This window comes from Panulirus ornatus, chromosome 56 (genome assembly GCF_036320965.1).
Source record: "Panulirus ornatus isolate Po-2019 chromosome 56, ASM3632096v1, whole genome shotgun sequence".
NCBI classification, from domain to species: domain Eukaryota; kingdom Metazoa; phylum Arthropoda; class Malacostraca; order Decapoda; family Palinuridae; genus Panulirus; species Panulirus ornatus.
In genome coordinates, this window is record NC_092279.1 from 8,548,962 (window position 1) to 8,621,050 (window position 72,089).

Here is a 72,089-nt window from a genome sequence, read left to right on the forward strand (position 1 = left end):
ACGTAAACAACAGCACTGGGACTTTTCTTTAATAAATCCGTCGTGTGCATGGTTTCTACTGTAGCTGGCTACGTGCAGAACACCTGAGGGAAAAATTTCAGGTCTAACAGCTTTTGAAATATTCATATCACATGATCTCTGACAGATACAAGAAAGAAAACGGTAGACTGGACCTTGCGAGCTTTCAAAACGAGGCAAAATAAATTATGATGCGCTTTAATGCACTCAAACATCACACCAACGTACTGTTGTGAGCTAACAATATCGACCATGGCTGGTGGAACTAATGAGGCGAAAACCCTGCGCCACTCACGACCTCTGGTGGTTATCAGAAATCTGAAAAGTGTTGGGAAGGATGGAGTCCCCCAGACTTTATCCCCACGAGGTTATATGGGACAGACATTATCCCAATTTCCATATGGTAAAATCCCGGACGACTTACTTCTAATATACATTCAAAACATCACTCACAATTACTATGAAAGATATGGCAAACTTTACAAAACAACAACGAAACATAAAGATAACATAAATACAAGAGAAAGCATTGCCACAATCCAGAGACCAAAATTCATTAACTGACATCTGGAAATCATTAAAGCACTATGGACCAAACGGTTGGAATAATTCATGTATTTATAAGATGAATATTTCAAACGTGTACTGTACCTGCTCAACCAGGCTTCAGTGGGTATACCTGGTGCATTCCTTCAGGGGTAATCTACCCCCACATTGCCACTTCCCTCAGACTGAGTCAACCACATCTCTGAGAACCCCAGCGTTACACACACACACAACAGTGGTGGCATGTGAGAAAACAGTGATGCTTCAACCACCACCCAGTCGAGGAAAACGTTTGGGTCAACACATAACTCATCAGCCAACAACATAACCATCAATTTGTTTTTTGTAATAAGAGGAATTCCGTAGTGAAAGTCAGACGCGGTTCATCCAATCAGCTGTCTTGATCTGTCGCTGAAAGGCAAATGGCCCCGAGCTGCATCCTGGGTATATAAGTACATATAGTTGTCCGGCTGTACACCGCTGGTCAACAACCTTGGAGATGACAGCTGAAGGAACCTCTGCCAAGTACCTGTTACACAATATTGGCCAAAAACGTTTTTTTCACTTCGTTTGGAAATCGTGAGAAGGACTGACCACCACGGCTCATCATCATGCTACGGGTAGAGAAAGTCTGATCAAACAGGGACAAGAAGTAGTGAGGCGGTGGGTGGCTGAAGCAAGTGTGGGTGACGTGATTGTGAGAGGAACTTTCATCCGAGGCTGACGGACACTTTGCCTCGGCTCTGGTAATCTCAACGCCCAAAAGGTGACCGGTCTAAAAAAAATAGTCTTCACAGTCGCCGCTGACGTACCTGGAGACGCCGTTTTAAAGTTTTTACCGCGACAGACACGCAACGTCCGCAGGGGTACTTGTTCCCTTAAGCCATTGGTATGCGCAGCTTGCACAACCAGGGTGCGTCACTGTAAGCGAGAGAGAGAGAGAGAGAGAGAGAGAGAGAGAGAGAGAGAGAGAGAGAGAGAGAGAGAGAGAGAGAGAGAGAGAGAGAGAGAGAGGATCGAGACGTCGGTCACCTTCAGCTTACAAGGTTTAATGAAGCTTATCTTCAGAGATCTCGGCTGATACCGCCACCCTGCACTACTGGCGGTGTCTTGATAAACGTGTCCACAACACCCTCAGACTCGCCGCCCGCACCGCCAGTTGGAGGGGTCGCTTACAGCATCACCGGTCAGCTGCGGGGCCGCGTCCTCACTCACGGAAGGAGCACGACCAGGAGGTACTTGGTGCTATTGAAATTACATAAATCTCTAAACCTCTGCAACATAGACTGATCGACTGGCTAGGAACTACAACACTGCAGATACAAAATATTCGACATGTTTTGGACTGGGAAGAAGGTAAAACAAATATGCTGTTGTAAGTTGGTCCGATATGTACCCAGGAGAAACGTCCTGAATTCAACACCAACTATTTGTTGCCCCCTTGTAACACCTGCTGTTACTTCTATCCACAAGCTACACTAACAAGAGGGAGCGAGACGATTGGGTTAGCCCTCCATGTTGTGTCTCAAAAGACGGCAAGAGAAAACCACAACTAGCAAGTCCACAGAGGCGACGAACGGTGTCAGCCTTATCTATCTCTTTGTGTAGCTCACACCAGTGGCCCTTGAGAGTCAGGGATCAAACGTGACACTGAAATGTCTCTCCTGCAGCGACATCTGGGTCGTGTTCCGCTGACGCGTGATCACTGATGGGAAACGCTGTCGTCTCTACACTGGTTTTAGTGACAAATCTCCGGCGAGATGTGTGGACTTTCTAGTATTCAGCGTGAAGAGTCGGGTCCATCTATCTGACAGGTACGATAAGCCGCGTCACCATAGGGTGAGGATGGCGGTGGTGGAAACGAGCACACAGTGGTCAAGGTGGCGGTGGTGGTGGGAGGCAAGCACCTCACCAGCAACTTCCACCACAAAAGGTAACATGACGCAAAACAATCTGACCGCTGCAACACTGGCCTTCCTCCTGCCTGACCCAGCTATCATGATATATATACTGACCCGCTGCCCCACCATGCTCTCCTGCCCCGCCCGCTGCTCCATCATGCTCTCCTGCCCCGCCCCGCTGCCCCAACATGCTCTCCTGCCCCGCCCGCTGCTCCATCATGCTCTCCTGCCCCGCCCGCTGCTCCATCATGCTCTCCTGCCCCGCCCGCTGCTCCATCATGCTCTCCTGCCCCGCCCGCTGCTCCATCATGCTCTCCTGCCCCGCCCGCTGCTCCATCATGCTCTCCTGCCCCGCCCGCTGCTCCATCATGCTCTCCTGCCCCGCCCGCTGCTCCATCATGCTCTCCTGCCCCGCCCGCTGCTCCATCATGCTCTCCTGCCCCGCCCGCTGCTCCATCATGCTCTCCTGCCCCGCCCGCTGCTCCATCATGCTCTCCTGCCCCGCCCGCTGCTCCATCATGCTCTCCTGCCCCGCCCGCTGCTCCATCATGCTCTCCTGCCCCGCCCGCTGCTCCATCATGCTCTCCTGCCCCGCCCGCTGCTCCATCATGCTCTCCTGCCCCGCCCGCTGCTCCATCATGCTCTCCTGCCCCGCCCGCTGCTCCATCATGCTCTCCTGCCCCGCCCGCTGCTCCATCATGCTCTCCTGCCCCGCCCGCTGCTCCATCATGCTCTCCTGCCCCGCCCGCTGCTCCATCATGCTCTCCTGCCCCGCCCGCTGCTCCATCATGCTCTCCTGCCCCGCCCGCTGCTCCATCATGCTCTCCTGCCCCGCCCGCTGCTCCATCATGCTCTCCTGCCCCGCCCGCTGCTCCATCATGCTCTCCTGCCCCGCCCGCTGCTCCATCATGCTCTCCTGCCCCGCCCGCTGCTCCATCATGCTCTCCTGCCCCGCCCGCTGCTCCATCATGCTCTCCTGCCCCGCCCGCTGCTCCATCATGCTCTCCTGCCCCGCCCGCTGCTCCATCATGCTCTCCTGCCCCGCCCGCTGCTCCATCATGCTCTCCTGCCCCGCCCGCTGCTCCATCATGCTCTCCTGCCCCGCCCGCTGCTCCATCATGCTCTCCTGCCCCGCCCGCTGCTCCATCATGCTCTCCTGCCCCGCCCGCTGCTCCATCATGCTCTCCTGCCCCGCCCGCTGCTCCATCATGCTCTCCTGCCCCGCCCGCTGCTCCATCATGCTCTCCTGCCCCGCCCGCTGCTCCATCATGCTCTCCTGCCCCGCCCGCTGCTCCATCATGCTCTCCTGCCCCGCCCGCTGCTCCATCATGCTCTCCTGCCCCGCCCGCTGCTCCATCATGCTCTCCTGCCCCGCCCGCTGCTCCATCATGCTCTCCTGCCCCGCCCGCTGCTCCATCATGCTCTCCTGCCCCGCCCGCTGCTCCATCATGCTCTCCTGCCCCGCCCGCTGCTCCATCATGCTCTCCTGCCCCGCCCGCTGCTCCATCATGCTCTCCTGCCCCGCCCGCTGCTCCATCATGCTCTCCTGCCCCGCCCGCTGCTCCATCATGCTCTCCTGCCCCGCCCGCTGCTCCATCATGCTCTCCTGCCCCGCCCGCTGCTCCATCATGCTCTCCTGCCCCGCCCGCTGCTCCATCATGCTCTCCTGCCCCGCCCGCTGCTCCATCATGCTCTCCTGCCCCGCCCGCTGCTCCATCATGCTCTCCTGCCCCGCCCGCTGCTCCATCATGCTCTCCTGCCCCGCCCGCTGCTCCATCATGCTCTCCTGCCCCGCCCGCTGCTCCATCATGCTCTCCTGCCCCGCCCGCTGCTCCATCATGCTCTCCTGCCCCGCCCGCTGCTCCATCATGCTCTCCTGCCCCGCCCGCTGCTCCATCATGCTCTCCTGCCCCGCCCGCTGCTCCATCATGCTCTCCTGCCCCGCCCGCTGCTCCATCATGCTCTCCTGCCCCGCCCGCTGCTCCATCATGCTCTCCTGCCCCGCCCGCTGCTCCATCATGCTCTCCTGCCCCGCCCGCTGCTCCATCATGCTCTCCTGCCCCGCCCGCTGCTCCATCATGCTCTCCTGCCCCGCCCGCTGCTCCATCATGCTCTCCTGCCCCGCCCGCTGCTCCATCATGCTCTCCTGCCCCGCCCGCTGCTCCATCATGCTCTCCTGCCCCGCCCGCTGCTCCATCATGCTCTCCTGCCCCGCCCGCTGCTCCATCATGCTCTCCTGCCCCGCCCGCTGCTCCATCATGCTCTCCTGCCCCGCCCGCTGCTCCATCATGCTCTCCTGCCCCGCCCGCTGCTCCATCATGCTCTCCTGCCCCGCCCGCTGCTCCATCATGCTCTCCTGCCCCGCCCGCTGCTCCATCATGCTCTCCTGCCCCGCCCGCTGCTCCATCATGCTCTCCTGCCCCGCCCGCTGCTCCATCATGCTCTCCTGCCCCGCCCGCAGAAAATACTCAAAACACCTGGGGCCGGCCCAAGACTGCTCAACACGTTGCCTGAGGCCATCAAGAACACTGTGGGATGTACACTAGAGAATCTCACGATGATCCTGGACATGAATGTGTAAGGTGCACTACATGACCAGGCGGGCGGGCTGTGTGCGTTAGGTCAGCCTGCGGTCCGAGGCCTCCAACAGCTTGATCGACCAATGACCCACCTCAGTCGAAAACTTCCGAGAGCAACATACTGTATTCGTAAGGTAAGACTACACACACACACACACACACACACACACACACACATACACACACACACACACACACACACACACACACACAATAAACAAGGAACGAAAACCATTAATTCATAATTCCATTTTCAGGGTAAACAACAACAGGCTGTGTACAAACAACATGGCCGTCGACCCCCCCCCCCCTTCCCTCCAGCCACAGCTGCCGACCTACGCCCCAAAGGTGCCGACCTCCCAGCAAGGGTGCCAACCAACCCCCCTCCTGCTCCCTCAAGGATGCCCCCCCCCCCCACCCTCCTTCCTCCAACCGACCAGACATCCTCCATCCCCCCCTCCCCTCACCACCCAGGCTTCGTAAGTAATACTTCAAAAAAACAATGACAAACATGTTTACAAACAGAGCGGGTCTGATACATCACTCGTCTAGTCCTCAGCTGGCGTGTGTGTGTGTGTGTGTGTGTGTGTGTGTGTGTAATCCCAGGGAGAGGATACCGGTGTTTGGTGTAAGTGAAGGCATTTGGCGAGAGCGTGTCTGTGTTGTGTAACTTGACTGTGAGAGAGAGGCTTGCATTCTGCTGTGTGACGTCTGTGAGGCAGTTACACAGCAAGACACGCCACGTGCACATACACAGAGAGCAACATACACCCCACATGACGTACGTATACATGGAGTACTGAAGGACACTGTAATCATTACCTTACAGCCACCCAGATCCGTGAAAAGGCGAAGGTCCACTAACTTCCTACAGACCACAACTCATGAATGATCATAAGAGGTTTCTTGTCTCAAATTATCTCACAATAATCTACGTAATGTTTCATGTTCATTCAGGTGACAAAAGGAAGCACTGTAATGAGTAACATTAGACACAAGAGAAGCAATGACACTTCCTCCAAAATTCGTAATTACTTACCTCGTCCTTTCTTTTTCCGTTTCGAAGTCTTCTCTATATTTCAATCAAGGCCCGGCCTTAATGTGGACTTTCGTCCGTGACGGGAGCCTTCAACGTGAAAAAAATCTAAGGTTGAAACACCTCTGGCAACAGGACTGTCCTACACTTTTTCTCCTTTCTATCAACAATTTCTTCTCTTCCACAAATAACCAAATGCACTCATACGCTGACGACTCAACAATGAATTCCTCCATATCCTTCAATACAGCTCTTTCTTCTCTAACTCGATCTGCATCTCGTTTGACACAACTTCCTCAATAAACTCACACTTGGACAGGATGTCTCAGTGGGGAAGACGAAATCTGGTAAGTCTAATACCTCCAAGACCCAGTTTCTACCCATCTTTCCATCGAAAATTCCTAACAAATTTCCTATCCTTTGACGAGTTTGTAATTCCACTTCTAGACTCAATGAACATAGATGGTATTACTGTAATATCCACTCTTTCTTGGCAACCTCACATCACGGGAATAGCTAAGTCTCCCTCTATGATCCATCCCCGTATGGAATCCTGCTCTTATATCTGGGATGGTTCTAGCTCTACATCCTTACTTAACAGAGTCGAGTTTAAAGTGGTCCGACTTATAAACTCTCCCAGGCTAACTTCAGTACTTTACCCGCTTATCCTGCCCCATTGTTGGTTCACTTTCCCTCTTCTATAGGTATTACTTCGGTTTTTGTTCCTGAGAGCTGGGTGCTTGTGTGCCCACACCACTAGCTGGGCCACCCAATACTCGGCAAGCTGCTGCGTCAAATGATTACTGTGTGGTCGTTGACAACTCAAGGGTGGGCCGTTATGATAACTATTTCTTTCCCTACACCTCGAAGCTCTGGAACTTTCTAGCTCTACATCTTTCCCAATAATTATGACCTGACGCACATTTATAAATACAAGTTTTACGCTTCCTCCAAAATTCGTACATCCTTTCCCTTGTCTCTTCCTTTTTCCCCGTTTCATTAGCCTCTCAATATTTCAATCAAGGCCCTTCCTTGATGTGGACTTTTATCCGTGACTGGAGCCTCCAACGTAGATAAACAAAAACCTTGGGTGTTGGGTGGCACGCAGCTGGCCTAGGAGGCTGGAAGGTGATGGGAGGGAGAGGTTGATAACATATCTCTCGCCTCAGGACGACCCACCTACGTCCACTTACTTTTTAATCTCATTCATTGTGGCTGCTGGACTCCACTGATAAACCACCTGATTCCACATGGACCACAGTCTCACACTGCCTGACCCGTGCGTATGACCCACACGGACCAGGTTGAGGGAGAGGGATGTGTACCAACCATTCCCAACCCTCTCAGCTCATGAAGGCCAAGATGTGAGTTTTGCCGCCTCAAGTAACTCATCTAGCCTAGCATCTTCGACCCTGGGTGGGTGTGTCCCTAACATCAGGTACTGATGAAGAAACGTTCAAATATCTCTATCATATATATCTATGTATGTATGTATGTATGTATGTATGTATCTATCTATCTATATATATATATATATATATATATATATATATATATATATATATATATATATATATATATATACCTTCGTAACTAGCCTATGCCATCTCTCTGAAAACACCCTGTATTACCCACGACCTTTTCTAAGGAGTTCCTGCAGCTCTAGGCTTGAGCCACACTCAGTAGCAGGGACATTAGGACTCCTTTGTAGCGGTGATGTCTTTGAAGAGACTGTAGACTCTTCCGTTATACGAGAATGGACTAGGTTCGCCAAAGCGAGTTTTAACAGGCGGTGTAACCTGGGGCAGGCGGAGTCCTGTAACACACACACACACACACACACACACACACACACACACACACACACACACACACGTTTCATCCTCAGCCAATTTTTTTTCTATATTGTTATTCAAAATATTAGCCGAGCTGTCAAGACTGACTGACTGATGATCTACAAAGAGACTTTTTCTGCTGAAGCTGACGACAGTTTTACATAAAGAAAAAAAAAATACGAAATACGTTGTTCTGTGGCCCAGCTGCTGCCGCCGTCCTATACCTCACACAACTTCCCTGCTCATAGTACTACGTTATGTTGACCAGACTCTCAGGCTTATCCTGGACACTTCCCTCCTCTCCCAGCCAGACCCGGGACCAGGCAGTCCTCACCAACACGTGATGGACGAGGCAGTTTGTTGGCCGTGTGAATGTGATGTATGAGTCACGATAGGGATGGGGCGAGGGGGCGGAGGGAAGCAAGTGATTAAAAAAAGACCTGGGGTCATCGACCACACTCTGGTGTTTACCGAGTCGTTAAAGTTACTTTCTTTTTGTTCTTGGTATTTCTGACATCACTGTAATCTGTGTCTGTGTCTCGTACACACTGAAAACACCGATCCTGTTTATAGAGCACGGTATTTCTTTTCTTTTTTAAGTTCTTAAGTCATCTGCAGACTCCTCCAGCGACAACCGTCTGTGGCATGAGTCTCAGGCTAATCTGTCCACTGGTAAGTTGTGAATTTTGTTGTAATGTCTCCTGTGGCCAGGGGTTACTCGCTCATGTTGGCCTCTGCTTCCTACCCAGCTGTGAGGGAGGACGGTGCAGGTGGCGACTAATGGTGAGGGACGAAGGTGGCGGTGGCTCATCTTTACCCTCTCCGCTCCGTAAGGCACCAGGTGGGAGCGTTGCAGCGTCGTCTGATCAGTCTGCTGATGTCTGCAGCCTGCAAGGCCGCGTACCCCATCACAGGCTAGCCAGGGGGAAACCATGAGATACACAGTTCTACATTCCAACACATCAGGTACAGTTCAGAGTCAACCTTACAAAAAAGTGGTGTTCTTAATTTTGGTCTCTCGGTATCTACAGGATTATGACAGATTAATACTATCCATCTATTTCTTCCATCGGTGACAGACAGGACCTTCAACCAAGGACGTATGAAGACACAGAAGACAAGAGCTCACGACACCTGAGTATCATACACACAACACTTCATAACAAGACGTGGCGGTACGAACACTCGTGAGGCACCCGAGAGACGAGCCTCGGGAAGAAAACGGGATTAAAGACACAAGAGCAACAATGTATGATGCACGACGGTACCGACCCTTTGGCGTGATGGCGTGACGGACCTGATTTTTATGGGTTGTGTTAAAAGGCCAGTCAGGCCTTCACTGCCCTGGGTCATAACGCCGTCCTCAACTGGTGAAGTACAGAATAAGGAAAAGGTTTCCGTAGTTTTGTTTCTTATGAACAGACTAACGCGGTCTCTCTCTCTCTCTCTCTCTCTCTCTCTCTCTCTCTCTCTCTCTCTCTCTCTCTCTCTCTCTCCTCTAAGGAAAAATAATGCCATGAGAGAAGACCGGACTTCCATGAATAAACGTAAAATAAGTTGCCATGCAGACAATGTTGAAGGGGAAAAAAAGCAGATCTTTCATCTCTTCCCTCGCCAGGACAGGAATCGCGTTTGTATATTTCAAGAGGCGTCTTGGTACACCTGACGATACAGCTTGTAGCGGAGACGTACAGATCGACAACCTAAGAAACGATATGAACGGTCTAGTGGACCAGAGGTCCCCGAGCTGGAAGCTCCTGGTCATGGTGACACCTGACGCTGCAGTATATCGACCCCAGACACACACGCTCCTCACCCACACCACACATCACTCTGGTCTTCCGCTAGTGATGTGGGACGCAATACAACATACCAAATTTTACCTCACCTCACCTCACCTTACCTCACCTTGCGATGGTTTCAGAAGTCTAGGCCTAGATCAAAATTTTAACTTTTGTATAAATTACTATGGTTTCGTAGGTCACTACAACAGCCAGGGCTAGGCCGAAGCTGCAGAGATGGGTGGGTCGTTGGTCGACCAAACTGTTGGCAGCCACAGCCCGCATGCCCACACAGCCTGGCTGGTAGGTACTTCTCCAGGCTACTCTTAAACTTCTCTATGTATCTTTTCTCCTACGTTACCACGCATTCTGGCTGGTCTGGTACAATTTGTAACATATCTTACTCATATTTCTCAACAAAATAGCCGGTGTTTCTAACAGCTGCAAGACGACTACATTCTACAAACAAAATCCGGCAATAATACGTCGCTGACACAATCCTGGCAGCATGCATCTAGGGATAGAAAAACCCTGAGTTATAATTAGATGCAGTTAGCGGTACCCGCTGGTGACTGACACACAACTGACAGCTTGCAATCAACCTTTCCCCGAACATTGGCTAAATTTCCTGCGCTTTTCTCTAACCCCGCAGCCTAGTATGCCATCAAAGCTTCCCACGTAAGCTGTTGGCTTGCCACACTGTAGGAAGCTACACACTTCGCTCTACAATGGGTGGGATGGTCTGGTGCCGGAATCCGACGTATTACCATATCAACAACCCTTAAATCTTCCAGTTCATTCATCCTAACCCTTTGAGGATGGCGATTCAATTCCTTGAGTGTGACGACTTCGCCCCTTAAGTACGATACAAACCACTTGAGTGCGATAAAACCCCACCTGAGTACGATGACTTACCCAAATGGATACGATGAAAGTCATCGTACCCATGTGTTAAACTGTCGCACTCATAAAGTTGAGGCAACAAGTGCCTGGATTATATCCCTGTAATTCCAAACTATGATAATGCTATCAAGAAATAATTCCATAAACTGTAACATAATCTTCAACATGAATCTTAATTAAGGAAAATAATATTATAACCCGAGGGAAACAGAATTACTACCTTGCAATACTGATGGACATGACAGTAACACCTTCTTAAAACTGGTTTAGTAAAACAATTGCCTGGGTTAGCCGTGCACCTGCACCACGTGGCTCAGTAATTATCTCTAAGTTATTTTTGAATTATTTGGTTAATGATCAAAGGAGTCTTTGCACAGGCAATTAATTTGCTTGTTAAACTGCGTTTTGTCAACCATTTGTTAGTGTTGATAGCGTCTCTTTCATCAGGACTTTAGCTAAATCATATGTTTAGACGAAGGTACAGTAAGGCCATCAAGCCTTATATACGATATATCCTGTACAAGACTTCGATTAATTATCCCCACGGAAATTATCCTCCGTCCCTTGCGTATGATGACCTGGCATTTGACATGACCCACTTGGGTTAGGTCAATGGCCAGGACATCAACTGCAAAGTTGTACAATTGCAATGAATGATCGTACCGTTGTGCTTAGAGATCGTGCTGTCATGATCAATGATCGTGCTGTCGTGCTCAATGATCGTGCTGTCGTGCTCAATGATCGTGCTGCCGTGCTCAATGATCGTGCTGTCGTGCTCAATGATCGTGCTGCCGTGCTCAATGATCGTGCTGTCGTGCTCAATGATCGTGCTGCCGTGCTCAATGATCGTGCTGTCGTGCTCAATGATCGTGCTGTCGTGCTCAATGATCGTGCTGTCGTGCTCAATGATCGTGCTGCCGTGCTCAATGATCGTGCTGTCGTGCTCAATGATCGTGCTGTCGTGCTCAATGATCGTGCTGTCGTGCTCAATGATCGTGCTGCCGTGCTCAATGATCGTGCTGCCGTGCTCAATGATCGTGCTGTCGTGCTCAATGATCGTGCTGTCGTGCTCAATGATCGTGCTGTCGTGCTCAATGATCGTGCTGCCGTGCTCAATGATCGTGCTGCCGTGCTCAATGATCGTGCTGTCGTGCTCAATGATCGTGCTGTCGTGCTCAATGATCGTGCTGTCGTGCTCAATGATCGTGCTGTCGTGCTCAATGATCGTGCTGCCGTGCTCAATGATCGTGCTGCCGTGCTCAATGATCGTGCTGCCGTGCTCAATGATCGTGCTGTCGTGCTCAATGATCGTGCTGTCGTGCTCAATGATCGTGCTGCCGTGCTCAATGATCGTGCTGTCGTGCTCAATGATCGTGCTGTCGTGCTCAATGATCGTGCTGTCGTGCTCAATGATCGTGCTGTCGTGCTCAATGATCGTGCTGTCGTGCTCAATGATCGTGCTGCCGTGTTCAATGATCGTACTGCCGTGCTCAATGATCGTGCTGCCGTGCTCAATGATCGTGCTGTCGTGCTCAATGATCGTACTGCCGTGCTCAATGATCGTGCTGTCGTGCTCAATGATCGTGCTGTCGTGCTCAATGATCGTGCTGCCGTGCTCATTGATCGTGCTGTCGTGCTCAATATCGTACCGTTATATTCATCACGGGGTTAAGAGGAAAAACAATCATGTCTTGCAACACCATACCTCCACCGAATCGATCCATACCACACAGTTACAATACAATTACTTCATCATAAACACCACATTACCATCGTCACATCTCTATCACCATCAGCAAGACAGTCTCCACACAAATATATAAAAAAAATATATATTACTACTTCACGAGACACCACACCAGTACCACTCCACACTTCTCCTACCATCACAAATTGTCACCACCACCACACCAGTACCATATCACTGTTACATCCTCACGACCATATCATCGCCACACAACCAGGTGGCAAGCAGGCGGGCGCGCGAGCTCGCTTGGTGGCGGCGGCGGTCGAGCGAGGGGCTGACCTCTGACCTTAGCCCCGCCCACGTCACGCGCGCACACCGACCATGTAAAGGAAATTCCGGCGAGAGTCAGGATCATTGATCGAGTCAGTGACGCCACACACTTTACCAAGGGTCACCAGGAGCCACTACGGTGACCAGTGACGCCACACACTTTACCATGGGTCACCAGGAGCCACTACGGTGACCAGTGACGTCAACAACAGCGAACATTGAACGTAACAGGAATGATCCGAAAATGTGATGCAAGTGGTCCCTTACCTGCTGTGTGAAAACGGATTATGTTGCACGCAAATATATGCGCGCGTGTGTGCGTGTGCGGGAAGGGAGATTTGGTATGAGGCCCTGTGGGAGAGTGCGTGTGGGATGGCAGAGTCGGGGTGAGATAGTGCGTGTGGGCTGAGAGGGATTTGCTACGCTAGCATGAAAGCTGAGAGTGTCTACAGAAAGGAGGCATATGTGATATGGCTATGGAAAGTGTGTGTGTGTGTGTGTGTGTGTGTGTGTGTGTGTGTGTGTGTGTGTGCAGAAGTTATCAGAGGTTCATCAGTTAAGGCAAGACATGCCAGCTGCTGCTGCTAAGCGAGGGTCCCTTAACACCATGGAGTTCTCATCGGACACCTACCTCGCAACCCAAGATATTGAGTGGGGTCGTTACTCGTTGTGACTTCTAAACTCCTTTTGTGCTACCACCCACAGGATGGTCATGGGAAGCCCAAGAAATTTGCCGGGATTACCAGCACAAATTAAAGTTCGTAAGTAATTTCCCTTGTCTCTTCTATTTCACCTACTTCATTGATCTCCCCATATTGTACATTAAGGCCCGGCCTTGATGTGGACAGTTGTCCGTGACTGGAGACTCCAAGGTACATAAAAAAAAAAAATCACACCCTCCCAGCCGTTCACAGGTCCGCGGAAGTCAGTGAATGAACGCACTAGGTTCCCTCCTGCCCGAGCGACCTCACCCTGGAGATACCAAGCCACCAGCTACATCCTTCCCTGCTCGAGTACCTGACCGGGTCCCTGAGAACGATGGCCTATTCCCTCATGTGATATCTTGGGCTATGTACATCTATATATAGACTATCTTCATCAACATCTCTATTATGAAATTTAACATATATGATCTACAATAAGGATATATAATTATACACTCACGAAGGTCCTTGTGGCCTTCTGTGATACAGAGGGTCGTCACTGTCATGTGAGAATTTTCATTTCACAGTTTATGATGTAAATATTCCAGTATTGCCAAAGGTCAGCCAAGGAACTTTACGTCGCAGAGATTATCTGCCGTTTCTCCACTACAATGGCGTTCCCTTGGTAATGCTGACAAGACCGGAAGCCATGGTTTAAAGGTGATCTGTGTTTTAACATTGCAAAATCCCTTTTAGTGTTATTAAACTGTATACGTATGCCTACGGTGTGGAAGCATTACACTCCTAGGCCAACGCCTCTTGTCTGTTATTCTGTTGGATTGTTTTGTTAATTCTCCAATAGTCGCATTTACCTTCACTACTTGATTTGTATCACGTGCTCATGGCTCTGAACCATATATATATATATATATATATGTGTGTGTGGTTTCAGTGAGAGGATCACTGACACCATGATATGTCGCCTGACTCACGTTGGCCTATAGATATTCATGGGAGTTTGCCCCTACTGTTGATAATGAACACACCAGATGTTCACTATGCCAACAAAGCTACTCTCAAAACCTGCAATATCAGTTACATGACAGTTGTAAAATTATCGAGTTCAGAGTCAATTCTCACTGAAAATTTCATTCAAAACAATGTTCCACCTCGGATATTTGAAAAGTATCCTGACTTTCGTTCTACTGTAAACAGTCCACTTATATCTGATACCTAATCCAATCATTTGTATTCTAACTTACCATGTAAACTGCTGAATAATTCACTCAATGCTGCCTAATCCTCATATTTCAAACACTGAGGCTCAGTCCCTGAACCTTTTGAGCACTCTATATCCTCTTTTTCGCCACTGTCTACAGAACGGGTAAAATTGCCTATCAGCCACTCTTGCGGTAAAATCAGTCAAATCAAATATGATTCTAATGGAAACGCTCCCTCATATCCCGATGTACACTTCTCTTACTAGACTTCTATATCTATACCCTACTGAACTCACTTAAAGCATCAAAAAAGTATAATCGAATGTCGATATTGTCTCATATATTCATATGTAGAGTTCAAATCTCTTAACTCTTTTTCTTCCAATGGGGGCAAGAATAAGGGTTTCCTACCACTGTTCGTGGTCTATTCCACTCAGGTTCCCTGACACAATTGCTGCGTTCCTTTGTACACTTTTCCATTAGTTCATTATAGTTCTTCCAGTGAGTACAACAGGCTGGAGCACCGTATTCCAGCATACATCGAATAAGTGTTGTATATATCTTTCTTGATATCTCAGAATCCATGTAAAAGGTAATTTCAAGTGCATTTAAGTTCAAGTGAAACTGTAGGAGTTCATCCTAGAGTGTGGCATACATCAGTGGAGGAGCGAACTATGCAAATGCAAGATGCTGGTGCCTGGGTCATCACCCCGACCTTATTCTAAGAATGCATTGATTGTCCAAACATACATAGACAAAGCGTTTCTGTGATAGTGTGGGTGAAGGGCACATAGTGAACACAGAGCGTCAGTGTCTACAATACATCGACTGAGAGGTTGACAGGTTTACAACATTACCCACCACAGACACCTCACCGTGTAGATAACGAGCAAAATATTATGAAGCCCGTTACCGTTGCTTCCATTATACTTTGGGCTTTACTCCATCTCCGGTGGTCGCTTGGCAAGACCTAACAAATGGCTCTCAACTCACCATCTGACGTCCTGAGGACAGAGGTATTCAGGTTCTACTTGGAAGCAGGTATCCAGATCTATCATTCTGTACAGAGCAGTGAGGGTAACATCTTCCTCTAGCTGTCCTTCCACGTCTTCATATTCTCGCACATTTCCGCTGAAAAACTTTTATTGACATTTGTCTGACCTTGTTTATGGCACTCACACTGGCGTGATTCTCAGTCCCCTGGATCCATTAGTGAGGTTTCGGGTATTTAAGCAGAATTACCAGCTTGTGAGGGACCAGTAACAGGTCCAGAGTGTGTCGAGGCTCTGATGAAATGTGATCCTTCCATCATCACACAGTCAGTAACACAAGCATATAACATTCGCGTAATAGTATTACTTTCCGTATTAACATTTCAGTATCTATATAACCGCCAACAGTTTAAAACAGGAACAAGAGAAAATCATTCCTGTTTTCTAAGGATTATCTTCAGAAGAAGACGAGGGTTACAAGGTAAGACTAGGATAGTGGGGGAAGTCACACTAAGCTTGTGGTGGAGTCATATAACTAACTCTTGCTTACATGGAGCATGTTTACGTTCCGCTTCGATGTGTACCAACCAAATAATGTTCTCATATGTTCCTCGAAACATGACTTAAGCCAACAAGCACAACCCTGGAGCACGACGGCACGACCCTTGAGCTCGGCGGTACGACCTTTGGGTACAATTGCCTAACCTTACAACTAAACCTTCACCGTTAGGTTATAAGTCATTCTACCGCACCTATAAGCTGTAGTGGCATCGTGTTCAAATGGTTAAGGTTGACATGTCTGTGCATAAACCTAAACAAGTTGTAAGTATTGACTCCGGCCTCCCAATTTATTTCCGTCATCACTTTTCTTGACGTTACAGACACAGCCTCCCGGTGCCACTTTATCCAAGGTGTTGTAGCTTTGCCAATCTGGTCAGATGACCAAAGAATAACCTAAGATGCGGAAGATGACATTCAAGATTTATGAATATTCTATTCGACTCTGGTAATGACCTCAGCACTGGCCAATAGTTTACTGGTCGATGGATGACGCCAGTGACCATGAGCCGTCATTTAACATGGTCAGTGATTACATGGTCTCTGTACCATGCAATGGTACTCTTAGCGGGTCATGCAGGTAGTCCAGAGTGAGCTAACTGGTACAGGCTACCACTGTATATGTGACATTAAATAAAGTAGAGAAGGGAATACTATAACATTCTAATACATACCACACAATTGTTCAGGATATGAATCCAGTCATGAAGTGTACAGGTATAAAAGATTAGCAAACAAAATATATATGAAATATAATCCAGTAATATTATGAGTTGACCGTACGTTCGTGTCAGGAGCCACTCTGGCCTTCGACACTGATCACTAAGACTGTTTGTGGTAGCAGACCGCGGGAATAGACACAACGCAGCCAGCTTAGTCCGGTTCGTAGAGAAACTTCGAGTTCATTCTTGAAAACATCAATGGACTGCTTCATGACATTTCTTCTTTTTTTTTCTATCTAAAGGTTAATCGATACGAGCAGTGAATGATCTCTGGGGCGTTCTTACAAGGTTAACTTGGCTCTGGGCTGCACAAGTACACTACCTGTACAATCAACATTTGTGCTATTTTCATATAACGGCTCGACCCCTGGGTATGATGACCTGAGCTTTATATAAGTCAAGCCATCATACCCATAACTAGCACTGTCGTGCTCCCGCAAGGGGTTATACATCCTCCCACCCACCCACATCCACACACACACACTGCTATCACGTGTTCATCAGTGACGTCAACCTACATAAACACTTGTTATGGTAAGATATGACGTTTATTAGGGCCAGCTTTCCGACGTAATTCATATACCTTACGTCAGGTACGGTGCGTCACATGTGCCCGCGGCCCTCATAACCACCGTCGTAAGCAAACCGTTGAGGATCGCAGCCCGACCGACCTAAAGCAACCAAGTTTTTCTTTTCTTCGTTAAACATTGAATTTTTATTCTTGCACCATGAACAGGGTGTGTTGTCCTTGAACTGTGGCCTTTCTCCGTGTTTCGGGGAAGGAGACTTTCGTACTGATCATGGTGTCAGAAGCGGTATGTCCAGAACAGCTTTACATATGATAACAAATAACAGAAATGGGACAAGTCTTCCTCCTTCAGTCATGATGATGTAAATGCGGAGAAACGAAAACAAAAGCAACAGTGATTCTGAATAAAACATATCCATATCTATCGTATCTTTCAAATAATAATCAACCGATGCAGTACGTTGTAATCTCGTCGGCAGTGGCTATACAAACACGTGCCAACAGATGTGGCTATACAAAGACGTGCCAACAGATGTGGCTATACAAACAAGTGCCAACAGATGTGGCTATACAAACACGTGCCAACAGATGTGGCTATACAAACACGTGCCAACAGATGTGGCTATACAAACACGTGCCAACAGATGTGGCTCTACAAACACGTGCCAAGAGATGTGGCTCTACAAACACGTGCCAACAGATGTGGCTATACAAACACGTGCCAACAGATGTGGCTCTACAAACACGTGCCAACAGATGTGGCTCTACAAACACGTGCCAACAGATGTGGCTCTACAAACACGTGCCAACAGATGTGGCTATACAAACACGTGCCAACAGATGTGGCTCTACAAACACGTGCCAACAGATGTGGCTCTACAAACACGTGCCAACAGATGTGGCTCTACAAACACGTGCCAACAGATATAAGCCAAGGCAGTAAGGTACGATGAGACACGAGCAGCTGATCAGAATATACTTCTCAACGTTTCGACACGTTTTCTTCCCCAGGATTAGTCGCACACATTCAGTTCTCGAAACCTTGTCATATCTACAGGTACATCATCACAGGAAGACCTTCTGTTCTTCATCACAATACGATTATGAATTCCCTTTAAGTGTACTAGTCCAACCCAGGTGCACAACATATACCAGGCCCACCTTACCAGAGCAGCCTGGTCAAAGGCTGAGCTACCAGAGTAGTAAGGCGGCCCAAGAAACTACGTGTGTTACCTAAGGTAAGAGGTCACACCAGCAAGTTTATCCTGATGACGCGGGGGCTGGCCCTATATGGCAGGGTCGAGGCATTCTGAATAACTTTCGCATATAGTGGGAAGAACGATGAGGGCGTGGGAGGGACTGTGTGAGCGTGGGAGGGACTGTGTGAGCGTGGGAGGGACTATAAGGGCGTGGGAAGAACCACCAACAGGCGGAGGAAGGAAACGATTGCGTGTCGGCGTGGGAGGAAGCACGCGTGGGCGTGGAGCCACCATGGGCGTGAGAGGACGCACATCTGCGCATCATAATGGGCGTGAAAGGTAATACTGTGGGGGTGTGAGGGTGCACCAGAGTGAGGAGATCTATCTGTAGGGCTTGGTGGGGAGTGCGTGAGGACGTGGGAACACGCAACAGTAAGTGTGGAAGGTATCATGTGGGACCGAGAGGAGCATTACATCTCTATGTCGGATGGACGTGTGTGAGAGTGGGTTTACCAGTGGACGTGTTGAGCAGAGTGGCCGGGAGGAGCTATCAGGTCTTTGTAAGGGCGTCTGTCACTTACATAGACTCCTGAAGTGCACACAACCTGGTGAGGGGCAGGGAACCTCCAGTGAACAGTGTGGTGAACACCCTGCGTAGGGAGGTCAGCCTTGGCCGTAGTTAAGTGGTGCGGTGCAGAGGGGGACTGCAGAGAGAATAAAGGACTAAATGTCAGGGGTCCACACCTGTAACTTTCTATCATGAAACATTTCAGGAAACCAAGGAAAGATCCGGGATCTCTTCTACAAAGGACATGTATTCCCACGGTGTACCAGACATCCAGTAGGCACGAGACCACCAAAAAATTAACACTCAGGCAGCACACACCAGGCACATCCAAGTCCTCACCAGGGATACTTGGTGACAGACTGAGAGGGTTGATGACAGGCCTACTGAGAGCGGTTGATATAGAATAGAACTTAAAGGTAACAGAAAGGTGAAGGATGCTGGAATGGACAGGGAGAAGCTAGGAAGAGGCGTGGTGAAGGGTGTGGTGAGGCGACACAATATCTGGTGAGGGCGCAGACCATGGTTGGTGAGGGGTGTGGTGAGAGCGTAGGTGCGCCTGTCCCAAGGTCCAGAGCGCAACAACCCTAGCCGCCAGTGGCCGCGTCGCAGTACTCTTCCCCTCCATCGCCCGCATGCTGCTGGACTCAGCACTTCCCTCCGTACTAGATCCGCTCCCCTAGTCATTATAACGGCCCTTATTCCATTTCTCATCACCCCTTTATTTGGTAACATCAATATCAGTAACTTGCAGATGCCCCCTTTCACCTAAGACGGCTAGTCCCGCAAGTACGTCATAAATTTCAAAACTTCGTTTCCCATAAAAATTACAGCGTCACCTCGACATGTAGAGCGTACAGTCGTAATGTTATTAAGGAATGCGTTCCGTCAGTATTCAAAATGTTACTGGAAGTAACACGGGATGTATCATCTGACATACAACATATATGGGACGAAACTTAATCTAGATACGTAATATTCAGCTGATCCCAGGCTCAGTATATCTGTCTGCCCTGATCTGTGGGAGACCTGCATGTGCTCTCGAAACCACTTTAACTACACAAGCACCCTTGAATACCATGGTACGATCCTTGAGCACGTCCCTGGAACATGGCGGTACGATCCCTGGGGACGACAGTACGACCCTTGAAGATGACACTTCGATCCTTGAGGACGACGGTACGACCCCTAAACACTACGGTACAACCCTTGAACACGGCACTATGAATCTTGAGTTCGACGAAACGATCCCCAGTATGACAGCGTAAACTTCCACCTCACCTCCTAAGGTCAGGCCAAAGGCTAAAGTGATCAGATTCAAAGGTTGTTCCGCCGGTCGCAAAGATCGCGCCGACGTGCTTAAGGGCAGTAACACTGTGCTAAAATGTTAACTCTACCTTATCAAGATCCTAAGTAAACAAATATGCTCAGAAGCTTTAATCATACAGTTATTCCTATCATCATAACTGCAACCTGCATAATTACCCCGAACCCATCCAAACTACCTACATTCCTAAAAGTCCCTGACATTACATATTCTTTGGCATACACTCGGACATTTTTTCCTCGTCTCAACTGACCTCAAGCCATAATCCCGAGAACCATATCAACAGCTGATGTAACTCACCTTTACTGCTACAGAAGAGAAAGCGTGGGCGTGAAGTGGGCTGGGATGTAGACCGGCGCCCACGCCCTTCGTCAGGAAAGACCCGTGGTGATGGTGGTGGTCGAAGTAGGTGGGCCGTGGTGACACCGTCTTCGTGGGTCTCCGGCTGCCCGTTCCTACCTTCAGGGTCAGTGTGGCGATTGTGACACTTGCCAGGGGCTACAACATGCCCACACTCACTCCCCAATATCACCACTACAGACAAGGTCCGTCTGTAGAGATCCGAAGTGTGCTTCTTATCACCAATTCAGATTTGTGAAATACCACTTAGCACTATAAAGTGGTAATAAAGAAACAGTTAAAATAAATATTTACGACGGGCTAATGATTCTTTCCAAGCGCTAGGTGGGCCTGCCCGCACCTTCCAAAACAAATGACGCAATATCGCTCACCTGGGTGATGCAAGGCTGTGTAAACGTCCACAATACTTGTGATGCTCCAATCATATGTCACTTTAAATGACGAAATACTGATTTCAATAAATGAATGCTTTTTATGCAGGTAAATAATGCCAGATATGGCGTATACAACAAAATCACAAAAGAATGTCCGAGTTACTTGAATACGTATTACGCTAAAATATTTCCTCTTCCTTCTAAACCGCTGTACATAGCATGATTACTCTCATTTTAACTGTTGATGCACTTAAAGATACACTGCCTCTTTCCCTCTCTCTCTAAGTGGGCACGCTAAAAATACTACGCTAGTCCCTTCAACAAACGAGCGAGTGTGCGCGAACCTAATTCACAATCTCTGAGGTGTTCCAACAGCACTTCTCTCTCTATTTCGCTTCTTCCCTTCTTCACAGAGGAGCATAAACACTCACAGTCCGAGGTAACTTCTTCAAACACACCGGATATCAAACCGATTCAAGTTATATCACATCCGTTGGAGCCCAGATTGACAGCAAGTTTACCCCACCGTGGCTAGACGTGTACTGAATGTTGTGTTTACAGTCTGGTGGAGGGAGGGGGATGAGAGCGGGAGCAGAATGGGGGAAGTGCTGGGGGAAGAAGGAGGGGGAAAATGGCGCCGAGTCACATGGCGGGGAGAATATAGAGCCGGTGTTTTGGATACTTATTCTGTTGTTACAGCGCCAGGTAACTGATGATTTGATATGCTACTTGAGTTTCAGGTACTTAGAAGCCCAAGGTGTCTTTCAAGGCGTCAAGGGTCTCGTGAAATGAGGAAGCTGGCGGTGTTTACAAATGTTAACCCCCCAACACCGGCCCCTTCGTGGGTTCGACTGAGAGTAGTTACACGCTAACGACAATTATTCAATACGCGAGTCGTGAGATAACTATGGTTCTCCTATAATAACAACTCACATTTTTTGATATTCTTTTAGTCAATGTGAAGTATAGTAATACTAGGATAAGCAGAAAAAGAAAATAAACTCAATAGTGTTGAAGCATATGGCGGTTGATGGAACTCTCCCTGGTGTAATACATGCGGCGTCTGGCCCAGTAGTTCTCACGTACACACACACACACACACGGAATTTCATACACGCGTGCGTGCATGCTCACAGTACTGAAGAGGTATATTCTTAATCACATTTTGCAAGGTAAATTTTCACACTTAAAATTCATACACGTAACCATATACAGTAGACACATATATTAACTTTTGCATGTTTAAGGTAGCGCGCGCGTGTACACACACACACACACACACACACACACAGTGCCGTTTACAAACAAACAACATGGTCAAGAGCAGAGCATAAAATGTCTCGGATATTGCCGAGTCGGAGCCAAACTTGGCTGGTGGGTGGTCGAGGCTCGAGCGGCCAGCCATGGTGGTGGGGTCCTGTCTGGCCCAGCGCCTGCCTGCTCTTCTGGCCCGCCTACCGGCAGAGCCATGGCCCGGCCTGACACTGTGCCAGGCCAACCCCCTGCACCAACATGAGGTGTAGTCGTCACGAACAATAATTAGAATGAATCGTGTCTAATCATCAAATACATCTATTCCTTTTTTTTTTTTCCTTAACACACCTTTGGCTATTTCCCAGATGTGGTGTACCCACGTCCTTGACTCAATCGTATTTTTCCTAGCCAGACGTTGAGAACTAGAACCATTATATGGCACATGGTCACTCAAGCACCGCTCAGACATCTTCCCCAAAACAATGCCAAACGTTCTTAGCTTGCATCAGTCACATTTATCACATAGCCTTTCTATCGTATAATCTTAGTGTCCCGGGTCACTCTTCTAACTGATGATGTCTCATACCGGTTTTGCTTGCGTCATATCATCATCGATCAAATCTTTAAGCCATTTCCATCTTACTATAACATCTTCATAGTTTACTGAACAATCCCAGGAGTCAGAGGTTCAGATCCACCTCGACCTAGAGAATAACAAGTGACTCTGTGTCTCCTACTGCCTCTCACAACTGATCTTCAAAAGAAAATTGTTTTCATAAAATAATTTTTCATGTTAATGTCGGCATGATACACGTACTCTTATGTACATGTCAACAATGATATTTACTGTCGAATGATTTTTTGTGAGGAAAAGGCACCAGGGTTATGGAAATGAAAATTGTTAACTTATATATATATATATATATATATATATATATATATATATATATATATATATATATATATATATATGAGTCAACCGACTGGGGAGGCTAACTTTAAAGTGATCAACTTTCCCTCATTTCCTCTCATTCCATTGGACTGGGGGCCACTTCATCTAGCATAATTACCATCACAATTACTCTAGATGTAGCAACGGTCATTCACAAAATCTGATCAGTCTGTCAGTATATACACACAAACTGATCATAATAAAACTTATCAACACTTTACCTTGGACGATGGTGATGCTGACACGCTGGTTTCCGAGAACACACCAAAGATATCATACGGACCTGCAGGAAGCCAGGTCAAGTTCACTGGCTGTTGTGGAAGCTGTTTGATGAATCATGGAATGACTTAATAGCAGAATTTTTCCCCCTTCTTATTTCTAGCAGAATGAACTTCATGAAGGTCATGTCATCCACACGAGCTTTTATATATGACTGAGGGACAACTCTGGTAAATTGTGGGTAATCGTCCGTTCTCCAGATGGATTCTGTTTCATTACCTACTTATAATTTCACTTTCTCGAGGCTAATAGCTTTATCTGCTGGGAAATGTGGCATCAAATGGCCCTCACGTATCTGTCAGCAGAGCACCATCTTCTCACAATGACGTTCGCCAAGGCAGGAACTGTGACAACATGCCTGACCAGCTTTGCTGTGGAAGGCGGAAGCCTTGGCCACAGCGTTCAATGGTCATGTGAATGGCTTCTCAGCTATTTGAAATTTCTTCACGTTACAAGTCTTTTGAAAACGTGAACATTCTTTTGGCCTCTCTCCTGTCCAAATAATGAAACACTTCATCTCATACCCCAGCAGCCAGAGGTCGTTAGGCACTGGGAACTTTCATATGGCCTCTCTCCAGTGTGAACAGTCATGTGCAGCACAAGAGTATTCCTGTAGGAGGACTTGGAAATGTGACCATCAGAATAGCTTTTCTCCTATGTGGACGATCGTGTGCCGCGTAAAATAACTCTTGAGGGATAATGCCTTTTGGCAATGTGAACTTTCATGAGGTTCCTCTCTTGTATGAGGATTGAGGTGACTCAGTTCATCCTCTGGAAGAAGGTCTTTGGACATTGTCGGTATCCACACGGTTTTCCTCCAGTGCGAATAACAATCTGCTTCACTGGAGTATTCATGTGCATCCAAGGGTGGTCTCAAACTAACATGATGATGGTACTATATCTTATATATATATATATATATATATATATATATATATATATATATATATATATATATATGCAAATAATACTTAAGTAGCGAGTTTACACAATACGCAGGTAAAATTACAAGGAGACGAAAAACACGTTGTTTACGAAAGAGCTTGACACTTCATATTTCCCGATACTTTGTGGCGATGCTATTTCCTGTGGGGAGGGGTGGCGCCGAGAATGGATGAAGGCAAGCGAGTATGAATATGTACATGTGCATATATGTAGGAACATGCAGGAGGGTGAAAGGAGGGCAAGGAATAGAGTGAATTGGAGCGATGTGGTATACAGGGGTTGACGTGCTGTCAGTGGATTGAATCAAGGCATGTGAAGCGTCTGGGGTAAACCATGGAAAGCTGTGTAGGTATGTATATTTGCGTGTGTGGACGTGTGTATGTGCATGTGTATGGGGGGGGGTTGGGCCATTTCTTTCGTCTGTTTCCTTGCGCTACCTCGCAAACGCGGGAGACAGCGACAAAGTATAAAAAAAAAAAAAAAAAAAAAAAAGCATATATGTATATGGCTGTGTGTGAATGTATATGTGTATATGTGTACAACTTGGCGGAAAACGGTTTGGGGACGCATATATATATATATATATATATATATATATATATATATATATATATATATATATATATATGCGTCCCCAAACCGTTTTCCGCCAAGTTACAGTCGACCGAGCATGGCGGCCGCAGCGTACGAACTCCACTCCAACGTCGTAATATTTCATTAGCGCCACAGCTGGGTGGGACGTTTATCTCAGGACATTTTCATATCTTAAGCGTATACTTCATCCAGCGCAGGAAAAGAATGAAGAGGATTTCTCCCCACAAAATGTACATGTCGGTGTTTATTCATTAATAGTTTTTAAGGGCGCGCGAACTATAATCTTCGCTGACTAATTACATGCTAATCACAAGTGAGGTTCATTAACATGTATGTGACGTGATTAAGATATCTATGATGATGCAATTAAGCGTGGCGGATATCTGCTTATTCTGAATTAAAGCTTAAGATTAACTGAGGAAATCCACCTCACGCAAAGGCTGCTAAGATTATAATCATCACAGAAGCACCAGTGAAGTGAGATTTAATCACACAAATTCCACAGGGTAATCAACATAATTCTTGACCAGTGGATAAACCAACATGTTTGTAACTCCCTGTGCACTGAGGTCTAACCATGGTTATGACTGCCTGGCCCTTGGCCTAACCCTTAGAGATCAGATCAAAGGCCAGGGATTTATACACACAGGTGCCACCGTCGTTTTCACGGGATTAACAAAACTGAAATAAATGAAGTGAATGGTGAAAAATTAAGTATTTTCTCATCCTCTTGTCCGGCTAACGGCAATGTTATGATTAATCAATACATCTAAAGTAAACAGCTCGAAGGCATTTTAGTATAAGGAAAAATACGATTGATATTTTGATAAGGTATTGAAAAAAAATTCAGCGTATGGGGAAATATGTATAGGCTTGGTATAAGATTTACATATGTATAACAGTAGGTCACAAGAAGATATATTTTCTGCAAAATGTCAAGACACGAGAACAACATATGAAATACTTTCACTTGTCTTATGTTAGCCTGTTAAGAACGACGTTATGACTCCTGAGAAAGACAACACAACCTGACCAAGAGAGGTCAGGTGAAAGGCCAAGATCATACCCATTGGATCATACCGTCGTGCTCAAGACGTTACACTTTCTAGCTGTTATTTGGATCCATCCCGATTCACTTATGCCATGACATAGATGATTCAACAGTTCTTTAGAAACATCCATCATCTGAATCAAAACGCAAAAGTTTCGGTCTTATCATAAAACTGATTTCAACTATTGTATCCTTAAATGCTACTTTTTCATATATTTCATATTTTATAATCTGTTCACCAGGAAATGTTCCTACCACAAAAACCATGATCAGCATAGTTTGGCGGCTTACGTTAGGCTTAGGTATATAGTGCGTGACGGTGACGGGTGGTGTGTGCCTGGAGGACGGCTCTGGCACTCGCCGCGGGACGAGGCGGCAGCTGCTGATTGAGAGGAGCAGCAGGATTAACACCAAACTTGGCCAAGCCTCACCTCGCTACTGGCTACTCCTCCGTGCCAATACATTTTGTTTCCAGCACACCATCTCAGATTAAAAGTACGTGAATAAGTTTAATCTCAGGTGAAGACGACAGTGTGTGTCAAGCCTTACGTTGCTCTTATTGCATGCTTAGATACTCCCTCATGGAGACACAGTCTTCCTCCGCGTTAACACGAGAGGAGTCATCATGACTGGTGTTCGCCTAGAAGAAACCACAAGTATATAAATTTACCAGGAACAAAACTAGGCTTGCTCAGACATCGAGCCCACTGGTTTTTCCAATTCTCTATTGTTTCCCGTAGGACATATGTTGAGTGTGTCGTGACCTCTAGGACTACTGGCAAACCAGTTCTGACGAAATGTTTACGTAGATAAAGGAAGTGAAATACAGATAACGTCTCGAGTTGATTTCGTGTGATGTGGTCAGCACTCGAGCTTATCTTGTTGTGGCTTGACTCGTGACACTACAGGCAGGTTGTGTTGTTGCCTCAGTCATGGACTCGCACTACAGCTCTGGAATCCTTTATCCTTATGCACTAATCCTCGCACTCATTCCTTGATATCAACGCCACACACCTACCCTCGCATGTACACCACACACACTGACGACGGTAGTGACATCGGTTAGCAGTTCTTCGAAAGAGGCAAAAGTAAAGCACGTAGAAACCAAAACAAAACCAGCAACAACATATAAGTGTGGTGGATGTATGGAATAAACAAAATATTGAGATTATGTATGTGGACAGCAGAAGTTTAAAACTTTGCATTTATAGTGACGTTTCGAGAGGTGAGGCCTCACGAGCGTGGAACTATCTTCCCGCATAGCATAATGGGTAACTGTACAACAAACTCAATTCATTCCACAAATACATTTTGCACCACAACCAACAGAACTGGTTCACTGGACCATCAGGCTCCTCGTCAGTCCGACAGATTCGTTTCCAAGACAAGTCACATTTGACTAAATTACTGAATATCAAAATATCAACAGAAGGCAACTTCCCACGTCGCTCCGAATGCTGTTCGTGATACCACCAGTTTCTCCCAAGACTATTCCGAATTCTCTGAAATCTCAATAGGAAAAAAAAAAATACTCCTCACTTTGCATTAGATTTACATCCATCACAACCAAAATGTCCCTGAGTCTATTCCATCACTGACTTCGCACCTGCGCCAATTCTTTTATCTCAACACTACCCAGTTCATTCCCAACACCATTCACTTCATCGCATCATAATATTCACCTCATCATTACTAAATTCACCCCAGCAATTTTAAACTTCACCCGAGCACTATCACGTTCATGGGCACCACATTAACAGTAGACTTTACCAGTCAGTAAATTTCACATTAATTCCACTAAATTCATCCAGCATCTCTGTAAACACTTGCGATATCGCTAAATTCACCTCAACCCTTCAGCACGAGTGTGTGATCCTCAATTAAGGTAGCCTGACCTTTAACCTGACACTCCTGTTTTGCATCATATGTTAAGGATAATCAAGTGCTGAAATTTAAGGCGAAAAAAAGGCTCTTCCATCCCATAGTGGAATCGATTTTTTCCTTTCTATAAGTTCCCTAAACTGCGGTATCGTAAAATATAAAACAGTCACCAACTGATAAACTTCAGTCTAACCTTGATTTAGAAAAAAGAAGTATTCTAAAAACTGATACGGCCGCGGCCTCCAGCAATTTGACAGAGGACAGGAACAACACAACAGCGTGGTTCCTGACCGTGTAAAGTTGGATACAATATGTCCGACACCATCGTAAGGTTTACAGGCTGCGGCCTCCAACAGGCTGACTAAGCAGATGAGCAACACGACAACTTGGTCCTCATAACTAATTCCAGGCAACTAAACCAAATAATTGGTGAAGATGACATTCTATTTATCTATTTGTATTATCTATCAAATGAAATTTACCCGTGTTACACATTGCCCTGAAACGATGTTCCCTTCGTATGACACCCATATGTATGTAAACATTTTGAAATTCATGATTTATGTTTTGTTTTAGCGTTACAGTCGACGTATGTCGGCACCTTTATCAAAATATTGCACCCCCGAGACAATGTTGGTCCCATGCAGTTCAAGAGTTCCTGTCTATTAACAACTCATGTGTAACGAAGAGCTATTTCCCCTAGCAGTGAGTCCCTCGCGGTCGGGCGGCGGGTCGAGCCCGGCCAGCAGCCACCTGGCCCACCCGGTCGATGATCACCCTCACCGGAAATGCCAGCTACTTCCAGCACAAGTCTACGGCCACACGCCACCACCACCACCATCATCACCACCGCCGCCGCGCCAGCAGTCCGTCACCATTACCACCACCGATTCACGTCACAGTCTCGGACCAATAGGATTACCACATATGTCCAGGACTACTAGTTATTGTAGCATATCGGAGAAAACAGTAGCGAAACTGCCTTATAGGAAAACATTGTAAGCTCTACACTAGTCTAGGTCATACGTCTTGCGTTGGCTCTCGCCTGTCCGCCTTTGCCTACATAACACCTCTGGCTGCTGATATGGTGCCAAATAGCCATATAAAACCAGCCAAGTGTCTCCTGTCTATATTCATACGTCCTCTAGCACCAGAGGTGAAGACGGTGAGATAACAGTAACGTGCATGTCTCCGTGCACTTCAAGGTCCGGCCAGGTCTCCGGTGCGTCGTCCCGAGAAACACCATTAAAAAAATAAATAAATAAATTAAGTACGTAGTAGCGACAGTATGTCCTTACATGTTCATAACTTGTCTTACTTTTTTTTTACAGGTTAGAACTATGCAAGATGAATTCCCGTCATTATCCACTCAAACCCTCTATATTACAAATCAAATCGAAGCAACGTAAATCACACCCATCAAAGATTTTGATTAAATGGTTTTGATTATATAACCACAAAACCCTGACGAGGATCCGTCAGCTTCAGTGATACGCTACACTGTAGTCAGGGGCATATACTTTGGTGTAAAAAGCTCTTCGACTAGAAAGTAGTACCTTCTTGTATGAGAATCCAAGATTATCATTACATGTCTAGGACATGCTTAAGGTTCAACCCGAACCATGGCTGAGGACATTATACTTGCCAGAACATGCAATCACCTGGAAAATTACTATGATATAAAAAGCGAGAAAAGGAGATGGAATACGTATTCTGTAGGTCTGTTGTGGATGATAGGGTGGTGTGTTTGAGACAAGGTGGCATGTGGAACAGAGTCCTGGTGAATGGTCGGGTGAAAAGCGTGGATCGTGAAAACCTTGTGTAAGATGAAGCGAGGCAAAGCGGCAGTGTTGTTAAGTAGTTAGTCAGGCTATTTGACATTTTTCTGTGTGGCCCAAGGTGAGAAGCAAGCCTGAGGTCTGGCAGAATCCATGTACAGAACCCTCATATAAAAAGGGGGACAAATGCGAATGCCTGAATAACAGAATTATGAATCTGTTGAGTATACCTGAGAATATAGATGGAGGAGAGGCGAATGAAAGGGAGGCAGCATGCATAGTGTGGCTACTGGAGATGTAGAGGGTGTCGTAATTAAGGTGTTTGTATTGAAGAATTTGTGCAAGATATACTTGGAAAAGAGAGGGAGATGTATGTGGCATTTAGAACCTGCAAAATATGTATATGAAGTTATACAATAAGGCCTTATGTAAGGTATCATAAATGCATAAGGTAAAAGAAAAAACACTTTACCAAGAAATAAGAGTGTGTGAGCAGGAAGGGAGGAGGGTGAGCTGTTCTCAGTGAAGGCGAGTTTGCATTAAGTATGTGTGATATCACTGTGGTTGTTTAATCTGTTTATGAACAGGGTAATTGGGAAAATGAATGATAGGGTTTTAGAGCAATGGTTAATCAAAGACATACTGGAGGTGGAAGGGGGATGGGAGGTAAATCTATTACGTCCATGGATGAAGTCTGGTGAAAGACTCCAAGGAGAGACGTCAGATGCTGGAGTCAAAGTTTGCCGGAGCATGTGAAAGGAGAAAAGGTGATAGCAACAACAAAAAAAAAAAAACCATAAGATGCAGTAAGCATGAATGAGGAGGACCTGGAAGAATTGGAGTGTCTTTCATATGTGGAGGTGGACCTAGCAGTGGATGAAGTGAGTCATTGGGTGGGGAAATAAAGTCTTGGGTGCATAGAAGTGTGTTTGGAAGAACACTGAAGGGGTAAAGATGTTTGAAATTAATGCAACAGTAATGTATGGATGAGAGTCTTGGGTCATGAATGCAATATCACTGGAAATGGAGGAATTGTTAGAAATATAGTGCCTGAGGACAATACATGATGAGTGAAGTTGATTGTGAAAGGAATGACAGAGTAAGAGAATTGGTAATAAGTGTAAATTGATTCAGAAAGCTCATCAGGTTCCAGCAAATGGAAAGGATGACCAGAAATACTATGAGATTTTATAATCAAACTGATTGAAATATAGTGGGCCAAAGAAACATTTACAGAAAGTTGTCTATCCTTGGCTTTAGGTCCTGAATCACTATGTTGCAAGTCCCAAAGGCAATATGGACACAAAGCTCTTACACACCTTATATAAGTCAAAATATTCAATAGTTAGATTGGTTTCAACCTCTCTAAAATGATCAAACATGAAAAAAATTAGCACTGAACCACTGCTGGTCGACTTGTAACTTTCCTGTGGCTGAAGTTGGATAGAAATTTTGTCACGTGTCAAACTCGATGAAAAATAGTGTTCTAAGTGCAATGACCTTTGACACTTTAAAAACATATGGGAAAATATAATTTGGGGATGAAAAAATGAAAGGTAATTAAACAAATCTTTTTTATTTAATTTTCAAACTCTATATCTTTTGCAATAATATCCATAATACAGGTAAACCTAGATTTATGAAAGGGTTCATTCCTAAAGAACCTTTCATAAATAAATTTTTTGTACTGAAGCACTTCGAGAAACCATGCACCCCATTACACAAAGGAGTGCAAGTTATTTGGAGATGTACAAGAGAAAGTGGCAGGAAATCAAGATGAAGGTGTAGGGGCTGAAAATGAAGGCAAATGAGAGCTGGGATGAGTGATTATCAGCAACCTTCTGGGAGAAAAAGTGAATTCAAAGGAGGTGAACTGTCTGAAAAAAACAAGAGAACACAAAGGGACATCCATGATGGTGATAAATGGTGAACTGGTAACGAGCATTGATAAAGTGAAGAGATGGAGTGAGTACTTTGATGGATCACTGAATGTGTTTGATTATACGATGACAAAAGTATGGTATTTTGGTTGGGGAGGTAGGTGTAATGAGAGAGTCATGGCAAGTGGGTTTTGTGGGGAAAGAAGAGGAAGTGAAAGCCTTGTATAAAATGAAACTTGGTATGGCAGATGGAGTGAATGGTACTGCATTTGACTTTCTTAAGAAACAGGGTGACTGTTGTGTTGATTAGTTAGGATTTTCAGTGTATGTATGGATCACTGTAAGGTGCCTGAGGATCAGTGGGATGAATGTATACTGCCACTGTATAAAGGCAAGGGGTACAAAGGTGAGTGTTCAAATTACAGAGGTATAAGTTTGTTGAATATACCTGGAAAATTGTGACTGAGAAGGTGGTGGTATGCGAATAGCATGACTTGGGAGGAATAATGTGGTTTCAGAAGTGGTAAAGGATGTGTGAATTGGATGTTTACTTTGAAAAATGTGTGAAAAATACTTAAGACAAACAAAAAAATCTATATATGGCATATTTGGATCTCAAGGAAGTATATGATAGGGCTGATAGAGATGCTTTGAGGAAGGTGGTGTGAGCATTTGGTGTCAGAGGAAAGCTGTTAGAAGCAGTGAGGAGTTTTTACTATAGGAGTAAGGTGAGTGTGTGAGCACGCAGAGAGGAGGGTGAATGGTTCTATGTGAAAGTAGGTCTGCACCAGGGAGGTGTGACACCACCAAGGCTGTTTAATTTGTTTATGGATGGGGTGGTAAAGGAGTCTGAGTTTGGGAAAGTGTATGAAATGAGAAAGTTGAGAGTAAATGTGAATAAAGGCAGGACTATTATGTTTAGCTTTGTAAGGAGACAGGTCAGTTGGGGTGTGCCTGGAAGAAGGAGAATTGTAGGAAGAAGAGATTTAGATACCTCAGAGTGGACATGGCAACAAACAGAACCATGGAAATGGAGATGAATCATAGGATAGGTGAGAGGAGGGTTTTGGGAGCACTAAGGAATGTGTGGAATGAGAAATCACTATTTGGTATGATGAGGCATGGGCTATAGATGAGAATGCACAGAAGAGGGTGGATGTATTGGATATCCAATGTAATGTTCAACTGCGTCCTAATTGAAGCAAGTAAAGTGTTTTAGATACTTAAGAGTGGATATCCTATGGGTGAGGGGGTGAAGGTTTTTATTGGAGCACTGAGGAATTCAATATTTGGGAAGGAGAAAAGGGGTAAATCTGAAGGTATAATAGTCCCAAGGATGTTGTATAGATGTGAGGCATGGGCAATAAATAAGGAGGTATGGAAGAGGGTGAAGGTAATGGATATCAAAAGTATGATAACATCCAAACTTTTTCACATTACTGTGTACAAGAACTCCTCTCAGATAACATTTCAGCAAAAAAAAATTCCACATTCATCACATCCAGACATTTTCACACTAATGTGCACAGAAAAATTACCTTTTTTTTAAAGTTAATTTTTCCACAAAAGTTCCCCTTGTTCATCACATCTAAATTTTTCACATCAAAGTTCACAAACAAATGTTTCTGAAGTTCATCTTTCTGCAAAAGCAGTTTCCCACATTCATGGCATCCAAACTTTTTCACACAACTGTGCACAGACAAACATTTCTGAACATCACCTTTTAGCATAAACAGTTTCACCATTCATCACATTCAAACTTTTTCAAACAACTGTGCACAAGCAAATGTCTATCGAGTGCTTTTCCATGAAAACGGTTTACCACATTCACCACATGTAAAGTTTTCAGTTTTTGTAAATCTTCCAAAGTACACGGTATGTTTCTGAAGAGTACTTGTATGTGAAAATAGTTTCTTATTTTCAGTACAGCCAATTTCTTTTAGGCCATTGTGCAAAAGCATATGCTTCTGGAAATGATTCTCCTATGAAATTATTTTCATTTTTCATATGGAAACTTTTCCTTTCTGCCAGAACTGTCAGTTTCTGCTGTTCTTAGTCTTGAGATGCAACTGAATTCATATCTGAAATAGAGTTGGCTTTAGAAAGGTGTTCTCTCACAGTGGGTAACATTTCAAACTCAGAACTATCTAAGAATCCATTAGTTGTATCAAACCGAGTGATGCATAATCAACTCTGAAATACTGTGGGATACACTAATTTCAGCAGGTGAAAATGTTCACAACATAATTCCTTATAGTTATCTTCAAGTTAACTATGCTAACAGTAATTTTTCACAACAAAGTTCTAACACATTTACACACATCCGAAATATATTTTGGTTGGCAGTGAGTCTTTTAGGCTATGTGCAGAACAACAATGCTAGAAGTTGGGTCCAGTTAGATGCCTTTAAGAATTCTGTACATTTATATATCCTGGAGCGTTTTTTTAAATTCTACTTTCAGGGCAAATTTTGATAAACATTTTCAAACTGAGATAATCTGAGGAAACTGGTTTAGACATAGTACTCATTGTGAAAGCCCAGCACAGGCATCATGGGCCTCAGCGCAACTTTTGATACATGGAACCTTAGTCATTCCTGTCTTTTAACCGCCCTCCTCTGAGTAATTAAGATTTCCCTGCTATCAAGATATTCCAGTTGTCTTTTTTTTTAACCGTGAATTTCATTTAATTTTTGATATAGACCAATGGTACTGCTACTGCTTACAAGTCAAAACACTAGAGTTCCAGATGGCTCTTCCTTGAATTATGTTGTCATAACTAAGGAAAAGGAAGCAATATGGCAAAGCCATATTCAAGCAAGAAATGTTTTTAACATTTCTCATGAATAAGTGATGCAAATGTGATATGGACCTTTTGGATAATTTGATACTTTTATTTTTGAAATAAAATTCTTATCATTCCTGCAGATCTCACCAAAATTAATTTGAGTTGATAAAATTCATACATGCTTAATCACGAATTATAAATATACAGTGCACATAAGCAAAAAGAGTGAACTTTGAAGAATGAAAAATTGTTTTCTCACCAAGGCAGTGTCCACAAGATGTGAGTGGATCTAAATGATCTCCATGGCCTAGTATTAGAAGCCTCTAACTCTCCATCTTCTGGTGGGGTTAATATCCTCACCCTTCAGTCATGACCCATTTAGTGATAATGGTTCTGTTTCACTCAGAGTTAAGTCCCCCTTTAATCAACAGCCATCACCCCAGCAATGACATCATTGTTCCATGGCTGTCAGGCTGCAGACTAACCACCACATCATATTCCAAAACAAGGATGTCATCCTAATGGTGACTACCATTAATCAAGAGAAACTTTTTATGAAAGGGGAATGTAGGGCAGGACACCATAACCAAAAAATTGCTTGCGAGGTACTGCCCTAGAGAAAAAAGTTTTACATTCTTCAAAACTCACTTTTCTTTCCAAGGTCAGTTTGTTCCATGAAGAAAAAACATGGAGGCAAGGGGTAAGAGGAAAACTCAAGAGAAAAGATGATCATATACATACCTCAGGGTTTTGCTGCAGCATATTAACTATCCTTTGTCTGGCAGGAAGTAAAGCCCAATGCATGTAAGATTGCTCCTTGTTATTTAGACCAAAGAAACCTGTGACAAAAGTGCCTAGGCAAACCAGAAAAGGGGTTCCTCTTGTTAATCTCCAAGTACCTCAAAGCATTCTTTCAGATACTAAACTGAATAAGGTACAACGTTCTTCAAAAGCAATCCAGAGAAGTAACAGAGGGATACTGGTATCTACATTTACTCTTATCTAAACCCCAGGCTGGAAAGATCCTAACCCAAAGATATATCAATAATAAGATTCTTATGGCTAAGCAGCCAGAAAAATCATGACTATAGCAACACCAAGGTCTTTGCCACCCCAGCTAGGAATGACTGGTACAGTTGTGAACTTTGTTCTCTAGCAATATACTTTTTCAGGCAGAGGCTGTTATATCTATAGAATGTTAACTGCATGGTCATCACCCTGCTCATGACCCACAGGGTTATGGTGAACTGTACAGCTGGATGTCTCTCTCTGGATGACAATTTTCCAGAGGACCCAGATGTGTAGTTTCATGACCCATCAGTTCTATTGGGTCACCATAGAATACACTGATCTGGCTGCTCGTGAGCCAGATGGCCCATATCTAACTAGTAGGTTGTTTGGAGAGGTCTTCATTTTCTCAACTATGGTAGCATATTGAATTTTTTATTATTATAATAATTGTAGTTGCTTGTGATGTATGGCATCTCTGCAAACAAAAGATCACTTTCAAATTCAACTGAAGGTGAGGACTGGAAGACCAACCCATCCACATACAGTTGCAACTACCATGCTGAGCATATCCCAGTATGGTTGCAGATTGTACGAGGTTTGGCAAGTTACATCAAGTATCATAATAAAGTGAATGATGCCATTTATGAGCGGTATGTATGGGTCCTGTCTTGGTATCTGCCACAGTGCTTGTGTATAATGTGCCAAAGGCCCATGGGAGAAAGTCTCATTAGATGCACTCTGAGGATCTGCAGAGATGGAAAGGAATAAGCATTTATCAGTTATGGTACATAATTTCTCTAGGTGCTGTGAGCTGGTGCCTATACCTGATAAACTTCCAAACACAATCACTAAAGCTTTTAAGAATGCCAGTATCTGCAGGGATCAAACTCCTATGATGCTCCGCACTAAAAATGTGTGGGGATTTAAATATGCTGTATTAGGTGAGATGTGTAAACTTCTTAACACAAAAGAGTATAACATAGATGCTTACCACCTAGCTACTGATGTGCTGATAGAGAGGTCAAACAGAAGGGAAGTAGTCACATTCACTAGTTACATTTGGGATGAGTCCATCCCTGGTGTCCAATGTGACATTAATTCAGCCTTGAATATCACTGTAACTAATTCCTCTTATTCTATTCTGTATAGGGTGACGGGATTATCATATGAACTGAAATGTTAATGTAGAAAATCATATGCAAAGGGCAAACAGGATATGATGTGCTCACAAAATAGAGCCACAAAGGAAAATAATGGATGAGAAAATCAGTTAATTACGGTTCAACTTCAGGGTAGTGATCCTATGCCCAGCCTTACAGGAAGATTTGTGGGGCCACACAGAATAAGAATAAAACTCCAAGGGAACAAATTTCACATGGTGTAGAACTTTAGGGGAAACTCTTATCACCAGTGTAAACCATTCAAATAAAACTAAACTTTGTGGACTCAGTATATCCATAACCTAAAGAATCACTGGTTGACCCACCAGGGAAGGAATCCCTGGTGCAGATGAAAAGTGCCCCACAGATACCAAACCTAACCTAACCTGAACAGCAGCTACATCCTATGTTCTAGGTATGTGAACACAGGCTGTTGATCCAACCAGCAATACCCAAGGACTAAGCAGAGATTGTAGTCTAATGAAGGTTTAGGTTCCTCATTTGGAGGTACAAAAAGTCAACCACATGTCAATAAATTTTGGTGATGAAAAGGAAGGCTCATATAGCCAATAACTTTTTTTAGAAATCTGTAGGCATGGCTTGGCAAAAGTGGGTATGTTGTTGTGCGTTGCCAAGAAAAGGCTGCAAAAAACCTTAGGATATACAAGCAATGCAGTATGATGCATTAGTTAACGGTTTACTCTTGATCATCCAAGAGGAATTAGTGGTAACAATAAACTGTACTTGTGAAAGGGTTAAGGGAATATAATAATGTTCCTATCAAAGTTAGAAAATGTAAAAAAGATGAAGGGTATCTCACCAAAATCTGCCTGCAAAAGTGGTCATCACACCCCTAAGACCAGTTTGTGGGGTAAATTGAACAATGAGTCAGGTTATGCACCCCTAGGACTAGTTGGCAGTGTGAGTTGGATGTTAGGTCAGTTTAGAGTTTAGTCAGATTCACAGGTAGACCACCAGCCTAGTTGTTACAAACACAAGATGAAACAAGGATTGTTCAACTTCAGCTTGCTGAACATTTCCTTGTCCATGAAATTGAATGTGATTCTAATATTTGCCAACAGAGTTTATCTCCTCAACTACTCTCCTAAGTTGTGACTATGGAAAACTATTTTCCTAAGTTGTGATCATGGAAACATGTTGGGAATGATGTTGACTTTCAAGTCTCTCTCACACAGATTCCTGCATCTTATTTCCTGCTGAAAGATAACAATACTGAGGCCTTCTTTCACTACAACCATCCTTTTACATTTACTCCACTTGTAAGTTGATGCAATCCTTGACGCTTTTCACTTCCCTCCTGACCTTTGTATCATTTGCAAACATATTCAGGTAAGATTCCACATTGTCTAGCAAGTCATTCACATAAATCAAGAATAGAAATGGTCCAAAGCAGAACACTGTAGCATTTTGATGATGACTTAAACCCATTTTGAAAAGGCTCCTCTAACATGTGCCCTTTGTTCTCTTCCATTATGATAATCTTTTTCCTTTGTTCTCTTCCATTATGATAATCTTTTATCCATTGTAGGACTCTCTTAGCCCTGTCTGGTGATTTGGCTTCTAAATCAGCCACCCATGTTGTACAGTCAAATGCTTTCTGGCAACTGAAATACAAACAGTCCACCTAGCCTACCCTTTTTTTTGAAGATAAAGCTCACTCTCTTACAGAAATCTAAGGGGTTTGTTACATGTGCCCTCCTTTCCCAAAAGCTTAGGTAATTCATCTATTGCAAGTCATCCCTCTCCAATTTAGTCTACCTGTTCTTCTTGTTCCCTTCACTACTGACACATATATCCTCCCTGTCAAGCTTTCCTCACTCGTTCTCTCCATATGTCCAAACCATTTCAGCACACTCTCTCAACAATAATCCTTTTATTGCCACACCAGTCACCCTTTCCTTACTTACTCGGTCAAACAACTTCACACCACATATTGTCCTCAAATATTTCATTCCCAACACACCTTCCCTCGTCAGCCATGTCCACTCCCAGGCATCTAAAACACTTCACTTACTCCAATTTCATTCACATGCCCAACTACCCTGTCCCTCAACTCTCCTACCCTTATACCCTTGCTTTTATTAAATTTATATATATATATATATATATATATATATATATATATATATATATATATATATATATATATATATATATATATATTTTTTTCATACTTTTCGCCATTTCCCGCGATAGCGAGGTAGCGTTAAGAACAGAGGACTGGGCCTCTGAGGAAATAACCTCACCTGGCCCCCTTCTCCGTTCCCTCTTTTGGAAAAAAAAAAAAAAAAAAAAAAAAAAAAAAACGAGAGGGGAGGATTTCCAGCCCCCCCCGCCCTCCCCGTTTAGTCGCCGTCGACGACACGCAGGGAATACGTGGGAAGTATTCTTTCTCCCCTATCCCCAGGGATAATATATATATATATATATATATATATATATATATATATATATATATATATATTTTTTTTTTTTTTTTTTTTTTATACTTTGTCGCTGTCTCCCGCGTTTGCGAGGTAGCGCAAGGAAACAGACGAAAGAAATGGCCCAACCCCCCCCCCCCATACACATGTACATACACACGTCCACACACGCAAATATACATACCTACACAGCTTTCCATGGTTTACCCCAGACGCTTCACATGCCTTGATTCAATCCACTGACAGCACGTCAACCCCTGTATACCACATCGCTCCAATTCACTCTATTCCTTGCCCTCCTTTCACCCTCCTGCATGTTCAGGCCCCGATCACACAAAATCTTTTTCACTCCATCTTTCCACCTCCAATTTGGTCTCCCTCTTCTCCTCGTTCCCTCCACCTCCGACACATATATCCTCTTGGTCAATCTTTCCTCACTCATTCTCTCCATGTGCCCAAACCATTTCAAAACACCCTCTTCTGCTCTCTCAACCACGCTCTTTTTATTTCCACACATCTCTCTTACCCTTACGTTACTTACTCGATCAAACCACCTCACACCACACATTGTCCTCAAACATCTCATTTCCAGCACATCCATCCTCCTGCGCACAACTCTATCCATAGCCCACGCCTCGCAACCATACAACATTGTTGGAACCACTATTCCTTCAAACATACCCATTTTTGCTTTCCGAGATAATGTTCTCGACTTCCACACATTTTTCAAGGCTCCCAAAATTTTTGCCCCCTCCCCCACCCTATGATCCACTTCCACTTCCATGGTTCCATCCGCTGCCAGATCCACTCCCAGATATCTAAAACACTTCACTTCCTCCAGTTTTTCTCCATTCAAACTCACCTCCCAATTGACTTGACCCTCAACCCTACCGTACCTAATAACCTTGCTCTTATTCACATTTACTCTTAACTTTCTTCTTCCACACACTTTACCAAACTCAGTCATGACTCATGGTGAGGTGCCTGAGGATTGGCGGAATGCGTGCATAGTGCCATTGTACAAAGGCAAAGGGGATAAGAGTGAGTGCTCAAATTACAGAGGTATAAGTTTGTTGAGTATTCCTGGTAAATTATATGGGAGGGTATTGATTGAGAGGGTGAAGGCATGTACAGAGCATCAGATTGGGGAAGAGCAGTGTGGTTTCAGAAGTGGTAGAGGATGTGTGGATCAGGTGTTTGCTTTGAAGAATGTATGTGAGAAATACTTAGAAAAGCAAATGGATTTGTATGTAGCATTTATGGATCTGGACAAGGCATATGATAGAGTTGATAGAGATGCTCTGTGGAAGGTATTAAGAATATATGGTGTGGGAGGAAAGTTGTTAGAAGCAGTGAAAAGTTTTTATCGAGGATGTAAGGCATGTGTACGTGTAGGAAGAGAGGAAAGTGATTGGTTCTCAGTGAATGTAGGTTTGCGGCAGGGGTGTGTGATGTCTCCATGGTTGTTTAATTTGTTTATGGATGGGGTTGTTAGGGAGGTAAATGCAAGAGTCTTGGAAAGAGGGGCAAGTATGAAGTCTGTTGGGGATGAGAGAGCTTGGGAAGTGAGTCAGTTGTTGTTCGCTGATGATACAGCGCTGGTGGCGGATTCATGTGAGAAACTGCAGAAGCTGGTGACGGAGTTTGGTAAAGTGTGTGGAAGAAGAAAGTTAAGAGTAAATGTGAATAAGAGCAAGGTTATTAGGTACAGTAGGGTTGAGGGTCAAGTCAATTGGGAGGTGAGTTTGAATGGAGAAAAACTGGAGGAAGTGAAGTGTTTTAGATATCTGGGAGTGGATCTGTCAGCGGATGGAACCATGGAAGCGGAAGTGGATCATAGGGTGGGGGAGGGGGCAAAAATTTTGGGAGCCTTGAAAAATGTGTGGAAGTCGAGAACATTATCCCGGAAAGCAAAAATGGGTATGTTTGAAGGAATAGTGGTTCCAACAATGTTGTATGGTTGCGAGGCGTGGGCTATGGATAGAGTTGTGCGCAGGAGGATGGATGTGCTGGAAATGAGATGTTTGAGGACAATGTGTGGTGTGAGGTGGTTTGATCGAGTAAGTAACGTAAGGGTAAGAGAGATGTGTGGAAATAAAAAGAGCGTGGTTGAGAGAGCAGAAGAGGGTGTTTTGAAGTGGTTTGGGCACATGGAGAGAATGAGTGAGGAAAGATTGACCAAGAGGATATATGTGTCGGAGGTGGAGGGAACGAGGAGAAGAGGGAGACCAAATTGGAGGTGGAAAGATGGAGTGAAAAGGATTTTGTGTGATCGGGGCCTGAACATGCAGGAGGGTGAAAGGAGGGCAAGGAATAGAGTGAATTGGAGCAATGTGGTATACAGGGGTTGACGTGCTGTCAGTGGATTGAATCAAGGCATGTGAAGCGTCCGGGGTAAACCATGGAAAGCTGTGTAGGTATGTATATTTGCGTGTGTGGACGTATGTATGTACATGTGTATGGGGGGGGGTTGGGCCATTTCTTTCGTCTGTTTCCTTGCGCTACCTCGCAAACGCGGGAGACAGCGACGAGGTATAAAAAAAAAAAAAAAAAAAAAAAAATATATATATATATATATATATATATATATATATATATATATATATATATATATATATTTATTTATTTTGCTTTGTCGCTGTCTTCCACGTTTGTGAGGCAGCGCAAGGAAACAGACGAAAGAAATGGCCCAACCCACCCCCATACACATGTATATACATACACATCCACACACGCAAATATACATACCCATACATCTCAATGTACACATATATATATACACACACAGACACATACATATACACATGCACACAATTCACGCTGCCTTTATTCATTCCCATCGCCACCTTGCCACACATGGAATAACATCCCCCTCCCCCCTCATGTGAGCGAGGTAGCACTAGGAAAAGACAACAAAGGCCCCATTCGTTCACACTCAGTCTCAGCTGTCTTGCTATAATGCCCGAAACCACAGCTCCCTTTCCACATCCAGGCCCCACAAAACTTTCCAAGGTTTACCCCAGACGCTTCACATGCCCTGATTCAATCCATTGACAGCATGTCTACCCCGGTATACCACATCGATCCAATTCACTCTATTCCTTGCCCGCCTTTCACCCTCCTGCATGTTCAGGCCCTGATCACTCAAAATCTTTTTCACTCCATCTTTCCACCTCCAATTTGGTCTCCCACTTCTCCTCGTTCCCTCCACCTCCGATAGATATATCCTCTTGGTCAATCTATATATATATTCATTTACTTTATTTATTTATTTTGCTTTGTCGCTGTCTCCCGCGTTAGCGAGGTAGCGCAAGGAAACAGACGAAAGAATGGCCCAACCCACCCACATACACATGTATATACATACACGTCCACACACACAAATATACATACCTATACATCTCAATGTACACATATATATATACACACAGACATATACATATATACACATATACATAATTCATACTTTCTGCCTTTATTTATTCCCATCGCCACCTCGCCACACATGGAATAACAACCCCCTCCTCCTCATGTGTGCGAGGTAGCACTAGGAAAAGACAACAAAGGCCCCATTCGTTCACACTCAGTCTCTAGCTGTCATGTAATAATGCACCGAAACCACAGCTCCCTTTCCACATCCAGTCCCCACAGAACTTTCCAGGGTTTACCACAGATGCTTCACATGCCCTGGTTCAATCCATTGACAGCACGTCGACCCCGGTATACCACACTGTTCCAATTCACTCTATTCCTTGCATGCCTTTCACCCTCCTGCATGTTCAGGCCCTGATCACTCAAAATCTTTTTCACTCCATCTTTCCACCTCCAATTTGGTCTCCCACTTCTCCACGTTCCCTCCACCTCTGACACATAACCTCTTGGTCAATCTTTCCTCACTCATTCTCTCCATGTGACCAAACCATTTCAAAACACCCTCTTCTGCTCTCTCAACCACACTCCTTTTATTTCCACACATCTCTCTTACCCTTACATTACTTACTCGATCAAACCACCTCACACCACATATTGTCCTCAAACATCTCATTTCCAGCACATCCACCCTACTGCGCACAACTCTATCCATAACCCACGTCTCGCAACCATCCAACATTGTTGGAACCACTATTCCTTCAAACATACCCCTTTTTGCTTTCCGAGATAATATTCTCGACTTCCAAATATTCTTCAAGGCTCCCAGAATTTTTGCCCCCTCCCCCACCCTATGATTCACTTCCGCTTCCATGGTTCCATCCGCTGCCAGATCCACTCCCAGATATCTAAAACACTTTACTTCCTCGTTTTTCTTTATTCAAACTTACCTCCCAATTGACTTGACCCTCAACCCTACTGTACCTAATAACCTTGCTCTTATTCACATTTACTCTTAACTTTCCTCTTTCACACACTTTACCAAACTCAGTCACCAGCTTCTGCAGTTTCTCACATGAATCAGCCACCAGCGCTGTATCATCAGAGAACAACAACTGACTCACTTCCCAAGCTCTCTCATCCACAACAGACTACATACTTGCCCCTCTTTCCAAAACTCTTGCATTCACCTCCCTAACAACCCCATCCATAAACAAATTAAACAACCATGGAGACATCACACACCCCTGCCGCAAACCTACATTCACTGAGAACCAATCACTTTCCTCTCTTCCTACACGTACACATGCCTTACATCCTTGATAAAAACTTTTCACTGATTCTAACAACTTTCCTCCCACACCATATATTCTTAATACCTTCCACAGAGCATCTCTATCAACTCTATCATATGCCTTCTCCAGATCCATAAATGCTACATACAAATCCATTTGCTTTTCTAAGTATTTCTCACATACATTCTTCAAAGCAAACACCTGATCCAGATGAGTTGTGCGGAGGAGGGTGGACGTGCTGGAAATGAGGTGTTTGAGGATAATATGTGGTGTGAGGTGGTTTGATCGAGTAAGTAATAACAGGGTGAGAGATGTGTGGTAATAAAAAGAGTGTGGTTGAGAGAGCAGAAGAGGGTGTTTTGAAATGGTTTGGTCACATGGAGAGAATGAGTGAGGAAAGATTGACCAAGAGGATATATGTGTCAGAGGTGGAGGGAACGAGGAGAAGTGGGAGACCAAATTGGAGGTGGAAAGATGGAGTGAAAAAGATTTTGAGTGATCGGGGCCTGAACATGCAGGAGGGTGAAAGGCGTGCAAGGAATAGAGTGAATTGGAACAATGTGGTATACCGGGGTTGACGTGCACGTCCATACACATACATATACATACATATAAATATCAGCATATACATACAAAGCCATGTACAGGGACGTAATATTAGAAAGAAGGGAGCTGCATGTGATATCTAAATATAAATATCTATATACTTTCAATATGCTGCACATAATATTCCAACATTTCCAAACTAATGTGAACAAGAAAACACTTTCTAATGTTCATTGCTGTGCACAAGCAAGTGTGGTTGAAGAGTAGCTTTCTGCAAAAATAATATCCCACATTCATCATATCCAAACTTTTACACACTGATGTTCCTGAAGAGTGCCTTTCTGCAAAACATTTTCCCACATTCATCACATCCAAACACTTTCACCCCTTTGTGCACAGACAAATGTTGTTTGAGAGTATTTTTCTGTAAAAATAGTTTCCCACATTCATCACATCTCAAAATTTCACACCACTGTGCACAAGCATTTCTGAAGATTACTTTTGTACAAAAACAGTTGTCCACATTCATCACATCCAAACTTTTTCACCAGTGTCCACAGACAAGTGTTGTCGAAGAGTACCTTTCTTTAAAAACAGTTTCCCACAGTCATCACATGCAAACTTTTCACATATGTGTACACGAGAAAGTGTTGCTGAAGGTCACCTTTTCGGAAAATACAGATTCCCACACTCACCGCACCAAGACTCTTTCACACCACTGTGCACAAGCATATATTGCTGAAGATCACTTTTCCACAAAAATGGTCTCACATTCAATACATCCAAACATTTTTGCACCAATGAGCACAGATAAATGATCTTTAAGATAACTTTTCTAAATAAACAGTTTCCTGCATTCATCATGTCTAAATTTTTTCATATCATTATCTACAAGTAAATATTCCTGAAGCTCCCCTATTTGCAAAGACAGTTCCCTAAGTTCATCACACACAAATGATTTCACACCACCATGCATAGACATATGATCTTTAAGATGATATGGCTGAGAAAACAGTTTCCCACATTCATCATATCCAAGATTTTTTTAAACCACTCTGTACAAGGAAATATGTCTGAAGATCACTGTTCCGCACAAAATGTTTCCCCGCATTCATCATATATAAATTTCTTCACCAGTGTGCACAAGAAAAATGTTCGTGAAGAACATCCTTCTGCAAAAAGTTTCCTATATTCATCACACCCAGACTTTTTAACACTACCATGCACAAGCAAATGTCTTTTAAGAATACCCTTACATGAAAACATTTCCCCACATTCATCACAGGCAAAGTTTTTTATATGTCTTAAATCTTCTACAGGACTGCATATGGAGGAGTTTCTGAAAATTTCTCCAATGTAAAAAGACTTTCCTACTTTCAGTACAGCCAGTTTCTTTCTGACCATTTTGCAAAAGCAGGTGCCTCTGAAGATGATCCTCCGGTGAATATATCTTTCCACATTTCTCATACAGAAATTCTTTCTCCTCATTAGACACTGTCAGTTTCTGCTGTTCTTAATCTTGTGATGCAGTGTCGCTCGCCATCTAAAATAAGTGAAATAAGAGTTATCTCAAGAAAGTGTTCTCATAATGTCACATTTCAAACTCTGAACTACTGAGGAATAAATTTTCTAATAAAACTGAATGATGACACTGGAATAATGAATGATTAACTCTGAAATATACTAATTTCTGCAGGAGTAGAAATGATCACACCTTAATTGCAACACAGTTACCATCAAATTAATAATATATATAGCAATTCATCATTTTTTCATACTTGAATCACTGTTCCCTACTTTAGCAAGGTAACACCAGAAACAGATAAAGAAAAACTGCATCCACTCATCTATCCTCTAATGCATTGAAACCACACTTTCCTATCCACAGACCCTTCCATGGTTTACTCCAACACTTCCCATGTCCTTCTTTAGTCCACTGACAAGGTTGTTGACCCCCATGAACTACAGTGTTCCAATTCACTTTATCTTGTGCACACCTTTACCCTCCAACATGTTCAGGCCCTGATTATTCAAAAAAATCCTTTTCACTCCATCCTTCCATCTCTAGTTTGACCGCCCTTATCTCCGTGTTCCTCCACTTCTGACACATACATACTCTTTGTCAAGCTTTCCTCACTCATTCTCTCCATATGTCCAAACAATTCCCGCCACACTTATAATTCATTGTATAAGAGAAAATCATGTAGCTAAAGGAAATTGGGTGTAGCAAAACCTCAGAATATGCCAGAATTAGCAGAAATACATAACAATAACACAGTATACCCCACCCAATTTTGTTCAAATAAGCTGAAAAAATAAATACCTTTGTCCTGAAATAGTCAAGTAAGAAACTATTCTTCTATTTAGAAATGAAAGCACATATCATAATAATTAAAAAGAAAAAGTGATGTTGTCCTCACTTTACCAAGGAAGAACTGAAAATTTTGTTGTGGGAGTGCATTTAGGAAGGTATCTTATCAATGCCCTTGTGGGGAAATGTGCTATATCACTTGCTTCTTGGTTGTTTTATTATTCTTATATGAAGTTTTTCCATTCTATATGAGAAAATTAGTTTTCCCGATGTATTTACACTATTTTGTTGTTTGTCTTAGAGTGATGTAGAGAGCACCAGAGCTAAATAACTACATTTTATATGATTTTCTATGATTGGGGTTGAATCTTGTGTTATTTCTTAACAAACACTGATCTTGCTCATACAAACAACAATAAAGCAATTTGGAAGGCATTCACGGCTATTCTGGTAAATTCCTGCTATTTTTTGGGTTTCAGCATACTAAGAAAATGGAAATGGAATGCTGCCTACCTTCGTTCAAACATATAACCAATAAAATGATACATTAAATCAAATTTTTCATTTGTCTTCCCTACATCATTATCTTTGCTATGTTCAGACCAAATGCATGAATTACTAATTATCTTCATATCTGGGAAATAATTGGAAGTCTTACCAGCCATTTACAATCATATTCAACTGAAAACATTTAAGTAATTGATAAGATGATACAGTACTTTGGTACTTTGTACATTATATTTTTTTCCCACAGAGTTCTTTTCAGTAGATTCCTCCCTATTGCATGAATTATAAATCATCTAAATATTCAGAAAATGAAAGAAAAACTAGGCAAAATAAATGGAAGTTTTACCAAACATTTGCAATAATCATTTGTTCAAAAAATTCAAACATGTAATAAATAATTTTGGTAAATTGTATTTCTTATATTTTTTCAACACAATTCCCTTCTGTAAGTTCTTATGTAATACAAGAAGTAATAATCATCAACACATTCTGAAAAATATAGGTGGGAGAAATAAATGAGTCTTGCCTAGCGTTAATGATCATATAGTGAACCCACCTGGCTGGCCATGTGAATCTGATAGTTTTGCAGGAATTCTTAAAAAATTGGGCATAATTTTGGTAAAATAAAAAAATACAGTTAAAAGTGCATGAAATAACACAACACCAGTGCACTTGTTCAGGTCATTTTTAATCTTTAAGCAGTGATCAACAACAATTGATGTTCTCAGAAGCCAACATCAATGGATGTTATGACTTTTCCTGCCTCTATTGAATTATCCAGCAGACTTATAGTATCATCAGTAACTGACAGAGGTCTCTTCCATTACTAAGACGTGGGCAAATTTTTTCCCCAGAACCCTTAAAACCACCATTATTAGTGCATTACTGTCAATCTGAGGGTTGTTTACATACCATACCATACACAAATATCATGGTGACGTACACAATAACAACCCTACCTCTCCAAAGGGTGGGGTGGTAAACCATAACAACCTCTCCAAAGGATGGTACAGGTGTTTCCTAGGTTGTGAAAGCAGTGAACTACCACCCAAGATGTTATACTGCACAATATCTGGAAAAATTTATATAGGTATTACAATCAGATTCTACCAAAAAAGATGAAAGCATTAATGTTTATAGTGCCTGTGAGGAAAAAAACAGGTTTTGTACGTTAAAACTTCTCTCACTGAGGTAGAGTCCTATGAGCATCATGGAAAATTTCCTAGGAATACTAGGGTCTGGATTCTAACCAAACACGTAACCAGTGAGCAAGCAGTAAATAAGAAAAAAGATATACACGGATAATGCTCATCTATAGGTCCATCATCAGCCAATTAGCAACCGTTATAAATACTACTGTTGTGTTATTTACCACTGTTCAGTAAAATATAATGCCCTGACTCATGATCTGCAGGTATATCTATAATCAAATTGAATTACTGGGAGATCTACTGCCCTAGAATGAGAGTAAATGAGGCCATACCTATGTGGAATGATGTTACATTTAGAATCCCACAGGGTTCAGTTCTTGGACTCCTAGTCTTTGTCACACTGATTAAAAAACTACCCAGAGGAAGTTGATATTAATTCATACCTTTTTGATGATGACTCAAAATCTACAGTTTGATATCTAAGAAGATTGCCCCAAGTTTCAAAAGAATCTTAAAAGATGGAGAAATGTAGTAAAATGTGGCTCTTAAAGTTCCATTTATAACAATGTAAACTCCTGCACATTAGAAGAGGGAAAAATGGTAAATGGAAGTATGAAATGTATTGGAATGATGTGTAGTGTTGTCAGAAAAAGATCGAAGGGCATTGTCGCCAACAAGTTGAAATCTGAAGAACTACAAAGGTTTACATGACATATTCCAATTATGGACAGATTTGTTAGACTATAACTGTACGAGCAGGAAAACAATGCCCTAAGCTTTCTTCAAAGGTAACATACAACAAGAAAGAATTCCTTTGCACTAAGAGCAATGAAAATAAGGCATAGTCTTACAGAGGAAATAGTTACTGCCAAAATATTGAATCTCAATGAAAAAAAAAAAGTGGGTTTATATCTGCTGTTCAATGACTTCTAGGCAAGATATCCTGCACACCAGCAGGACTGGGCCTTTGAGGGAATATCCTCACCTGGTCCCCTTCTCTGTTACCTCTTTTGGAAAAATTAAAAAAACGAGAGGGGAGGATTTCCAGCCCCCCACTCCTTCCCCTTTTAGTCGCCTTCTACGACACGCAGGGAATACGTGGGAAGTATTCTTTCTCTCCTATCCCCAGGGATATACATTTATATTCTGCTTTGTCGCTGTCTCCCGCGTTAGCGAGGTAGCACAAGGAAACAGACGAAAGAATGGCCCAACCCACCCACATACACATGCATATACATACATGTCCACACATGCCAATATACATACCTATACATCTCAATGTATACATATATATACACACACAGACATATACATATATACACATGTACATAATTCATACTGTCTGCCTTTATTCATTCCCATCACCACCCCACCACACATGAAATAAAAACCCCCTCCTCCCTCATGTGTGCGAGGTAGCACTAGGAAAAGACAACAAAGACCACATTCGTTCACACTCAGTCTCTAGCTGTCATGTAATAATGCACCAAAACCACAGCTCCCTTTCCACATCCAGGCCCCACACAACTTTCCATGGTTTACCCCAGACGCTTCACATGCCCTGGTTCAATCTATTGACAGCACGTCGTCGACCCCAGTATACCACATTGTTCCAATTCACTCTATTCCTTGCACGCCTTTCACCCTCCTGCATGTTCAGGCCCCGATCACTCAAAATCTTTTTCACTCCATCTTTCCACCTCCAATTTGGCCTCCTACTTCTCCTCGTTCCCTCCACCTCTGACACATATATCCTCTTGGTCAATCTTTCCTCACTCATTCTCTCCATGTGATCAAACCATTTCAAAACACCCTCTTCTGCTCTCTCAACCACACTCTTTTTATTACCACACATATCTCTTACCCTGTTATTACTTACTCGATCAAACCACCTCACACCACATATTATCCTCAAACATCTCATTTCCAGCACATCGACCCTCCTTCTCACAACTCTATCTATAGCCCACGCCTCGCAACCATATAACATTGTTGGAACCACTATTCCTTCAAACATACCCATTTTTGCTTTCCGAGATAATGTTCTCGACTTCCACACATTCTTCAAGGCTCCCAGAACTTTCGCCCCCCCCCCATGATTCACTTCCGCTTACATGGTTCCATCCGCTGCCAAATCCACTCCCAGATATCTGAAGCACTTCACTTCCTCCAGTTTTTCTCCATTCAAACTTACCTCCCAATTGACTTGTCCCTCAACCCTACTGTACCTAATAACCTTGCTCTTATTCACATTTACTCTCAGCTTTCTTCTTTCACACACTTTACCAAATTCAGTCACCAGCTTCTACAGTTTCTCACACGAATCAGCCACCAGCGCTGTATCATCAGCGAACAACAACTGACTCACTTGCCAAGCTCTCTCATCCACAACAGACTGCATACTTGCCCCTCTTTCCAAAACTTGCATTTACCTCCCTAACAACCCATTCCATAAACAAATTAAACAACCATGGAGACATCATACACCCCTGCCGCAAACCTACATTCACTGAGAACCAATCAATTTCCTCTCTTCCTACACGTACACATGCCTTATATCTTCTCACTTTGCACACCACTTCAACCAAAACACCTTATATCTGTCACTCTATCATCACATTCAACAAACCTTCAAAATACTCACTCCATCTCCTTCTCACATCACCACTACTTGTTATCACCTCCCCATTTGCCCCCTTCACTGAAGTTCCCATTGATTCCCTTGTCTTACGCACTTTATTTACCTCCTTCCAAACATCTTTTTATTCTCCCTAAAATTTAATGATCTCTCACCCCAACTCTTATTTGTCCTCTTTTTCACCTCTTGTACCTTTCTCTTGACCTCCTGCCTCTTTCTTTTATATATCTCCCATTCATTTGCATTATTTCCCTGCAAAAATCGTCCAGATGCCTCTCTCTTCTCTTTCACTAACAATCTTACTTCTTCATCCTACCAGTCACTACCCTTCCTTATCTGCCCATGTCCCACGCTTCTCATGCCACAAGCATCTTTTGCGCAAGCCATCACTGCTTCCCTAAATATATCCCATTCCTCCCCCACTCCCCTTACCTCCTTCATTCTCACCTTTTTCCATTCTGTACTCATTCTCTCCGGGTACTTCCTCACACAAGTCTCCTGAAGCCCCAAGCTCACTTACTCTCACCACTCTCTTCACCCCAACATTCTCTCTTCTTTTCTGAAAACCTCTACAAATCTTCACTTTTGCCTCCACAAGATAATGATCAGACATCCCCCGAGTAGCACCTCTCAGTAGATTTACATCCAAAAGTCTCTCTTTCACACACCTATCAATCAACAAATAATCCAATAACGCTCTCTGGCCATCTCTCCTACTTACATATGTATACTTATGTATATCTCTCTTTTTAAACCAGGTATTCCCAATACTTCCCACGCATTCCCTGTGTCGTAGAAGGCGACTAAAAGGGGAGGGAGCGGGGGACTAGAAATCCTCTCCTCCCTTTTTTTTTTTCCCTAAAGAAGGAACAGAGAAGGGGGCCAGGTGAGGATATTCCCTCAAAGGCCCAGTCCTCTGTTCTTAACACTACCTCGCTAATGCAAGAAATGGCGAATAGTAAGAAAGAAATATATATATATATATTTTCTTTTCTTTCATACTATTTGCCATTTCCCGCATTAGCAAGGTAGCGTTAAGAACAGAGGACTGGGCCTCTGAGGGAATATCCTCACCTGGCCTCGTTCTCTGTTCCTTCTTTTGGAAAATCAAAAAAAAACGAGAGGGGAGGATTTCCAGCCCCCCGCTCCCTCCCCTTTTAGTCGCCTTCTACGACACGCAGGGAATACGTGGGAAGTATTCTTTCTCCCCTATCCCCAGGGATATATATATATATATATATATATATATATATATATATATATATATATATATATATATATATATTTTTTTTTTTTTTTTATACTTTGTCGCTGTCTCCCGCGTTTGCGAGGTAGCGCAAGGAAACAGACGAAAGAAATGGCCCAACCCCCCCATACACATGTACATACACACGTCCACACACGCAAATATACATACCTACCCAGCTTTCCATGGTTTACCCCGGACGCTTCACATGCCTTGATTCAATCCACTGACAGCACGTCAACCCCTGTATACCACATCGCTCCAATTCACTCTATTCCTTGCCCTCCTTTCACCCTCCTGCATGTTCAGGCCCCGATCACACAAAATCCTTTTCACTCCATCTTTCCACCTCCAATTTGGTCTCCCTCTTCTCCTCGTTCCCTCCACCTCCGACACATATATCCTCTTGGTCAATCTTTCCTCACTCATTCTCTCCATGTGCCCAAACCATTTCAAAACACCCTCTTCTGCTCTCTCAACCACGCTCTTTTTATTTCCACACATCTCTCTTACCCTTACGTTACTTACTCGATCAAACCACCTCACACCACACATTGTCCTCAAACATCTCATTTCCAGCACATCCATCCTCCTGCACACAACTCTATCCATAGCCCACGCCTCGCAGCCATACAACATTGTTGGAACCACTATTCCTTCAAACATACCCATTTTTGCTTTCCGGGATAATGTTCTCGACTTCCACACATTTTTCAAGGCTCCCAAAATTTTCGCCCCCTCCCCCACCCTATGATCCACTTCCGCTTCCATGGTTCCATCCGCTGACAGGTCCACTCCCAGATATCTAAAACACTTCACTTCCTCCAGTTTTTCTCCGTTCAAACTCACCTCCCAATTGACTTGACCCTCAACCCTACTGTACCTAATAACCTTGCTCTTATTCACATTTACTCTTAACTTTCTTCTTCCACACACTTTACCAAACTCTGTCACCAGCTTCTGCAGTTTCTCCCATGAATCCGCCACCAGCGCTGTATCATCAGCGAACAACAACTGACTCACTTCCCAAGCTCTCTCATCCCAACAGACTTCATACTTGCCCCTCTTTCCAAAACTCTTGCATTTATTTTTTTTTTTTTTTTTTTTATACTTTGTCGCTGTCTCCCGCGTTTGCGAGGTAGCGCAAGGAAACAGACGAAAGAAATGGCCCAACCCCCCCCCCATACACATGTACATACACACGTCCACACACGCAAATATACATACCTACCCAGCTTTCCATGGTTTACCCCAGACGCTTCACATGCCTTGATTCAATCCACTGACAGCACGTCAACCCCTGTATACCACATCGCTCCAGTTCACTCTATTCCTTGCCCTCCTTTCACCCTCCTGCATGTTCAGGCCCCAATCGCTCAAAATCTTTTTCACTCCATCCTTCCACCTCCAATTTGGTCTCCCTCTTCTCCTCGTTCCCTCCACCTCCGACACATATATCCTCTTTGTCAATATTTCCTCACTTATTCTCTCCATGTGACCAAACCATTTCAAAACACCCTCTTCTGCTCTCTCAACCACACTCTTTTTATTACTACACATCTCTCTTATCCTTTCATTACTTACTCGATCAAACCACCTCACACCACTTATTGTCCTCAAACATTTCATTCCCACCACATCCACCCTCTGCACAAACCTATCAATAGCCCAAGCCTTGCAACCATATAACATCATTAGAACCACTATTCCTTCAAACATACCCACTTTTGCTATCTGAGAGAGAGAGAAAGCATTAATGGTATGGCCTTGATTCGGGCCTCATCTGCCTAAGCTGTCTCAGGTAACATAAAAAACTGGAGGTGGAAGGATGGAGTGAAAAAGACTGAGTGATCAGGCCTGCCTGAACATACAGGAGGGTGAAAGGCGTGCACGGAATAGAGTGAATTGGAACAATGTGGTATACCGGGGTCGACGTGCAGTCAATGAATTGACCCAGGGCATGTGAAGTGTCTGGGGTAAACCATGAAAAGTTTTGTGGGGCCTGGATGAGGAAAAGGAGCTGTGGTTTTAGTGTATGACACATGACGGCTAGAGATTGAGTGTGAACGAATGAGGCCTTTTTGTCTTTTCCTGACACTACCTGGGGGTGGGTGGGGGAGGGGGGATGCTATTTCATGTGTGGCGCGGTGGCGACAGGAATAGATGAAGGCAGCAAGTATGAATATGTACATGTGCATATATGTCTGTGTATATATAGGTATGTATAAGTTGAAATGTATAGGTATGTATATGTGCATGTGTGGGCATTTATGTATATACATGTGTATGTGGGTGGGATGGGCTATTCTTTCGTCTGTTTCCTTGCACTACCTCACTAATGCAGGAGATGGCGATTAAGTATGATAAATCATATTTATTCTATTATACTTTGTCGCTGTCTCCCACATTAGCGAGGTAGCGCAAGAAAACAAACGAAAGAATGGCCCAACCCACCTGCATACACATGTATATGCATACACGTTCAAGTATAATCAATAAATGAAAAAATAATATATATATATATATATATATATATATATATATATATATATATATATATATATATATATTTTTTTTTTCTTTTTTATACTTTGTCGCTGTCTCTCGCGTTTGCGAGGTAGCGCAAGGAAACAGACGAAAGAAATGACCCAACCCCCCCATACACATGTATATACATACGTCCACCCACGCAAATATACATACCTACACAGCTTTCCATGGTTTACCCCAGATGCTTCACATGCCTTGATTCAATCCACTGACAGCACGTCAACCCCGGTATACCACATCGCTCCAATTCACTCTATTCCTTGCCCTCCTTTCATCCTCCTGCATGTTCAGGCCCCTATCACACAAAATCTTTTTCACTCCATCTTTCCACCTCCAATTTGGTCTCCCTCTTCTCCTTGCTCCCTCCACCTCCGACACATATATCCTCTTGGTCAATCTTTCCTCACTCATCCTCTCCATGTGCCCAAACCACTTCAAAACACCCTCTTCTGCTCTCTCAACCACGCTCTTTTTATTTCCACACATCTCTCTTACCCTTACGTTACTCACTCGATCAAACCACCTCACACCACACATTGTCCTCAAACATCTCATTTCCAGCACATCCATCCTCCTGCGCACAACTCTATCCATAGCCCACGCCTCACAACCATACAACATTGTTGGAACCACTATTCCTTCAAACATACCCATTTTTGCTTTCCGAGATAATGTTCTCGACTTCCACACATTCTTCAAGGCCCCCAGAATTTTCGCCCCCTCCCCCACCCTATGATCCACTTCCGCTTCCATGGTTCCATCCGCTGCCAGATCCACTCCCAGATATCTAAAACACTTCACTTCCTCCAGTTTTTCTCCATTCAAACTCACCTCCCAATTGACTTGACCCTCAACCCTACTGTACCTAATAACCTTGCTCTTATTCACATTTACTCTTAACTTTCTTCTTCCACACACTTTACCAAACTCAGTCACCAGCTTCTGCAGTTTCTCACATGAATCATCCACCAGCGCTGTATCATCAGCGAACAACAACTGACTCACTTCCCAAGCTCTCTCATCCCCAACAGACTTCATACTTGCCCCTCTTTCCAAAACTCTTGCATTTACCTCCCTAACAACCCCATCCATAAACAAAAATATATATATATATATATATATATATATATATATATTTTTATACTATTCACCATTTCCCACCTCAGCGAGGTAGCATTAAGAACAGGGGACTGGGGCTCTGAGGAAACATCCTCACCCGGCCCCCTTCTCTGTTCCTTCCTTTGGAGAATTAAAAAAAAAATGAGAGGGGAAAATTTCCAGCCCCCCCGCTCCCTTCCCTTTTAGTCGCCTTCTACGACATGCAGGGAATACGTGGGAAGTATTCTTTCTCCCCTATCCCAGGGATATATATATATACATATATATATATATATATATATATATATATATATATATATATATATATATATATATATATTTTTTTTTTTTCATACTATTCACCATTTCCCGCATTAGCAAGGTAGCGTTAAGAACAGAGGACTGGGCCTTAGAGGGAATATCCTCACCTGGCCCCCTTCTCTGTTCCTTCTTTTGGAAAATTGAAAAAAAAAAAAAAAAATGAGAGGGGAGGATTTCCAGCCCCCAGCTCCCTTCCCTTTTAGTCGCCTTCTACGACACGCAGGGAATACGTGGGAAGTATTCTTTCTCCCCTATCCCCAGGGATATATATATATATATATATATATATATATATATATATATATATATATATATATATATATATATATATATTCATGTGAGAAACTGCAGAAGCTGGTGACTGAGTTTGGTAAAGTGTGTGGAAGAAGAAAGTTAAGAGTAAATGTGAATAAGAGCAAGGTTATTAGGTACAGTAGGGTTGAGGGTCAAGTCAATTGGGAGGTGAGTTTGAATGGAGAAAAACTGGAGGAAGTGAAGTGTTTTAGATATCTGGGAGTGGATCTGGCAGCGGATGGAACCATGGAAGCGGAAGTGGATCATAGGGTGGGGGAGGGGGCGAAAATTTTGGGAGCCTTGAAAAATGTGTGGAAGTCGAGAACATTATCTCGGAAAGCAAAAATGGGTATGTTTGAAGGAATAGTGGTTCCAACAATGTTGTATGGTTGCGAGGCGTGGGCTATGGATAGAGTTGTGCGCAGGAGGATGGATGTGCTGGAAATGAGATGTTTGAGGACAATGTGTGGTGTGAGGTGGTTTGATCGAGTAAGTAACGTAAGGGTAAGAGAGATGTGTGGAAATAAAAAGAGCGTGGTTGAGAGAGCAGAAGAGGGTGTTTTGAAATGGTTTGGGCACATGGAGAGAATGAGTGAGGAAAGATTGACCAAGAGGATATATGTGTCGGAGGTGGAGGGAACGAGGAGAAGAGGGAGACCAAATTGGAGGTGGAAAGATGGAGTGAAAAAGATTTTGTGTGATCGGGGCCTGAACATGCAGGAGGGTGAAAGGAGGGCAAGGAATAGAGTGAATTGGAGCGATGTGGTATACAGGGGTTGACGTGCTGTCAGTGGATTGAATCAAGGCATGTGAAGCGTCTGGGGTAAACCATGGAAAGCTGTGTAGGTATGTATATTTGCGTGTGTGGACGTGTGTATGTACATGTGTATGGAGGGGGGGGTTGGGCCATTTCTTTCGTCTGTTTCCTTGCGCTACCTCGCAAACGCGGGAGACAGCGACAAAGTATAAAAAAAAAAAAAAAAATATATATATATATATATATATATATATATATATATAAGGGAGTGGGGGGCTGGAAATCCTCCCCTCTCGTTTTTTTTTTTAATTTTCCAAAAGAAGGAATAGAGAAGGGGGCCAGGTGAGGATATTCCCTCAAAGGTCCAGTCCTCTGTTCTTAACGCTACCTCGCTAATGCGGGAAATGGCGAATAGTATGAAAAAAAAATATATATATATATATATATATATATATATATATTATATATATATATATATATATATATATATATATATATATATATATATATATGCATAAAAAAAACAATCATATAGACATGAAAAGCTAATTCACTCATCTTCCAATCTTTTATATACACATACAGAATACAAGTAAATCATAAGCCTCATACATGATATATTCACAGAAATGTCAGCTCCTCGTATAACTGGAAAAGATCATTTAAGTCATGCATAGCTTTGTTTATATCACACTTAATGATACAAGGGATTCCATACAAAAGTGCATCTCCTTGGAAATGAAGGTAATTAGGCAGTACTACACTGCTCATTTAATTTTCAATATTCATACATGGAAGTTTTGTTAGTTTTCTAATATTTCATTCTAACTGCATTAGTTTATCATTATTTAATCCCACTTTTTCTCTTCCCTTAATAATCATCCTTGCCACTGTATCATTTATTACCAAACAAGAAATAAGAGTGCTAATAAGAAACTAATGAAAGAGAACACTCTTAATTCCTTCATTTAATATCAAACAATGAATCTATAACATTAGAAACACGACCCTAAACCTATAACACATGCGCTCCTGAATCTATCTTAACAAAACCTATCAAGAAAGATGTAAAGAAGTACTTTTATAGTAAAAATGTAGTGGATGAACTGAATAATAAACAATGATCTACTCCCTATAGTAAACTGGTAATTACATTCAGTGAAAACTAAACTAAACTCAGGAAACAAGCCTCCTACCAAATGAATGCAAACTACATAACTTTTTTTTTCAAATAAAATCGAAAATGTGAGTTCAATTTAATTTCTACAACCTGTTTGGTAAGGTTCTCATTGGCCCTGCTGTCGTGTTTCCATTGCTTTTAGCTCGCATCTTTCCCCCCATTATCATTTCCAGATAAAATTAATGAGGCTCCAAATCAATGTTTTCCCAGTTTAAATCAACTATACTCAGTATGAAAATTACATTAATATACCTTTCTTTAAAATCAGTGAGTTACTTGAGTAGTGCTCCTTAACTGGAACTAAACTTAAAAAATGAACTACATTAAGCTTTGAGTCTTAATACAAATTATGTGTGGTTTCGGCTTGATATAACAATGAGAGTATAAACTGATGAACACTTCTGCAGTCTAAATCGCATTTGCTAAATATAAGTTAACTGCTATGCACTTCTTCCATATTGATGTCATCTTTGTGGTGCCCCTAAACTAGAACTTTTCCAACCGTTAACTTTTACCAAAAATTATTTTAAGAATCTATGATCAGAAGCACGAATCAAGTGAAACAAGGAAAGTAAAAATTACAAACTGACACTACAAATAATTCAGATTCAGCTATGTACCGTGGAATTCCCCCTGTGGGTTTAGTCTGGACCAAGGTAAGCAACACAATCGATGGCTTCTGTTTACAGTGATGTTTGAGGGATACGTGAGAATGTGTATCTAAGGGATATCATATGGTAATTCATTGTAAAAAAAAAAAAGATTAAGATTTACACCACACATCAAAATGCAATTTAATTGTTTATCACTTTTAAATATACATATATAAGATAAAGAAATGTGAGGTGGAATAAGCGTGTACGTTTATGGGTCGCCCAAAGTTCTCATGTTCCTCCAGGAGCCTCTAACCATATTAGATATTTCTTATGCCCAAAGAAGAAAAGATAGAAATGGTACACGTCAGGGAGAATCTCATCTCCAACGGCCCATATCTCTATGAGCCGCACCATATGACACTGTAACATCATCGAGGAAACTTAAGAACATCAAGTCAAAGTCACAGTAATGAACACAGCAGAAAAAAATTTCCGAATAAAAAACGATTAGATGTGGGACCAAAGAAGAAAATTGAGCACCCTAATAAACTAGGATTAACCCTTCAAGTGGTGTTTGGTAAAACACTAGTCAAAGAGATTGTGGTTTTCACAGATGAATCATATGCATATGTTAGATTCTGGGATGGACTGTGGTTCACGAAATACTAATTACAAGGTGTAAAACTTGCCACTGAGGAAGAGGCCTAACATTACCAAGATCAGGTGGTGCCAAGTATGAGCACTCTCGCTCCCTCCCAACATCTCCCAAATAATGTTGAAGCTCTAGTTGGACCGTCGGGGATGCATGGATGGCTTAGTGAAAATGACCTAAGAGGACACTGGGACTTGCGCCAGCCTCTATCCACTCAGCACAGCCAACAAGAACACCACATAATGAAGCTGAATCACCAAGCAGGAATAAGATGAAAACGCCTTCGCTGGATGAAAGATTATCTCAGTGGGAAGGGTACCGTTCTGGGACTACTGCTCTTTTTAATTTACATTAATGACCTGCCTGAAGGTATGAAATCTTTCCTGGCTATGCTTACATATGTTGCAAAAGTCATGATGTAAGCGAAAAGGATTGCTTTGGTTTTCAAGGGGACCTGAACAGACCACAGAGTTGGTCTGGAACGTGGTTGATGAAATTCAGCCCAGGCAAGTGTAATGAGAATGGGACAAGGCGAAAAACGGCCTCAATATGACTATTTCCTAGCAAGAAGTAAGCTTCAAGATTCTGTGAGTGAAAGGGACTTAGTAATAGACATCACTCCTCACCCGTCGCTAGAGTCCCATATTTGGAGAATAGCTTAGGAGACAAACCTTCTGATGGCAAATACCAGAATAACTCAAGTATATGGATAAACAAATATTTAGCAAGCAATTCATATCCTACGGATGGCTAAAACTAGAATATGGTCACTTCACCTAAAGGAGCACAAAGAACTCGCAGAGGAGGTCCAGAGGAAGGCAACAAAGATGGTACGAGAATTAAGAGGGCTAAGCTACATAAAAAGGCTGGAAACTTTAAATCTACCCACCTTGGATGAGAAGAGTGAGGAATGACCTGATCACAACCTTTAAGTTTTCATGAGATCGATGAAGTGGACAGTACTTTCAGAGGCGTGAAGATAGAGAAACCAAAGGACATAACATGAAATTAAGTAAGAAACTTGCAAAAAAGGACATAAAGAAATACTTTTATTGCGTAAGAGTGGTGGATGATTGGAACAGATTGACTGAAGACATTGTTAATGCAGAACAAATAGGTAATTACCCGCTGGATGGAATTGGAGGTGTAGACACCTAGTAAATCGGGAGTACTGACCTGCTAATAAGGAACAGGAGGAGAAGTGAGACAGGAATACTTACCTTACGTGGTGCTGCGGGAGGTGACAGGAGTACTTGCCGTACGTGGTGCTGCAGGAGAAGTGACAGGAGTACTTACCTTACGTGGTGCTGCACCAGCCCCACCACCATCACCATCAACACCGCCATCATAACCATCCCACAGCTATCATCATCCCTACTACTACAAGCCCCACAACTACCATCATCCCTACTACTACAAGCCCCACAACTACCATCATCCCTACTACTATTAAGCCCCACAACTACCATCATCCCTAGTACTACTACCACAGCTACCATTATCCTTACTACAGCCAGGACTATCATCATTATCATCATCAGCATAGCCTTCACCACCTACTGGGAATTATAAGATATAGGTAAGAAACATATGTCCTTTTACTGAGTTCTTTAGCCCTAAAGAAAAAAAAACAAAACAAGTGATTGAGTAACGAAAAGCTTTAAATTCATCCAAACTTTTTTTCAAGAATATTTAGATTGCGTTTAGTTTCTGAGATATTATATACCGAAATATTATCAAAGTTCCAATGAGCTGAGAGAGAATTTCGGTACCTTTATTCTAATGCAGGAGCAAAGTCTCCGTCTCTACTTTCTTTTTCCGAATTTCAGAGGAAGTGACCAATGTGTGTGTGTGTGTGTGTAAGGGGAAGGGGATACCTCTGAAACACTGAGGGAAGATAACAATGAAATCCTTCATCTATATCCTTCCCTGGGCCGCTGTCAAGACGTCATCATCACTCAAGATAACCTGGCTCAGTCGGGGGTCAAACTCGGTAATCTCTTTCTTGTTGCTGTGTGTGGACTGAAAGAACGCTCAGAGTTAGCTGGCGAGGCTCAGGTCTCGGGCGGCGGCCGCTTGGTCAGAGAAAAGGAAGGAGCAGTAACAGTAGCAGACGCAGCTGCTGCAGCAGAAGTAAGAAAAAACAAAACACAGAGGAGGAGGAGGTAACTTTAAGTATCTTTGCGGCAGTGAAGAGCTGAAGGTACCGAAAGTACGTTACCTACTGAAGGTAAATCTTTTTCCTATCTGTCCTACGTCAATCTCATGTATTAGCTCTCCATCTGCCTCATATTATTAGTTATCTTAGTTTTGCCTTATCTCTTCACAGAATTACTCATTATAGATTATAAATGATAGATTACTTTTATTTCATGTTTATTCTCTCAGTTCCCCTACCGCAGGTATCTTTCCCAGAATTTCATTAGTTTCGGTTATGAAGGACGATCATTGCCAGCCATCCCGTCCTGCGTCTCTCTGTCGCTCCAGCCAGCAGTATTTTGGCGGGAGTTTCGTCTTGAAGCTGCCAATAGTCTCTCCGAAGTCTCTCATATTGTGGACATTACGACGCAAGTCACGCGCCGCTCGTTGTCATTTCGGCGTCATATATTTGTCAGTGACGGTGGTGAGTGGTTATTGTGTGTGGAGTGTGTGTGGATAATGGCCAAACGCCGGCCACTACGTGACCACCGTCCCTCCAGGCGTCCCTGCTACATCACTTGCACAATGCGATGCTTCCCACTCTGATGACGCAAGTTTTTCATTCACTCCATCAAATTATGAGTCAGCTCACAAGGAAGAAAGAAACATAAAAAAACTTTTGTGTATGAAGCTGCCCGTATGTCAAGAGGAAAGCTTGGATCTTGCTGCTGAAGCAACAGAACCACTAAAGTTGTGAGTTAGTAGACAACATGGAGCCGCGTCCTTCCCTTGCTGCATCCTTGTCAGTTTCTGGTAAGCGTTATGCTGCAGTCTTAGGTGCACCCGGGAAATATGTTACTCGTGTTTGTGTGTATATATGAATATATATATCTTTTCTTTCTTTTAAACTATTCGCCATTTCCCGCGTTAGCGAGGTAGCGTGAAGAACAGAGGACTGGGCTTTTGTGGAATATCCTCACCTGGCCCCCCTCTGTTCCTTCTTTTGGAAAATTAAAAAAAAATTGAGAGGGGAGGATTTCCAGCCTCCCGCTCCCTCCCCTTTTAGTGGCCTTCTACGACACGCAGGGAGTACGTGGGAAGTATTCTTAATCCCCTATCCCCAGGGATATGAATATATATATATATATATATATATATATATATATATATATATATATATATATATATATATATATATATCCATTCTGTACACAGTCTCTCCTGATACTTCTTCACACAGGTCTCCTTCCCAAGCTCACTTACTCTCACCACCTTCTTCACCCCAACATTCACTCTTCTTTTCTGAAAACCCATACTAATCTTCACCTTAGCCTCCACAAGATAATGATCAGACATCCCTCCAGTTGCACCTCTCAGCACATTGACATCCAAAAGTCTCTCTTTCGCACGCCTGTCAATTAACACGTAATCCAATAATGCTCTCTGGCCATCTCTCCTACTTACATAAGTATACTTATGTATATCTCGCTTTTTAAACCAGGTATTCCCAATCATCAGTCCTTTTTCAGCACATAAATCTACAAGCTCTTCACCATTTCCATATATATATATATATATATATATATATATATTATCCCTGGGGATAGGGGAGAAAGAATACTTCCCACGTATTCCCTGCGTGTCGTAGAAGGCCACTAAAAGGGGAGGGAGCGGGGGGCTGGAAATCCTCCCTTCTCATTATTTTTTTTTAATTTTCCAAAAGGAACAGAGAAGGGGGCCAGGTAAGGATATTCCCTCAAAGGCCCATTCCTCTGTTCTTAACGCTACCTCGCTAACGCGGGAAATGGCGAATAGTTTAAAAAATATATATATATATATATATATATATATATATATATATATATATATATATATATATATATATGCATATATATATATATATATATATATATATATATATATATATATATATATATATATATATATATAAAATTCAATTTTTCATTCATTTTGAAAAGGCCACACAGCGCTAATGACCTTAAGTGGATATATCAAAGCATAGAGCCAATCATCTCACTTGATGGGAGAATGTGTGACCGCTGGAACTTATAACATGCATTGATAGTGCGAACCAGTGTGCTGGGGTAGTGCTGGGTAGGAGGGCTCCAGGGAGAGGCAGAGTTTTCCTTTACAAATGTTTACTTTAGAGAACTGATTTACAATAGTTTACTGATAAATGAGGCTTTAAGAGATTCTAATAAAGTTGTTCAGATGGGGGTGTCCAATCCTCATGCTACCAAATATCAAGTTCATCTCATCCTGGGAGAGAGGCATGGGGATGGAGAAAGCGACACCAGGTCTAAGATGGCTAGCAAAGGGAGGACGTCTGAGGTCGTCCCACAGACGTGGGAGAATGTAGCAGCAGCTAGCTCGTCCCACAGTGATAGAGGACTTTAGAAGCCCGCTTCTCTCTCCACCAGATGTCAGGTTACACTGAAGTTAGTATACGATCAAAAAACCTTTCCATACTTCATCGTTTTAGCCTCGGATGTCGTAAGACAATTAATTCTGTAGCCTCTACTACAGCTGTGCTGAAATCCTCTTGGAAACCATAAATCTCTTTGGCGGACAAGATCACAAGTTAATCTTGAGAGCTGACCTTCTGGTAAAGTTTGTAGTTCCCTCCTCACCCATGCCCAATACCCAAACGAAGATTAAGAGGAGGAGGAGAAGGAAGAGTCCATCGTGGACTGGAAATTTTCAGTTATACGGCATCAAGCAGGAGCCTATGATGAGAGTTTGTCCCCAAGTCTTGCGGGCCCACACTTACCAATGTAAGACGTGTCTTGTCCAAGATTTCCTCCTCGACAAACATTTTGACTCACACACCTTAACTGGCACGGGCCTTCCGCCTCGTAACGCCTGTTCACGCTAAACACAAGCTTGTCTACACCTGAGCTGTTGTTGACGGATCCGCAGCCATCATGGCCCCAGCTGCATGGCCGTCGTCGGGTCACATGGTCAGTTATGTAGGGTCTGCCATTAGACCTGTGACCCCCGAACTGTGTGGCGTGCTTGGTGGTGTGGCTCCCGTTCTGTGAGGGTGTGTGTGGTTGCTACCATAGCGTTATGGTGAATCATATCTCTTTGATGATACTCATCCTGAGACTACGTGTCTCACTGGTAACTCTTGGTTTGTCTCTTCTCCTGTTAGTCCCCTTTCCATTCCTCCATTTCTCTCTCGTCTGCTACTCCACCTACTTCGTTTGACCTCACTCTGTCTTTCCTCTCCCTGTTCTCCTACAATATGAGATCCATGAAACAAACGCCGGCAATGACGTCCGCCTGACTCTAAGAATTTCACTTTTCTTCTGAACACTTCATAAAATGCTCGTAAAACAATTTCGTGTCATTTACATGTGAATATTTCCTTGTTGACTTTTTCCTCCCAGCGCCAGCGGCCTCACTCAGGAACCTTCAACATATGAAAAACATAGTTTAAAAGTTACGTGTTGAATGTTTGTCTCAAAAGGTGTGGTATTCTCTCAAACCCTTAGAAATGAGGTTTGCGGATCCTTACTAACATAGTCTCTCTCATTTTCATGGGTTGACTGACGCGAGATTTGTAATGGGAGAAGTTAACCTACACAATGCCGAGAGAGAGAGAGAGAGAGAGAGAGAGAGAGAGAGAGAGAGAGAGAGAGAGAGAGAGAGAGAGAGAGAGAGAGAGTAAACTGTTGCTAGGTTAGGTGACATTCCTTCATAATGTGCACACTTCATCATCACCAGCTGAGAATTGTTTGCATCATTCCTTCCTCGCTCTTCCTTCCCTCCTCTTTACGTACATTAATTTCATGTACTTCTTTCATTCACCATCTTCCCTCAAATACGTCTGTCGTTACGTTTTCCCACCGTCATGGTCGGGAGTTTGCAGTCTCTTGGTTCACATTACCAACCTCCCAAGTGAGAGTCATCCACCTTTATCAAACTTTGACTGTCCCCAACCAACTCTAACTCCCTCACCCAACTTTAAATCTCCCTCATCCAACTTTGAATATCTCCCTAGCCTAACTCTGACCTTCCCCAATCCAATTCTGAATCTTTCCAGCCTAACTCTGAAATATCTCCGACCCAACTTTGACGTATCCCAACCTTAGTTTGAACCTCTCTAACTCAACGTTTATCTCACCCAACTTAACTTTAACTACTCCCCCCAGTCCAACTGTGAATATCCCCATCCCGAACCTTGCCTCCACCCAATCCCACCCTGACCCCCACCTCCACCGACAACTGCCCTACCACCCACACCAGGCCCCCTCACCCCCCCACCCCCCCATGGCACTTGCGCCTGTTACGGGTCGAGTCGAGCTGCTCAACTGGCCAGTTACCTCATGGACGTCGCTGTGTGAGGAAGCGCCCGCTCCAACTCCGGCCCCTTCCTGGCATCCTACATCACCCGTGGGTGTAACAACTGGACTCAAGTGGTTGTGTTCTGGGAGGTTATTTAGCAATGTGTGGATTACCTACACAGCTCTGCCACCTGTTACAAGCTGGCACATAGAGGGGTTCAAATGATATTAATACAGTTGTTAAGGATGGACGACAGTGAAAAGTGAGATTTTGAGATGTATTTCTTTTCTGACTACAAATTCAGTTCGTCTACACTGCATTTTCTGAGAAGGTAATACGAAAGTTTACATTTTCTATGGAAATGGACACATAACACGTAAGTACAATAATTTTCTTATGCACATAACTACTATTGTTGTGAATGACAAACTCAGAAGCTTTAGAAATATTCATAATATATGCAAGTGATACAAGGGAATCCGCCTCTTTAAAGAAAAATGAAAGGCATTGGGAAACCATGCACCTGTCTCCCAAACCTGAGAGAGAATCAGGATTCTCGTGCGAGTTAATCTTTGCTTACAGAATAAGAGAAAATCGAGTTGTGTGTGTGTGTGTGTGTGTGTGTGTGTGTGTGATGGCAGTTAAGAGGCACCGCTTGTGTGGTGTGATGTTCCATCCAGGAGGGCCTTTGTTCGGGAAGAACTTTAAGAGAACTGACAGAACACAAGAAGAACAGGCCGGACAGTTCTGCCTTAAAGTGCATCCAGTTGTCCATTCACGTAGGGTGACTACCATCTATATCATCATGTCTCGTTCTGTGTGAATCCCATGTGCCTCCTGCCCCTAGTCTTGTAGGACTGGAGTGAACTATTACTGCTAGCCGTTCCTCCACCTTATACCACTAGTTCCAGTCACCAAAATACCTGGTGTTACTCTACTGATTGTAGCGTGGCCTTGAAGCTACAGGAACCCCGTGAAAGAGTTCCTGGTGATATATGAATAAAACCGTATGCATGAATACCATGAACGTTGGATTTTCTTTTGAGTGGTCGCATTGGTGTCCAAGATTACGAACTGTAGGAAAACTCCTTATCGCCGACGTGCCTGATCGAGCTACGAACATGTTTACAACACACCAGACCGACGAATGGCTACTGATATCTAGGTAACGAAAAAGCGTTGCTGTTTGAGTTTTCTATATTTCAGGACCTGGTCGATGGTAACTTTTTTCCCAGAAGCTGGGTTTAGGGGTGGTCACTGGTTAAAATGTCTGTTAAAGAGGAATTTAGGGATATTCGATTGTAAAAATGGAATCTGAAAAAGGTTGTAGAGATGGTTTCTTGTTAAATGATCAGCGGAAGCTGTTAAGTATGATTTCTGGTTATATAATGTTCATGGAAGAGTACATAGGGGGTGGTCGCTGGTTAAACTGTTAGCTGAAGAGGTTGTAGGAATAGTCGCCGGGATTATTGCTAGTTATTATGTTCTTGCCACTCTAATGTGATTATGGGAAAAATTGCCGTACGCTGAAATGTTAGTTCGCTTTCCCTCTTCTATAGGAAATACTTTGGTGTTTGCTCCCGAGAACTGTGCCCCCACCACTAGCTAGACCACTCATGGTACTCGGTATGGTTATTGTGGTCGTTGGCAACTCAAGTGTGGGCTGATTTGATAACTGTTTCATTCCTACAGCTCGAAGCTCTGAAAATGCCTTCCCTCTCATATCTTTCCCTATAACTATGACCTGGCACTTTTTAAAAGACAAGTTTTTCACTTCTTCCTGAATCTATATACACTTTTCATTGTCTCATCTTTCTCCATTTCATTAATATCTTCATATTCAAATTAAGGTACGTCCTTGATGTGGGCTTCTGTCCGTGATGGAGCTTCCAAGGTAAAAAAAAAAACAAAAACAAAAGTAGAGGGTTCGAGTTCACGACACAACGCAGTGCAGGATTTACTGCATGTGTAAAACCTTATTCATTCTTGTGACGTACCGAATGGCGGTAACAGAAGGCCACGAAGTGCTATACAGAGACATAAGCATGCTAATCTGGGAACACCAGAGAAATGTGGTGGATTCACAACATTAGGAGGGTGTGGGGGATTTGTCAGCTGTCGGATATATCATTATGAACCAAGTGTCTTGCTGGACTCTTAAAATGTTCTCTAAATCATGGAATTAGATTTTTTTTGTTAGTGCTGGACGAAAAAAACAGCCATTATGAGTTAAGCCTATCTTTAGTGCTTAATGGCTAAAACCTAAACGGAACATTACAAAATTCCTCCTTTTGTTATTCTTAACTCTCGACTTCTTTATTTCTTCCCTTCTCGTTTTTCTTCAATTTCTCTTTCAAAAATATTGAGAAAATACGATTCAGTATTACATCTTAGAAACCACGAGTAAATCAGCGACCAGACGTGCCCTACGTCTTTTTCTCGATGATGAAGACAATGTTATTCAACACAGTGAGGGTTTCAGTATACTGATAACTCACTGATCGAAGATTCAGGCACTGAGACCCGACAGGAAACACGAAATATTTTGAAAATTCTGAGATTGACTATTTCATGGGTGGGAGGCTGCCGGGTATGGATGAACGATGGAATCAAGTCTGTAATCTTTATAGAGTGAAAGTTCCGATAACAATAGAAGAGTTTTTGTCTTCAAATGTTGTATATTTCTATCGTTTTCTGTTTACTACTTAATTTTGTTTTGCTTTACTTATGAAGCAACCGTAGAGATCATATTAAAAGAATCGTTTAATCTGTTTAACAACTAGGCAGGTCTTGGCGTTGTACGCAAGTAAGTACGTTTCTAAGATCCTCTCATTAACAGATATAAGCGCTTTTGTGAATATGTCATATACAGAGAGACAGTGGGAGTCATTCCTACGGTCATAGGACGCTGGAAAGCATTTCATACCCACATTTACCTTAATAGGGAAGTCTTACAGATGTCTACGTACTTAAATTGACATTGTTTTCATTATTTCTTACGTGTTACTATTTTTTTTTTTTTTAGAAAACAAAAGCAGTTCTTGATTCAGTTCTAACATCATAACTTACATTTAGAACATGGTCGTCTGCCATGCAATTGCATACGAGTTACGTCCACTACTCTAAATGTCTTACTGAAATTTTTTCCAGCTACGGTCAAATGGTTTTGTTTGGTGACGTTATCCCAAGTTTGCCCATGAGGAGCAATGCGAAGATAATCAAAATTTGCAAGTGTAAAAATTAGAATTTTTTCATGACTTTTACTGCTGGCCAGCAGTACAAGCAAGACTGAAACTCAGTAGTTCATGTAACCTTTTAAACTCTCACCGTTTCCTACGTCTCTCACTCTGATTTCCCAAGAGGAGGACCAACTCCCCTTCCCTCCCGGCAGGAGGACCAGCTCCCCTTCCCTCCCAGCAGGAGGACCACCTCCCCTTCCTTCCACTTACCCGTCTCAGTTCTTGCCTCCTCTTCCATCAGGTCATCACTCAGAAGCTCACTTACTCATTCATATTTATCACCTGACGAAAGATGGCGGTGATTTTTTCACGACCTGGAAATTATTTTGTGTTCCCCTAAAGATCTTTGTAACTGATGCATAGATTCTTGCCTGAAGAATTGTACAGTCACAATTAACTACTGACTTTTGATGACAACCAGGTTGATTAGAACAATCGTTGCACCCAACTATGAGAAGCCAGAAAAACATTTTATAATATAAAATAGTCTTTCTTGGAGAAAGACATAGGCGGGCAGATAGACATGTAACTTGATCGATAGTAGTAGAGCAATATTTGGATTCTGAATATGCAGATTCTTACAATATTTCCACTGTGCTCATTCTGTAACAGATATAGCCAGTGTACATAAATTTGGTTAGCATGTGAAGGAATGCTTATACCCAAATTCAGACTGGAAGATCTAAACTTTACAGTTGAATTTATTTGATGTCCTCAGTTATTCATTGACGAGTTTTATCTTGAAAAACAAACGGTCATTAAGAAAATTAACTTTTCCAGAATTAGCGAGGTAGATACAGGAACAGACGAAGAAAGACCACATTCGTGCACATCCATTCCCTTGCTGTCATGCGTAATTCACCGAAACTACAGCGCCCCATCCACAACCAGGCCCCACAGATTTTTCCATGGTTTACCCGAACGCTTCAAATGCCCTGGTTCAGTCCAATGACAATACGTCAACCCCTGTACACCACATCGTTCTAATTCACTCTATCCCTTGCACACCTTTCACCTTCATGTATGTTCAGGCCCCGATAGCTCAAAATCTTTTTCACTCCATCCTTCCATCTCCAATTTAGTCTCCCGCTTCCCCTTGGTCCCTCCACTTTTGACACCTCTTCTGTTTTTACCAAACCACCCTTCATGACTCTCACTTCACCTACCACCCCGACCAAAACACCCTACATCTGCCACTCTATTATCAAACACATTCAGCAGTCTTTCAGAATACTCATTTCATCACTAACTGTTAACACTTTCTCGTTTGCTCCCATCACCGATGTTCCTATTCGTTCTTTTGTTTTTCTTACGTTATCAGCCTTCTTCCAAAGCATCATTATATTCACCATACAGTTTATTGATACTCGCTCACCCCAGCTCTCATTTGTCCTCCTTTCAACCCCTGCACCTTCCGCTTGACCTGCCGCTTTCTCTTATACCTCTCCCAATCATCTACACTCCTTCCCTGTAAGTACCGCCCAAATGCTTATCTTCTCTCTTTCACTAGCAACTTTCCTTTTTCATTCCACCACTCAATATATATATATATATATATATATATATATATATATATATATATATATATATATATATATAAAAGTACTCAATTCTTACACTGAAAGATTCTCCCGATTCAATCCTTTGACTTGACCCTTTAAGAGTCAGATCAAAGGTCATGCCATCTACTAAGAGGGCTAACCACTGTGCTCGAGGGCTATGCCAGCATCTTTAATGGTCGTACTATGATGCTTATGGCCTGTACTGTCGTGCTCAAGGGTCGTACTGTTGTGCTTCTGGGCTGTAACGTCGTGCACAAGGGTTGCGTTCTCGACCTCAATGGTCGTGTCGTGCACAAGGGTCGTACCGTCGTGTTGCAAGGGTGAGAGTATCGTCCATGATGTAATGAACTTGTTGACACATTCAGACCAGCAGAGCGGTAGATATATGGGGCAATTTACCCGTTGCGTGTCCTGCTTGTTAAGCAATTTATTAATGGTCCTGTTGGGTAATGAACCGGGTCGGCGAATTAGCGGATGAATTTGCCAGCGAATCAGAGATCGAGGATATAAACTGTGTCGTTTTAGCCAATAATTCATTTAATCATAAATGATTTATTGTACCTGGTAAATGAAATATCTTTAAAGAAACGTTTTTGAGTTAAGCCACTGTGGAGGAAATATGGTGTTGGGGGAGGGGAATATGAGGTGTTAACGGATACCGTTGACGACATGGTAACAGGATACCATCCTGTAATACGTCAAGAAAAGGTTAGCGAGGCAACGAACAGTGAACAGTTGAAAGTGAATGCTATATATACCAAGTCCGGTGCTATGAAATTGCTATAAAATGAATGCTATATAGACGAAGCCTAATTAAGCTGAATGCCATATAGACGAATCCTAGTTAAGCTGAATGCCATATAGACGAAACCTAATTAAGCTGAATGCCATGTATACGAAGCCTAGTTAAGCTGAAGTCCATATAGACGAAGCCTAGTTAAGCTGAAGGCCATATAGACGAAGCCTAGTTAAGCTGACAGCCATATAGATGAAGCATAGTTAAGCTGAATGCCATATAGACCAAACTCACTTTACTGAATGCTATACAGAAAAGACTGGTGTCACAAAATCACATTTAATATTCATCGTACAGAAGCTACATACCTAGAGTTTATTACATCTTTCATAAAATGAGTTACAGCAAAAGATGGAGTAACAAGGATGGCTTGTAATATATGAAGTAGAAAAACAAAGAGTAGGAAACC

The 72,089-nt window shown here is 43.2% G+C and overlaps 2 protein-coding genes and 1 long non-coding RNA gene across 5 annotated transcripts in view; 1 reads left to right on the top strand and 2 right to left on the bottom strand.

Moving 5' to 3' along the window:
- Window positions 1-21,650, bottom strand: part of LOC139765858 (uncharacterized) — a 378,458-nt gene extending 356,808 nt beyond the window's left edge. Inside the window, exons 1-2 of the mRNA XM_071693716.1 lie at window positions 21,538-21,650; window positions 20,673-20,984 (exon numbers count right to left, since the gene is read on the bottom strand). The gene's annotated coding sequence lies outside the window, so the exon portion shown is untranslated. The remainder of the gene's footprint in view (window positions 1-20,672; window positions 20,985-21,537) is intronic.
- Window positions 21,651-31,406: 9,756 nt separating this feature from the next.
- LOC139765859 (uncharacterized) lies at window positions 31,407-59,135 on the bottom strand. 2 transcript variants are annotated; one of them, XR_011716743.1, is made up of 5 exons: window positions 59,006-59,135; window positions 48,110-48,222; window positions 45,707-45,875; window positions 35,249-36,659; window positions 31,407-33,801 (listed from the first exon to the last, which is right to left on the bottom strand). It is a non-coding gene; the product is annotated as an uncharacterized lncRNA (long non-coding RNA). The 2 variants fall into 2 exon arrangements; XR_011716742.1 differs by lacking the exon at window positions 31,407-33,801 and having other exon boundaries at window positions 35,858-36,659; window positions 45,734-45,875.
- Window positions 59,136-66,148: 7,013 nt separating this feature from the next.
- The window catches only part of LOC139765860 (uncharacterized), a 73,479-nt gene continuing 67,538 nt past the window's right edge, over window positions 66,149-72,089 (top strand). For both annotated transcript variants that reach the window (XM_071693718.1, XM_071693719.1), the window contains exon 1: window positions 66,149-66,414. The gene's annotated coding sequence lies outside the window, so the exon portion shown is untranslated. The remainder of the gene's footprint in view (window positions 66,415-72,089) is intronic.